The sequence below is a fragment of the Pleuronectes platessa genome, chromosome 5 (assembly GCF_947347685.1).
Source record: "Pleuronectes platessa chromosome 5, fPlePla1.1, whole genome shotgun sequence".
Taxonomy (NCBI): domain Eukaryota; kingdom Metazoa; phylum Chordata; class Actinopteri; order Pleuronectiformes; family Pleuronectidae; genus Pleuronectes; species Pleuronectes platessa.
In genome coordinates this window covers 18,790,425-18,842,775 of record NC_070630.1, presented here as the reverse complement: position 1 = coordinate 18,842,775, position 52,351 = coordinate 18,790,425, and the positions used below count along the sequence as shown (strand labels likewise).

Sequence of the window (52,351 nt, the reverse complement as noted above, 5' to 3'; positions counted from 1 at the left end):
GAAGAATTACATTACAATAGACATTACAATATTTATAAATAAGGCAATTACAGAATGTTTTTTTTTATCTCTTTTTTTTTATGTCTTAAAACATGTCCGGATGTTTTTGTAACTTGAATCAATGCTTTAGGGGAGAAATAATATTAACTGGACAACATCTGGCAACTCAATTATTTTGTTATAAATATATTTCTTCCCACCAGTAGGTAAGTGTAATGAAACTAGCACTTTGACTCTTAATAATATTTAATGTTTAGATAATAAATTGTCTGTTCAGCATGGTTTTTAATTTATGGTGTATTTATCTTGTTCTAAGCTTCATCCTTTGTTGAAAAAAACCACAAAGTGTATAAAATCTTTGAAAAAAATCCCATATTTATTGCAGTGATGGTATCTCGGCTGTCAAAACTTTACATACTTTTTTTAATTTAAAACATTTATCATAAAATATACATAGTGCTTCAGTACTACAGAGAACATACTGGTTATCAAAATTGATATCAGACCTTTGACTTTTGACTAATGAATGTTTTCTGACACTTCAAAATGGCTATTTATTTAAAAAATACTCCTGACATTAGTAGTAGTACTATGAACCAGAGGACGTAAAACAAATGACACATTAACATAGACAAAGTACACATCTCTGTTTGTCATTCAACTGAACAATGACAAAGCTCACAGGAGGAGGACTGAATCATTCGGTAGAGAATGATGTCTACAAATCTGAGAAGCTTCAGGAGTAAAAATGTAATGAGATTCTATACAAACTATATAAATATACTGTACATCCAAATGGATGGTTAAACTTTTTTTTTATTTCAAGTTAAACTCTCTCTATGTCTCGTGGTGTAATTCAGGACAAATATTGTCTCCTCATCCTTTTCACATTCACGACTATGAAAACACACAACATGTAAATGAATCCTGGTTTGCCTAATGATCAAGTGGAGCCCACATAAACACACGGAAATCGACAGCATGTACAGACACTGCATGTGTTTACTGCCCACACAGACACACACGCGCACACACACACACACGCACACACACGTGCACATACACACACGCACGCGTGCGCGCACACACACACACACACACACACACACTCATGCAAACTGTTGATAAAACTGGCAGAATTCAATGTTCCTGCAAAAGAGAGGGAGAAACGTGACTGAATACCTGAATTGGAATAGCATGTTAAAGTAACAGGAGCGAGACGAGAGTGGTTTGTCCATCAGTTGTGGTCAGACGTGGTGCCTGGATCATGGAAAATGTCTAGAACAGAGGGGGAGTGAAAGGGTGGAGGGTGGGGTGTCTTCCTAAGGCCCCCCACTGTAGGAGTAATCCGCCTTGTTGTGCATCACCAGCTTGTTGTCCACAAAGTAGAAGCTGTCAGACTGCGTCTCGTAAGGATGCAGGATCATCTCTCGCACTGTCAGAGAAGGAGTACACAACAACATCAAATCCTGTTAGATCTGCTAAAACATCTACGTGTGGGTGTATTTGTCTCTTGTGTTTCTTCGGTGTGTTTGTGTGTGTGTGTGTGTCACACTCACTGATTTCCTCTGACAGTGCGGGGAACTCGTAGATATGCTCGCATGTGTTCTTGCTGCTGGGCATGCAGAAGCCAAACTCGAAATCAAAGCTCTTGAGCAGCTGATTGCGGAAGTAGTGTCTTTCGATCATACGGAAGTTGTTGATGGGGGTATCGCCCACTGTGAACTCCACCCTGCAGAGACACAGGGGGAGAAATGAAATGTATATCTGTGTTGTAAATAGGCAGCTCAAATGTCAGATGAATTTTACAGGTTACTGACAACTTCCATCACTTCTAAGTAATATATGGGAATTGAAGCAACATCTTTTCAACAAAGTCCATCAGATTAAGAAATATGATCAGTCAGATGATCACACACATAAAGTGTTAACCTTTAAAAACACAATAACCCACCTTTGGCTTAAAGAACTATCGAACCCCAAAAATATAGAAAGTTACAGTAAATTACGTATTGCATCATGCACTTTACCCATAATGCCATGCAAAAAGCGGTTTACGAACTGTAAAGATATTTTATGGTATTTAGCTGTTAAAAATACTGGCACTGCTCTAGGTGTGTTTTGGTCTTCCATCAAAGACTTTAATTGTCAAAGCCCTTTTCAGTGAAAAATTGGAGGATCGCTGGGAATGGGAGTCACCGGAGTGTCTGCATCTTCAAAGTTGTTTTCATGGTTTAATTTTCCGTCCAGAATGGTTTCCTGGAGTTTACAAGTTTTTCACAAATTGTGCTGCTCTGCTTTTTATCCATCATTTGCTAAAAGTCCAGTGTTTAGAACACGTCAGTGGGGAGGGCAGTCTTTAGAAAAACTGGATTTATACTTAATCTGACTGTGCAAAAAAATGGTGGGGGGAAATATAATGTTTTTCTTTAGGGAACACGTGTGACCGAAGCACGTCCACAGACTGAGTGGGTAAGTCGAACCATGAAAACAACCAACAGTTTTATTTTTTTGCCTCAATTTTTTTCTCTGTTCAGCCAATCTGACCTAATCTTAATGAAGTCACTGTACAACAACAACTCATTATTATTAACTTAACTTAGTGAATACAACTTCTGACAACATTGACAAAAATACTTTGACAAGTTAACCTTTAAATTTATCCCGCAGACAACAATCGACATGTATCTTTTCTGAGGTGCTGCCAATGATATCTTCAATATACACTGATGATTTTGATTAGATCTAGATGAGTTAGTTGTTGGTTTAGATTGAAATCTGCAGTCAGAGAAGAAGTCAAATGAAAACACCACTCAGGAGCTCTGACAGTTATTTGCTGCCTGACTCAGGAGGTGGTCTGCGTTGCTCTGTGTGTTCACACTCATCATCGTCAGCCTGTCGCCACACACTGAAGCCCACACGCCTCCTACATCTGCTGTGTGTCTTCTGTCAGAGCAGCAGGGGTTGAAAGGACACTATTGCGTCCCAGTGCTCGTTCAAGGACATAGGTCTCAAGTCTTCATCTCTCGTGTGGAGGGAACGAACACACAGAGAACTTACGTGGCTCCAACCTGTCGCAACTGCAGGAAGGCTGGGGTGAACTGGTATCGCACGAACCGGCCGGCGTTGGGGTCACAATGCTTTTTATCTCCTGCTAAACAGAGAAAGAAAGAAAAGCATTTAGACCAACAAAATCAAACTTCTCCGAATCCTTCATTTCATTAATTTCATATGGGGAGATAAATGTGGCTATAGCTCACTGTACATGCAGTCAATATTAAGTTGACAAGAAAATAAATTCCTTACCACTACTATTATTGTTGTATTAGCATATCCTTTACAAGGCTGTCGGACAAGGAAAATATCCTACAAAAGTATTTTAAATAATGTTTTGAAGCCTTCATTAACTAAACCTGGAAAAGATTTGTTGCAATTTGTGTGTCAGGTTTTGGAGCTGACCTGGTGTTGGAGGTTTAGTGATCTCAAACAGGACTGTCCCTGTTTCCATGTCACGGATCTTAAACCTGGTGAAGTCGATCATGTGGACGTTTTCTTCTGGAGAACAAAGATAATCTGCAAAACAAAAAACAGAGAGGAGAACAGCCTTTAGACTGTATACATTGACACAAATATACTACACACTAAACACACTTTGAATAAAGCAAACTTTATATCAGGAATCATCTGTCCATTTATAAAATTGTACTAAAGACGCCCCTGTGACATATTTTTGAATTCTCACCTCTGTAACTTCACAATCCAGGGAAACAATTTCCCTCATATCAGCTATTTCTCTATGCCCAAAAATGTATGTCAGTTACAGAGGCTAGACACTATACATTCTTAAACCCTTGATTTTAATGTGGAAAAAAACCTTTAATGGGAAACAATAAAGACAAATTCAGAAGAGGAACAGAGGAGGGCTCTCTCTGCAGGATCAACAGAAAAAAGACAGTATAAGTATACACAGCCAATATTTACTGCAATATAACGCAACATATTCACGTGTTATGGTGGTGGTAGCATAATGTACATACTGTGTGAATGGTGGTTTCATTTGTTTATTATATCACCCTTTGGCACGTCTTAGCTTTTTATATTCGACTTTGTTTTATGTCTCTAGTGTAGTTCAATGTATTTTCGTTCATCAAAACAAATTAGAAAATTTTGACTTTTTTGACTTTTGAATTGAATGGTTTATTGAAGAATTAAATTTGTAATCTGAAACTTCCAACATTTCATATCAGCACACACTTTCACCTCTTGACTCTTGAATTTGAGAAATGGACCGTTTGCAGTATACCGGCGATACAGTCACTTGAACTTTACTTTTCTCTGGACAATTTTTAATTAAACAACAGATCGCAGATCCAGTGAACACAAACGCAGTGGAAGAGTGTATCAGTATCCTGAGCAGAGGGGACAGATTTGTCCATGCGGGCACTGAATGCGTGTGTGTGTGTGTGTGTGTGTGATGACCAGTTGGTCCATGTGATGGTATAAAACAATAAGCCTCTTAGGCCTAATCCTGCCCCGTTGGGAGGGTAGTGTCTCACCCATGCTTACAGAGAAAGAGAGAGAGAGAGAGTACACCCCCCCACCTCTCTCTCACACACACACACACTATCTCATTAGGGTTATTATTGGCAGTCTATGTTGCATAAGCCTTGAAGAGACTTTCTTACGGTTACTTTCACATGTAATACGTTAAAAAAAAGACAAACGCGGAACATTAACTGATGTCAAACGCTACACAGACTTTAACACAAACACACATGGAAGATGATCTGTGTATTTATGTGCAAGCATATGGTCACAACTACACTCACACTGTTACATCTTCTTCTGTTTCTGAGGGTTAGGGAGCATATGGGCCACACCGGCTTTAGCCACCTGCTTGAAGATATTTATAGACCTTTTCATAGATTACAGTACACGGTAGCTGACACCTTGTACAAAAATGTCGCTCTTGTGAAACAGCGCTATTTAGAGCTCACAGCGGATGGCATATTTTGAGCGCTTGTGTAAAAGACAGATGAATCGAAACAAAAAAAAGTTGATCACAGAGATACTACAGCAACAATGTCTCGTTCTTGGGCTGTGACAGTCATGCAAAGAAAATGCAACTTATTTATTGGATCATTTAAATGCTAATATATTATTTACATAAGAGGTGGAGTCAGGCTTCATCGCTGTCCACCTACAGGCATGACTTTACAAACCTTATTACCATGTTAAAGCAGCAGAGCATTGAGAGTGTGCTGATCCATGCCGGACCACAAAAACGGTTCCAAGTAATTTTATTTATAGAGCAGCTTTTAAAAGGAGAATATCACAGAGCTTCACAATAAAAATAAAGCAACAGATTGACAACTTGAGCTTCAAGTCAATTTGCCTTTATAACACTGAGGTTCTGCTGTGATGCACAGCTGGTCAGCAGGTTGATTGGATGTATAAATCATGACTATTTATTCAAATGTATTTTGTATAAATCTCTCTGATGCTTATACGACCTGTTATATAAAAGTGACGAATATTATGTCTTGTTAACTTGTGCAATCATGGTTTTTATGTCTGGATGGTCACTCACAAGAAATATTTAACTAACTTTGGACAAGAAAGGTCCAAAACTAAAGTAATTCCTATTTGTATGTAAAAGCACTGCATGAACACTTGCTGCTGTTGCAGACACTGCAGCGTGGACAGGCCTCCTCCCTGGTGATGAGTTCATGTTAATGTACTGTCGATATGAGCACAGTGTTTCCATGGTGAACGTCACAAGACTGGTCAAGAGATTTGCACGTAAAGCTGCTCTGGCTCAAAAACGCAGTCTCCTTATGTTGCTTTCCAAACAGCAGTAAGAGGGTTAGCGGACCGCCACTTGATGTAGTGCCCTCTAGTGCCAGTTCATTTGATGTGAGGCGCTTATCTGCTCCGAGAATATTACTATAAGCCTACTGTTTGTCAAGGGACCGTGTGTTTTTCTATAGCAACAGCAAGAAAAAATAATTCACATGCTATTTATAGAGTGACTGCATGTGGCCTGAGTCACTGCAGAGTTAGTTTAAAGTGACCAGAATCATTTAAGACTAGAAGATAGTAACAACTTCATCAAATACTACGAATAATACATGTTAATACTGTACCAAACTACTTTCTACAGCTAACACATATCGACTTAGAGCACTGATATGAACAGTACATGCATATTTATTATATAAATGGTCGAAGAGTCTCCATTTCCTCCCACTATCCAGAAACGAAGCCAAAATATCCCGAATCTGAACCATCTTGCACAATCAGAGCCAGATAGAATCAAATAACTAATCAAAGGATAAAAAACCACTTGGAGAAACATCAGTGTCATAAGAAACTAAAAGAAGGTTTAGGATTAGAAACCATATTTGAGGAACGTTTATTTGACATTTACGATGATTTTTTATTTTGGTCCACGTCCCATTAAGTAACATGGGGGAGGCAGGATTTATTACCTAAACTGCAGTCTGCCACCAGGAGGAGGGCAATCGAGACACTTTTGTCTACATTTTTTTAGCGCTGTCATGTCATCCAACTTTATATACAGTCTTTCCCATTTAAACACTTTCTCAGAGCACCAGTGTTCATCCCCAAACCACATAGTCATGAATAAGAAATCTTCTCTCTCACTGTAAATTACAGTCTGCCAATAGAAAATTAAAATCTGTTGGCTCTGTGCTCTGAATACATCTCGCGTAGCTATCAGTGAGCTCGCCCTCTCTGTGGGCAGATGACCGCGGGATGTATTTTGTGAATCAGACAATACTACTTGCCAAACCTGCTGAAAAAGACAGATGGAGCGTTTAATCTATTAGCACACCCAACAAAGTCACTTTCACACAGTCCACTTCAAGAAATCCCACATAATCACATCACACCCACAGTCACATGAAGCTCAACACACCACAAACCCTCTCTGTAAACGTCTACCACTGAATCGGTCCAATGTAGCCTCTTCGATAGGCTGATCAGTTTTTTAATTCCCGACCAAGGCCTTGTGTCAGTGATAACAGATCTCTATAGTCTTCCAGTTGGGGACGTTTAGCAAATGTATAAGCACTATTGCGGCAAAATATTTCCATTTATCAAATTGTAGATTTCACATTTTTGAAAAGATACAACACAGATGAATCCACCACAAACATCATTAATTGACACATGATAAATGGCAGAATCTAAATGTAATCAATGGAAACAATACCTTACTCATGGGATTTTGATGGCGGAAATATTTTTCATTAAGAAATAGGCGTAAATTATCAAAGCTAATGACAAAAATCCTGTTATATCTAAACATGGCTGTGAAACTGAGAATAATTGAAAGGCCTCATATGGAAGCTTTTCATTAGGAACATAGGATGTAAGCTGGAAATGTGGGTGAAGAAACTGAGAAATAATTCCAGAAGCCGACAGAATATAAAATCACACTCTATGAAGAATTGTTAAAAGAAGAGTGTGATAGTTTGTGAAACTTGCTTGTACTTGTTCGAGAAAACAGATCGCACCTTCGTGTCTGTTTGTCCTGTAAAGGGCTACAGCCAGCAGCCAGTTAGCGTAACTTAGCCTAGCTATGAAATAGTCCACACAAAACCACAACCTGCTCTTGTTTTAGTTTTTTATTAAACAAATGAGATGTGTCAAGTTGTAAGTGTTAGTGCAATTCCAGTCTTAATGCTGAGCTAAGCTAACTGGCTAATAGCTGTATGTTCATATTGTCTTTACCACTGTTCCTTGAGTAAAGATGTTTTTTTTTCTGTTTTTAGTAACTTCCGCTTTTATTTTGGTGTCGCCTATTTCAGAATACTTTACTTCCAATCGTTGTCTTATTTCCCCTGGGTCCAACTGATTGTTTGCCCATATCATTTTCACTTGTTTCTTTTTTTCTCCTGTATTTATACCCTGTTTCCCTGATCTCAGTGCCAGTTTGTCTCATCAGTTCCCCTGGGAACATACCAGAAATTTATACTGTGGTCATTCTTTAAGTTAACGGCAAAGCTTTGTTTTGGACTCGCCTCAAGTCTCTGTGTCTTTGGAAACCTTTTCATGGTCGTGTTTTTACATCCTTATACTAAAAATTCTCGTAAAGACTGTTTTAAAACTTTCATCCTGTCTCAGAGTCCTTTCTTCTACCTTGCACCAGGAAAACCATAGTGCAGACATTATTGCCATATTTTCTGTTCCTCTAACAGGAAAATACAATATAATGCTAGGAGGAATTAACCATTAATATCTGTCGCATTGAATCACAATGTCTTGAAATTATCAGGGTAGATTGACTCCAGTACAATATTCAAAAACACCAAGTTAAACACGTTCGTATCTCATTTCTTTCTGTCTTTTTTCCTTTCTTCTTTCACATGCATAACACACACACATACAAAAAATGCTCCACTTCACTTCCTTCAACACTGTCGCCTAGCAACGCTCCTTCTGATAGCACGCCAGCTCGATTAGTCCGTCTTGTTGCTTCCCCTCATCCACCTGGCTGCTCTGCAACAACAGGGTGCAGCAGCGAATCAAAGGAGCGTATCTTGGGTTTGACATCAGTCGTATGCAAATTGGAAATGTTCCTCGTCTGACACTTGATGAACGTCGGCAGGCTATACCTGAGGCCTAGTATAGACAGTATAGATTGGAGGCAGAATATTAAGATATGTTTATATTATTGGATAGATTACAATATTCTTTACTGTTCCTGTGAAGAAAGATATTGACTCTCAGCACAGGTGATCTGACACCATTAAACACTATGGTCCTTCTACTCTCACTCCGAGGTTTGTCCAATTCTAGGTTTACTGTTTATGTCTTAACATGATTTCGAGTTGTTGATTTCTTGCATTAGAAAGGATTTTTTGTGAGGTTTCAAATATTGGATCATCTGTGTCAACACCAAAGTCATGGCAACAAAAACCAAAAGCAGATTTCTGTCAAATTTAACTCTAAAAATCAATAACGTCCTGAAAAGATGTGTTTGGCAGCAGCCCCCATAGGGAGTAAAATTAGCATCGGGTCTTGAGTCATGATGTGTTCCTGTATTCAGATACTCGGAGTCTGTCTGAAACCAAAGTGGCATTCATGAAGAGCAAGCGAGCTGCCACTTATAGCTTCTTAATCCCAGAGATTAGCCCGGAGTTACAGACTTTCAGCCACAGGGATTGACTTCACATGCCTTATTCTTTCCATTTGACTTTGTGGTCCCGATCGGTGCCGAGAATATGTTGAATTAATGCCACAACATGAGGAAACACAATACAGGCATGTTGACTTCACATTAAAATAATCTGTAGCTGCAGGCGGCTATAGTGACGTGAGCATTAAACCTTGTCCACATTGTGATATATAGTGCACCTGTGTATGGCAGGTTGTTTCATGTCTCCCTGTTCATATCACCTGTAGGCAAACTGGCAACTGGTGAGGTTCATGGAGAGGCTGCTCTCTGAGCAGCTGAATGCAGATTAGATTCTTATCTCTTGTTGCTCTCTGGCCTGTATCACAGAGTGGAAAAATAAAATAACGTACCTGGTTTTATAAGTCTAATCTAAACTTTGAAACATAGGGCCATTCATTGAAGGACAAAAAAAACTTTGCTTGCGTCAACCTAAAACCAATAGTTAGAGTCTCTGGCTATACGTTTATTAACTCTCTTGCTTCGAGAGAAGATCAACATGACTTTCGAATCTGTCTGCTAAATATTAACTAGAAACTCGAAATCTCCCTAAATCTCCCTGTCTCCTTCCGTGACATTTCCACCGACATGATGCTCAGGTTGGAAAGCTTGCTGGTTTATATGATGAAGGACAATTTTATATCTCCCCAAATGTGAGGCCAAATTGCAACCTGGTGGGTGGCTACCTTATAGGTCATAAACCCTGCCTCCTACACATTAGTTGATGAGACATGAACTAAATAAAAAATAAAAATTACTTGTCAAATATATTAATATTAATATATACCTCAGAGATGGTTTCCGTCATTATTGGCTATTAATATCAGTTTGATGTTCTTTCAAATGCATATTTTCCTGGTATGTTTGGTTTTAATTAGTTATTTGATGCGATAATAACGGGGTGATACGCCATGATTGAAAGTCCAGACTGACTCGGGATTGGTCGAGTATGTATTGATGACTTCTCAATAATGTGACCTCCGGTTCGCTACTGAGCAGACACAGGTACAAGATGGCAGCGTTCATATGTGGAATATTTTGGCTTCATATCTGAGGGAGTGAAGAATGTCACATACCTCCAGGGTTGGATAAATCTGTTCAAGAGGTGCATTGTTGAACCCCTATTCCCATCAAATCACGTGACAACAGTTTCAAGCACTTATGTTAGCAGCGAAGTGGTTGAATGCTAATGTCAGCTTTTGTCAAATAGCTAATAGCTGATTGCAAACGAGCTAATGTGCCATATGTGTTGCTTTTAACCTTGAAGCATTGTTCAATTTCCCTCCAGACTCTCACATTGCAATGTATTTTCTATGGTTGATGAATAGGGGAACAGTTCATTTGTAATTATTTCTCTGTAGATTCTGTTGATATGGTTATTTTTGTTATCTTCATGAATGAAAAAATAAGACAAATATATTGAGATAATTAATAATCTTCGCCTGAATTTAACTGTACTCAAGGATCTGTGGGGTTCGTAATAATTAGGGTTATGTACTGTGGAGCACATCATGTACCAGTAGCACGCTACAGAGTGTGTGTGCTTCAGGTGAACCCCATGACACCACTTCATTACAGAGTATTATCTAATCTCTGTGTCTGCCGGCACACACACACTCACACACACACACACACGCACACACGCACACACACACACACACACTGACCACCCTGTCACATTCAGGGTCAGACTGTGAGAGGAACCTGGAGGGACATCAATGATTTGTCTGTCTCACTTCAGATCACGCCTCATCTATGGACATGATCTCAAACGAATTCTGAGACACAAGTGCAAAATAAAAAGAGTTTCATTGAAATCATATCATCTTAGGCATTTCATTTAACAATATGTATTCTACATGAATTAAATGCAAAACCTAACTCGCCAGCAAATAATAAGCAATATATAAATAAATGAATTTGTGAAGTGAGGTCCCACCAACAACCTCTTAATACAACAAGCAACCAAAGTATTTCAGGTGCTCTGATTTCTTTCAATATACACGTCCAGTAGCCCTGAACAAACATCTGGTTTTGTTATGTTTGCATCGATGTATGTTTTTATGAAGTCTCTAAATTTCATTCCGGGAGACAACGGTTCCTTGTGTGAGTCTGCAGGAACTGTAGTTCTATCCATAATGTATGTATAGATTATTTTTAAATGAATACGACAAGGGCACCAAGCTCTGCAGGAAATAGAAAAATAGAGAATAGAGTAGGATTCTCTCTGTTTAGTGTCATCACTGTTTAATTTGAAATGTTTTGGCCATAGTAAAAACACATCACCTTCAATATGTATGTTTCTGGCCGGTGGTCTAAACCACTCGCTCCCAGTCTGGGATGTACCCACGGACCCATAAAATGATCTCAGGGGACATGATAGTATTAATGAAAAGCAGTAAAAAAGATTTACACCTTTGCTGATGTTCTTCTAATCATTGGTGTTTTGTGATCGCTGTCTGGGCACTCTAACCCTTTTTTCGGGGGGGGGGGGGGGGGGGGGGGGGGGGGAATGTAGCAGCAGTAAAGTTAGAAAACCATTGGCTTAGACTATAGCATCAAAGCATATGGAACTGTTGAAACTGCCATGAATATGTATGTATGTTTGTAAGTATGTATGTATGTATGTACTGTATCTATCTATCTATCTATCTATCTAACTCTCTATCGCTCTCCATCTTTCCATATATCCATATATCTTAATAAATATCTATCTCTATATATCCGTCTCTTAATATTTCTGTATCCCTTTACAGCCTAATATATCTACCTTTATCTATATCTTTCTCTATGTATTCACTTTTCCATATATATCTATCTCTATATGTTTATGATTATAGTGCACCTTTCCAATGATAACATTTATAATATTTGCCAGACAGCTGCCTGATGATCTGATGAGCGTGTGTCTCTCAAGTGGACATAACAAGCCTCTCTCTCTCTCTCTCTCTCTCTCTCTCTCTCTCTCTCTCTCTCTCTCTCTCTCTCTCCATGTCAAATCACTCTGAAAGAACAACCTTGTGACAGCTGTGTGCATTTCAGATTAACTACCGGCCGCACCAATCAATTTTAATTAAAGCTGCCTCTATTGTGATGGTAGAAATCACAGAGCTGAGATCCCACCCAGTGCAGAACAAGGGCCGATCTGTGTCCCTGACTTATTAAGGCCAAATAATTGATGAGCTATTAGTGTAGAAGGAACCTTTAAGTCAAATATACAGCACAGCAGGGGTTAAAATGTGGTATCCTATTACACAATAACAATTATTGTTTCATATACTGTATGGTATCTATTCCTAGAAAGTGTTTTAGTGATGCTGTTGTTTAAGTGGGAATGGACAAAAAGGACCTGCGGAAATATTTATTTCAACAATGAGCAACACTATCAAGGCCTTTGAGAACAGTCTGTCAATCTTATTTCTGTTTCATATGAGTGATTGTGTCTCGCTCCTCTCTATGATCACAGGCTTTTGCCCCATATTCAAGTTTGGCCACTATGAACATCTACAAATATCTTATTTTTCTTTTAGATTTAAGAATTCAATTTGTTTGGGACCTTGACATACACTATAGAGACGAAACATACATAAATTGAATAACAGCACCAAACAGAAACACTGTCCCTGCCAAATATATCTTATGTTCGTAACTGTAATCGTGTGACCTTAAAATGCATAGAATTACAATAATGGTTATTAACCTTTATTTTATTCATTAAAAATAATACATGATTCATATTTTACAGTTAAGTCAAACAAACAACAGTTTGATGTGAATATTTGTGGAACTCAGGAGCAGTGATCGACCTGAATTTGACTTTAATTTTGAAAAATGCTAACAAGACTTTCAGGGCCATGGGGGATACATTGATACAATTCAAAGTATTAAACACACTTTAATTGATTTATGAGTAATTCATTGATTAATTAATAGACACGGTGAAATGTATATGTCCTATATTATTTGATGTCCTACATTGTGTACACTGGGAGAAACATCAAATACTATATGAGTATATATGAGAGACTAATTACTGATTATTGGTTATTTTTAAGTTTAATAGCAGTAATTGCTTTATGTAGCTCAACCTTATACACTTCTCTCCATCTGCAGACCAGGTATGAGGAGCTTTAAGTTTGTTAAGAGTAAATCTTTATTTCTACATTTGAATCCCCAATTGAAAGACTAAACCGCATTGTTAGAGCATTTTTGGTGATATTACTTTTAGCCTTTTTTGGTTTATCAAAACATTCTGACTGCTCTCCTCAGTCCACTTCCATGCAAACACAATGATACATGATGGTTGAGAGGTAAACAGCATTCTCACAACAAAATGATCCAGAAATGCATTTAACACCACTAAAACTAAACTAAAATTATTGTTATTGCTGATTGTAACCGAGGATGATTTCTTTTTCCACTTCTGTTGTCCGGCGATAATTATTGTAATTTTCTGCATTATAAGGTCACAAACTGACAGTTACGAACATAAGATACATTTGGCATTGACAGTGTTTCTGTTTGTTTGCCTGGCTGCGTATCATACTGTAACTCATGCATCATGTAAACAGTAAACTGATAATGTGTCATTTTTCATATCACAGCGGCTCTTCTCATCTCCCTGGATTATATATTTCTTCTCCTCTCTGCCTGTGTGACAATGACGCGCTGCGCCTCGCTTATCAGCACTGAACCACCGTGACAAACTGGAGCCAGGCTGCACCAAAATGGTGATACAGTATTTACCTCCCAAAAGCACAACTGGAAAAGTAATTTACCAACAACATTATGCTTTCCCTTGCAGCAGAAAATGATGAGTCTGAATTGTGCGACACTCAATGCTTCACTCTGTGGTGTACACCGCTTGTATGGTCTGCCATTTAAAATGGTTGGCAGACATTTTAACTGGAAACAAAGAAGCAGATCCAACGCTAGTTCATTCGTATATAGACCCAAATATCATCCAGCTACGGTTCAAATCACCAGAAAGGACATCGGAGATATGTGACAGATGCCAGCTTTGACCATTAAAGATTTATTTTAGTGGATATTACATTTAATGCTGTCAAAAGCCAGAAAATATGTGACTATGGCTGCATTTTAATGTGACCTGCAAGGTCATTAATTACCTGAGGTGCATCTTGTCATTGCAGGATGCTGTGTTACAGCCGTCCTGACATAATCCAGATTACATGTCAGTGAAGACCAGAGATTACTGCACCATCATGAGTAATTTAGGGTTTTATCACACTGATGCAGCACGACTATTGCATTTTGATGAGTTTGTACAGAAATGAAAACAGATTTGGTACTCTGAGAAGGGACAAGGGCGGAGAGTCGGTTTTAAAAATAGTTTTCAATATTGAGTAATTGAATATTAATGCAAATAAACTTTTGCAGTATCAGAAAATGACAACAACTTTTCTGTGTCGTCAATGTATTTAATCAGTCCATCCATCAATTTCGGAGTAAAGGCAAATGCAAATATGATAGCATAGGATTCAGAATACCATTAGACATTGAAAAAAAGGTTGACTACAATATTTTTCAGAACTTTAATACCCACTCATACCCTGATGATAGACTTTACTCAAATTTAATGACCAAGATATTGGGTGAGGTTGAAAGCTCCCAAAAACGTTAATTCGATGTTGTGATTTAGGATTAAATTGTCAAGTAATGTTTTCTTAGTGATCTATACTAGTACATTGGTTGCTATGCTCATTATTGGAAAAATTAAGTATCCTACACAAAATATTTTATTTATGGTAAATGATTGGGTAATGCCACTTCCACAAAATGTACACAATGCATTAGTCTGACTGGACTTAATTAGCAAGATTCCACAAACAATTCACCAATTATAACAGCAATCAGAAGAAAGTCATCCGTGTAACACTATATGATATTATGAAGTATGTCATGAATTGTAGTACTCATGAAACGAATAATAATAATAATAATAACAATAATAAATGGTATTTTACTGTTTCATTCTAGAGACACCTTACTATATATCATCAGTTAACAAATGAATAGAACCAAGAGTTAAAGTAGGATTAGAAGAAACACACCTAATAAAATATGCAACATATGTAACATGAGAAAGGTTAAAAAAGGAAAACCAAGATTAAAACCATGCTAAGATGCAAAGAAACCTAAGGTCATGTGTGAACACAAGGTTGGACACAACTCTGCTGATATTGGTGCTTGACACCTGATCTACCTGAGTTACTCGCTGTCCTGTTTCCATTAGCTAACGTGGGAACAGATACCATCATATATCAAACAACGGGCTGATAGTTTTATTCTCTTGTGTTTGTTACGTCAGATTACTCGTCTGTGAGGAGCTATAATCGGCAGGTCACATCTCTGGCCACCTGTTACCTCACAGCCACAGGTGCCTTGAGGAGAGACGAGGATGTGGTGAGTGCCAGGATGTTTTTTTTGGGCCAGGATTTGTGAAGCACACATACACACACACACCTTCCATTTATTTTCATGCCCACACACTCAGCACACAGAGATGAAAACCCCAACAAACACATGTAATCATACAGGAGCACTGATTGCAACCTGAACTCAGGTAAGGTCAATTAACTGTTCTCCTTATTAACAGAGGATTATGGGTAATGTAGTCGGGTCAGACTTTTAACCCATAGCTGTTTATTGACTTCTTCTTATTCTAATCTATAGCGACTCATTGATGACCTTTCAGACTGTGTCGCTGTCCATGGTATCTATGTCAGCTTCCTCTGCACAGCCAATACAAACAGGACAAATGCGCACAGAGTGTATATGTTAGTGTCAGGACACAGGGATAGGAAGCAGCAGCAGATGGGTGACATTAATCAGGCTTCAACTACAGTCTCAGCAGGTTACACTCACTCTTGGTGATCTTCTGGAGCCCCAGCACATCATCGGGCGTTATTACGGTATTTCTGCGCAGCTCTTCTTCGGTTGTAACCGGGATCCCCATGTCTGCTGAGTTGCAGCACTGCTGCACTTTCATGTCCAGCGGAAGAGGTGCTGTTTGGGTCGGCGAGCGACCTGACGGGGAGCCGGGAGATCTGCTGGAGATGAAGATGATGGTGATGGTGATGATGATGCTCTCTCGGCGTCGTTCGCCGCAGGAGCCGATTTTACTTGCGTCGGGGCTTCTGGTGACGCGCAGGCTAATACTCTGCGCAGCAAACAGGCTCTGTGTGGCTACAAGAATAACTCATTCTCCGTGCCGCCTCCTCCTCCTCCTCCTCCCTCCCTCGATCCGGTAAAAGATAAAAATCAGCCCTTAGCTTTCCTCCTCCCTCCCTCGCCCAAGGCTCATCGGCTCTCTCAGAAGCTATTTAATCCAAATCCTGTGGCTTTAAACCGACCAGAGGTGCATGGCAGACAGGTCTGCGCGCCTCGTCATCTGCACACACACACACACACACACACACACACACACACACACACACACACACACACACACACACACACACACACACACACACACACACACACACACACACACACACACACACACACATTCAGTGTCTTTCCATACTCACACACAGAGATGCAACCGCTACAAACACATGTAGGAAAACAAACAGGTACACTGATATTAACCTCAGGTAAAGTGAATAAACTGTTCTCCTCATTAGCAGAGGATTATGGGTAATGTAGTTGGGTCAGAATTTACTCGTTACTCAATGCTACCAACTTTATAGGAGTGTCCTCTAGATGGGAAAAATTTAGAAGAGATCCCCATGTACAGAAATAAATAGATGTCAGCTTCACTTTGCTCTCTAAACCTCAGTTTAATAAAATATCCTGGGCCTTGAATTTTGTCCATGTTGCATGCTTTTTATTTACAGTCTATGGTTGCATGTCTCAACATGTAAGCTATCATCACGTGGTCTGTTATTTTTAAAACAGATTTAATGTTAATCAGTTTTTGGCCACTAAGGGCAGTAGAACAACCTGCTAATCAACCTTTGGATATTAAGTTGTTATGAAAAACCCGTTACCCACAGTGAACAAACTATTATTTTGGGGTGACATTTTTCACTTCCTGATGGATGGAAACCAACATTTACTGTTCTTCATTGCTTTATTTTGGTCTCCACCAGCTCCTGATGGATCCCGACCTAGCTCCACCTGCTAAATACTTCACTATATTCACCAGCTTCTTTTGTTGCCAACAGCGACACAAGAAATATCTGTACACCTTCATGTTCCCACAACCCTTTTAGTTAACTCCTAAGTAACGTTTCAGGCACAGGGCCCAAGACATTACCCAAATACCCAAATATGAATTAAAAGTAGGTCAACACACCTTATCGATCAGGATATGCTTGCTTTCATGTACTTTCTAAAAACAACTGCCTGACATGTCTGGCCACAACTTTTGACCTGAGCTAAACACCGTTATGTCCTTTTAGAGAATACAGAAAAAAGGAAATGAGACAACTGTCCAGGTATGATATTTTTATTTCATTTTTTCTAATGGAAAGTTGCTTTCCAGATGCCAGCATCCCTGAGAAAGTGTAAAATCCTCTGGACAGCCCCATCAATGAGCTGAAACAGGCCAGCCATAAGGATATTCACATCTGCAACACACAACCCTGCAAGGCCACCTTTCTGTTGTTTAATCACAGGCTGGCAAGTACCCTCCTCGAGTCACTGAGGTGAGGCTTGTGCTCTGTGGTGAGGAGATAGCGCCTCCTACTGCCTGGTAACCCTACTGCAGGGCATGCGCCGAGCTGAGAGCTGTTCATGGTTGAACTTTGTAAGGTGTGATATGATCTGTTTGTCCCTTAACTCTCTAAAGTCTGTGGATCTCACGAGCAGGAGATGATGAACAGGCTTATTGGCATCATTTCAGCATTAACTGAGGCAAATAAATAAAAATAAAATCAAAGGTTTGTAGGTGTGGTTGCGAATAGCCTTGAAACAAACTAATAAAACACAAACTATGACCTTAAATCTACTCATCCCCTTTATTCCCCCGTTCATAAATAGGCAGAATAATATAATCTTAATGAGGTCTGTAGACAGAGAGCATTGCTACTGATTTTACCAGTGTGACAGTTACTATGGAGGTCTGTGACAATCAGAACATTATCCCGAACAGAATCATTCTCGATGGCACATACTCCCAAATCCTACCAGTAAAAGCAATAACAATATTCAAAAGCCATTAACTTGTACTAGCTAAGCGGCTCTTGAAGAATCTCCAAGGGATGGTTAGCAGCGTGGCGAGCCAGACCCCTTGCTATTCCCTTCGCCCACAGTCTGTTGGATCCCTCTTTATGCGGTCATCTCGAAGCAGCCCCTGCGATGTGTCTGCATGTCCCTCACCCTGCGGATGGATTGGATCTGGGGTTGGTGGGCCCCCCACTCATTCCAGTGCTTGTAAGGTCCCATTTCGTACACGTACTGGTAGCCACGGTAGCCAGGGTACTGGTAGCCCACCCAGCTGTGTGGGGAAGAAGAGAGAAGTCGATGTAAACCACAAGACTATAATTATGTTGACCCAAATGTAACCATGGAAGTTATGTTTTCCCCCCTGTCTCTTTGTCTGTTTGTTTGTAAGCAAGATCACACAAAACCAACAGAATAAAGTTCCATAAAACTTGACATTTTGAGTGTGGGAAGTTTGGTGCAGCTTAGAAGTTAAATTTGTATAATCTTTGACTCACCTTTTTCTACTGCTAATCTTCATAGTTAACGTTATACACGTTCAAATGATCTCGGTTATGTCACCTTAATGAAATTAAACTTTAAAATACGTGTCTATCACTTTAAATTTCTCTCCTAAACTAAAGAGAGGAGAGAAGATGTGACTTACGTTCCACCAGTGACCTGAATGCTGGCAACACGGTCCTGGAAGCCGTAGGACCACAGGCTGGGAATATCCTCGTCACACACCTCCATCTTACGACCCTCGAAGTTTGTGCTTTCATACAGGCAAATCTTATGGTCCTGGGGGTCCTGAGAAAAACACACATTACTTTGTCACCATTTAAAATACAGACACCTTGGATGTTGTTGTTGATGTTTAGGGTTAGGGTTAGGGTTAGGACCAATAAATAAAAATGTCCCTAAAGCCATTAAAAACCCTGTCCTCCATACCAATAAAAGATGGACGGGAGGATAGATGGATGTGAGGTGCAGAAATAGACAGGAAAATGCAGCACAAATATGTATATACATCAAATCCTGCAGATCGAACTCTACTCACCATGCGGACGGGCCTGACTGACATAAAGCGGTCACACCTGTGGCTGTTGGACCAGGTGTCCCAGCGAGGGTACTCTCCCTTCTCCAGGATGAACATCTCCCCGGTCAAGTTCTGCTGCTCATAACCCACCCAGCTGGAAAGATAGGTATTTTACTTTTAATCTCATGAGAAAAACAAATACAAAGTTGTCACTTATGTGGATGGAAAGTTTGGTGGCTTACGGTCCATTCTCCACCCTGATGGAGCCAATCTTCTCAAGACCCTTCTCAGCCAGGTTACGACACTCTGCGGACAGGTCAATCTTACGACCCTGGAAGTTCTCGTGTTCATAGAGGTACATCTGAGTAATAAAAACAAGCAAAATGCTTTTATTTCTGCAGTCTTAATTAGTCTTTGTAGTTCTTGGAATCTTTAATATTGTTACCTTTGAACTGCGCAGCCCGATGGTAGAGTGGCTGCCAATGCTGCCTTGAGCACCTGAGTGAGACATGATCAGTTCTGGAGAAAACAGAGGCAAAAAAGTCAGAGGTCAGTTTATGTACTACAACACAGTACATGTGGCATTTAAAAGACCATATTTGTGAGCACAAGGATTCCTCTTGTTTCTAAGAGTCACTGGAAAGCTGCGTCTTTTACTCAAGTCAACATTTAAATTCAATCATCAACATCAGAGCTGCCTGAAGGCCCTCAGAAAATCTCATGGAGTGATGAATAACTTCATATTTAAATGTTATGAATGTCAATATGAAGATATTCATGACTCTAACATAGCCTGAGAGCTTTGTATTTTGCAGGTGTTCAAATGTTCACATGAATTTACAGCTACATAGACATTAATGGAACAAGATGAAAGTAGTACTTGCTTACAAACAGAATGCTCAACGTAAAAAATAAAGGACAAGAATTCAAATAGCAAAAGAAAAAAGAAAAGGATAGAAATAAATAGAAAAATTTCTAAAATGAGGATTATATAATGAAGTCCTGAGAGAATATGTGTATTAACAGGAAACTAATCAGAAAGTAATAAAAAAACTAATTCAAAAGTATGTGCTAAATCATAAAAACAGGCAAAAATATAAATAAATAGACAAATAAATAAAGAGATCAAATTAAACTGAAATTCAATAATATCAACATAAGGAAGGCTTTAAAGATCTGAGTTTCACTGTCCTCTCTAAAGATTTTAGTCGATTTCACCTTTGACCACACCCATCGTCAGTGATGGTGTAACCACACCCGACTGTGATGTCACAATGTACTGACACGCCCTGGACTACACGTTTACGAATCAGAACACACGAGATTTTCAAGGGTTTACGATTAAATCATTTTGTAAATAGCCCATTTCAACGTTTTTTCTCCTTGATGCACCAAATATAAATCTTGAGGATTTCTTTTTTTCCACAGAATAAAATGTGAAAATGAAAATGAAGAAAAGTAAAAATCCTTTAGTATATGCAAGCATTGGTAGCAAAATGTTGACTGTATATCCAGTCAAAGTAAAAATTCCCAGTATAAACTCTGACATCGTGTCCTTTAAATTAGAGCAGGAATACTCAACCTTTTAACAAATAAACATCCATCCATCCATCTCTGGATCTCTTGCATTAATTCTACATCGGGACATGAGAGCAGCTCTAGAACTTAAAAATCACACCCTACTGCATTATACATCATCTCAGTTCAAAGTCAAGTTTCAAGAGGAATTAATCCTCGTCTGGTTCTATTAGTCCAAAGTCTGTGTTTACAGTAAAACCAAAATTTCCCTAAAAACAGTGATTTTGTCAGTTCTGAAAGAGTTAAAAGACCTGAGAGTGGAGACTTACACTTACAACAGCAGGTTGAAATGGACCGAGCGTTGGAGAAAGTGATTGACGCACGCGTTGTGAGGGAGGTAATATATATATATATTCACGTCCAGGCCAAGTCTAGTGAGGCAGGATTCTGGCTCCTCATTGGCTGCGAGCTGTTTAGAGCATGGTACAGGGGTTAGAGGTCGCGCTGCTTCTCTGTGAACGAGTTTAGCTGACTCTGCTTTGTTTTGTTGTCCAACACCATTGTGGGGGACAGAGGGACAGTCACTGCCATCAGCAGAAAGTTTGCTTGGCTTTACACTACACCACTCTCACCTCTCTCACACACATGCACACACACAAAGTTGCCACCGCTCTCACCGTCTGTTCCTAACTTTATTTATTAATTGTTTATGTGTTTTCTCCCTCTTCTATTTTCATTTGTTCTGCAGTTTCTCTGTGATCTCTGTTTTTTTCTTCACCTCCATATTCTCTCCGTTTCTCTTGATCCTTGCTGCCGCTGCTCCAAGCCTTTGAGCCACTGAGTGTATGTAATGTGCTGACTGCAGGAACGACACCCATCTCTCTATTGTTTGGAGGAAGCGAGTGCTGGACACTCTTTTGCTCATTACAGGCTGTATCCACACATACACATGTCACATGTACATGCACAGTGACATGCATACATAGTAAAACATGGTTTTCGGAATAATTGTGACCAAAGGGCCACAGATTCCTCTGTAAGCAAAGCAAAACATTCAGATTTGCCTGCATGACTGTTTGCTTTGTGCTCTAATGATTGATTTTCCATGTTGGGTATAGTGAAATTTGTGTTATTATATTTTCAAATGTTTGCAGACAAATATTACTAGATGATTTCTCTCAAATGGAACTTCAGATGCAGCTCTCACATGAAAGTCTGTGGGCAAATGATCACAGGATGAACTTTTAAAATGAATTATTAGAGCATAGAACAAGAACCCAGAGGAAATGTCATATTTTGTTTTTCCAAGAACAAAGAAAATAGCCAATGTCTCTTCTTATTCTAATCATTTACCCACTAAGGAAGTATAGAATAATTGTCAAAAAGACAATTTCACTGTAACTGATCAAACCATTTTTGATACATTTTGTGGTTCATACAGTCCTGGGGTATTTGTGTTAAAAACAAGAGCAGCGGGACATTTAAGTAGGTCATTGTTTTTTGTCGCAAGGAATTTGAGATTTCCTTATCTTTGCAAAACAAACTACATTTCCAGTGACAACATTAGTATTTGTGTAGTATTGCTGGTCTACAGCGAATATAATGTAGCCTACAAAATATCAAAATCGCCCCTCTCATCATCTCTCTGATTGAACTGAAATGTCAGTTTGCTCATACATGTTTAAAACTACAGCTACAGATCTTTGTCTTTAGCCATCATGTTTTTACACATGTTCTTTGTTGAGCTTCAATAAACTTTTAGCACATTTGCTCAGGCTTAGAAAGGAACTGATAGTTTTGAAAATTGAAGTTGGCTGATTCAAAACAGGGAAGGGCACTGACCGTCGGAATCTGCAGAAATTCTAGCACCCTAGTACACACTTCCCTTATCTGAAGCCTTTTTTGCATTCATTTATCTAAAGTTTTGTATAGATAATGTGATAATTATCTATATTTATGAGCTGTGTACACTAGTTTTGTACAATCTCCAAGAATTGTATCCATAAATAGTAGTCAAATTTTTCACACTATCGAGTAATTCATAAGTCATTTTAGTTTTAGTTATATAGGAGATAAACCTTAATTTTAGGAAAATAATACAAAATTATAAAAACAATATATGTGTATGTGATTTATATGTAGCTGTGCCATATTTGCAAATAATGAGTTGTTTAAATATTAAATAATGTTGTTGTTTATATAAAGTTTTGTTAAAGTTGATATTAGTCTACAAAAGTCAACAGTTTAGAAGATAAGTAAAACTTTCTATAAAATACAAGTTGAATGCACTTTCACAATACTTTTGCCCAAGGACTCTTTTAATCACAGTTATGTTATTTCAATGGAAAAGAAAGCATCACTTTATGTTAGTTTTACTGTTTAATGATGAGTCATAGAATAGGCAGGTACTTAGGTCATTCATCACTAGCTAAATGTTTAGGTGTGCGTGTTTCTTTGTGTTCACTGAATGTCCCTTTGCATGTCCATCTGCATGACAGTGTGTGTGTGTATGACTGAGCATGTGTGACAATAGGAGTCAGTGAAAAGGTGACAGGACCAGAGATGTGGGGTCAGTAGTGGTGGACATGAAATCGGAGACGGAACGTATGGCACATTGTGGGAAGAACTTTATGATACCACTTCTAAAATACAGGATTGTTGTGTAGACATTAGTCAAGGAAATTTTTGGATCCAAAGATCCTAAATGTTCTGTATGTCTCTTCCTTTTCTGTTTTCTTTTATTCACACTGAGTCACTGTTTTTTCTTTCACACTAAACCCAATGGCAAGAAAACCCACATGTGTGATGATCTGTTTCCTGCACCAGGCCATTACAGGACTTGGTCCTGCCCACTGGTCATGGCCCATTTGGAACATGTGCTTATCTGCACTGGGCACGGTGCCCTGAGTCCAGTACCACTGCTGCGAACTAAAGCCCAGCAGCTCAGCGATGAACAATGACTGGACCAGCAATGTGCTGACTCCTGCCCTGAACCACGGGCCTGCTGCTCCTCAGTACCAGCAGGTATAAATAGCTCCACTTACTCCGGGGCCAGGACATCGTTTTTGTGGAGCCCCCCTGTGCGCACTGAGCAGATATTCTTTGGGGGCGGTCAGGTAAGCTCTCCATCTCAATCCATTCATCATCCTGTTGACCATTGTCTCTATACGTTTGTGTGTCTTTTGTCATTGTTTATTCTGCTGAGCCACATACATGTATAGACTGAGGTCAGACATACTGACCGTGCACTAGGAGAACAAACATGCATTGTGCCTGCATCAATGGCTGGCTCCAACAAGTGTGAGCGTTTAGTCGGCCTCAAGAGAGCTTTCAAACAGATATACACATGCCACCGGTCATGTGTTCTGTTATATAGATTATAAAATGTGTGCTAAAGCTGTAACATCAGGTGGTACATCTATTTGTATAGGCATACACACAGATCTGGGAGAGAATCATACATGCTTGGCAATAAATGATAAATATAAGCTGAGATGCATTTTTTGTTTAGGAGGAGATGATAGGTTGTGTTTGAACTGTGTAATATTTGTATTTATCTTCTCATCGCTCTTTACTCTGAAGGTAAAGAAGCGCTGAGAAACAGTATGGCTCTCAATAATCCCCAACCACTGGGACCATGGAAGGTGAGTCCTGTCATGAATGACTGACAAAATCAAAGATTAACAAATGTAAATTTCACATCTGGCCTGATTGTGTCCATGATGATGTTTGCCTCTGTGCATACACCAGTGTGTGCGTTTGGCATGTGGAAGCTACATGAATGCATTTGTGTCCCCCTCCCACCAGATCACAGTTTATGACCAGGAGAACTTCCAGGGTAAGCGTCTGGAGTTTACTTCAGCGTGCCAGAACATCATGGAGTGTGGCGTGGACAACATCCGCTCGCTGAAGGTGGAATGTGGAGCGTGAGTCAATCAAAATGCTTGGCAGAAAATTTGGCAAATATACACTACCGTTCAAAAGTTTGGGGTCACCCAGACAATTTCGTGTTTTCCATGAAAACTCACACTTTTATTTATCAAATGAGTTGCAAAATGAATAGGAAATATAGTCAGGACATTGACAAGGTTAGAAATAATGATTTTTATTTGAAATATTAATTCTGTTCTTAAAACTTTGCTTTCGTCAAATAATGTTCAATTTGCAGTAATTACCGCATTGCAGACCTTTGGCATTCTAGCTGTTAATTTGTTGAGGTGATCTGTAGAAATTTCACCCCATGCTTCCTGAAGCCCCTCCCACAAGTTGGATTGGCTTGATGGGCACTTCTTGCGTACCATACGGTCAAGCTGCTCCCAAAACAGCTCAAGGGGGTTGAGATCTGGTGACTGCCCTGGCCACTCCATTACAGACAGCATGCCAGCTGCCTGCTTCTTCCGTAAATAGTTCTTGCATAATTTGGAGGTGTGCTTTGGGTCATTGTCCTGTTGTTGGAGGAAATTGGCTCTAATCAAGCGCTGTCCACAGGGTATGGCATGGCGTTGCAAAATGGAGTGATAGCCTTCCTTATTTAAAATCCCTTTTACCTTGTACAAATCTCCCACTTTACCAGCACCAAAGCAGCCACAGACCATCACATTACCTCCACCATGCTTGACAGGTGGCGTCATGCACTCTTCCAGCATCTTCTCACCTGTTCTGCGTCTCACAAATGTTCTGCTGTGTGATCCAAACACCTCAAACTGTCCATAACACTTTTTACCAATCATCCTCTGTCCAATGTCTGTGTTCTTTTGCCCATATCAATCTTTTCTATTTATTGGCCAGTCTCAGATATGGCTTTTTCTTTGCCACTCTGCCTAGAAGGCCAGCATCCCGGAGTCGCCTCTTCACTGTAGACGTTGACACTGGCGTTTTGCGGGTACCATTTAAAGAAGCTGCCAGTTGAGGACCTGTGAGGCGTCTGTTTCTCAAACTAGAGTCTCTAATATACTTGTCATCTTGCTGAGTTGTGCACCAGGGCCTCCCACTTCTCCTTCTACTCTGGTTAGAGCCTGTTTGTGCTGTTCTCTGAAGGGAGTAGAACACACTGTTGTAGGAAATTTCTGTTTCTTCGCAATTTCTCACATGGAATAGCCTTCATTTCTAAGAACAAGAATAGACTGGCGAGTTTCACATGAGAGTTCTCATTTTCTGGTCATTTTGAGAGTATAATTGAACCAACAAATGTTATGCTCCAGATACTCAAATAGCTCAAAGGAAGGCCAGTTTTATAGCTTCTCTCACCAGCTAAACAGTTATCACCTGTGCTAACATAATTGCACAAGGGTTTTCAAGGGTTTTCTAATCATCCATTAGTCTTTGATTAGCAAACACAATGTACCATTAGAAAACTGGAGTGATAGTTGCTGGAAATGGGCCTCTATACACCTATACCATAACCACATATTTCATTAAAAAACAGACTTTTCCACCTAGAATAGTAATTTACCACATTAACAATGTAAACAGTGTATTTCTGATTAATTTAATGTTATCTTCATTGAAAGAAACAGTGCTTTTCTTTGAAAAATAAGGAAATTTCTAAGTGATCCCAAACTTTTGAACGGTAGTTTACCTCTCAGTGATGTTTGAAAAAATTCAGCACATGCACTACCTACTGTGTGGGTGTTAAGATATCATATAGGAACACCCACTCAATATCTGATAATTTGTATATTTTTATTATAAATTTCCCAATGATCCAATGATGATGTCCAAATGTCATTTTATATACTATTTGTCTGCTTGCCTGGGACAGCTGGGCAGGATATGAGCACTCCAGTTTCTGTGGACAGCAGTTTGTGTTGGAGAGAGGAGAATATCCTCACTGGGAGTCTTGGAGCGGCAGCAACGCCTACCACATTGAGAGGATGATGTCCTTCCGCCCCATCTGCTCTGCTGTGAGTGTCCGTCTCAATTCAACAGCTTCTGTTTTCCTCCATCTCACTTTTGTCGGACTTGTGACTTGTCAAATCCCACTTGAGTTAAAAGGTTCTTTATTTGATGGATCAAACTGACTCATTCGGGATGAGAGCCCTGGTTTCTAAAGAGTGACGAATGCTTTTCACAGCTGTATTGCAGTGTTATCTTATGAACTATTCCACACCCAAATTAAGATTATAGTTAATATACAATATTTTGGTGTAAAATCTTTGTTAGAACTTTCTGATGATTTTTATTTTTAAGATGATTAACACAGAAACATAATAACAGGTAAAAATCAAATGATCCTAACCCTCTGGAGAAAGGCTTTAAAAGTATTTGTAGCATCAACTGAACCATAATTTGATCCTCATTGGGGATCTATGATATATTGGCGTTCACTGTCCGATTATCAGAAACACTTTTCCACAACAAAAGGGTTGAGTTTAAGATCACACGCAGCACCATCATTGCTGTCTCACTCCAGCTACCTTCCACAAAACAAACACAGTGTAACCATTGCAGTTTTTTTCTGTGAATAACTCTGACTAACTCTATCTTTACATAGCACCACAAGGAATCCAAGATTGTGCTGTTTGAGAAGGAGAACTTCATGGGACGCCAGTGGGAGGTGAACGATGACTACCCGTCTCTGCAGGCCATGGGCTGGGGCAACAACGAGATTGGATCCATGCAAGTTCAGAGTGGCGCGTAAGTCTAAACCTCTGTATACGGATCCCACCCCCACAGGGTTCTGAAACGTGAATACTGATTTAGATGAACAGAATGGTAAATCCAGCCCACTTCATCCATATGGCTTTGTAATGGAAAGCTTGGTTTATATTGTTTATGCACATACTTTATATATTTGAGGACGCTCATTGACATTCCCTGGCCCCTTACCCTAACATTAACCATTACATCTGAATGCATATCCTCAACCATTACCTTAACATTGAACTTATTATAACCTGAACGTTACAGCTGAATCTTAATCCTCAAACTGCCCAATGAATATGTAAATGCACATAAAATATCTTTATTTAATAAATAAATTACAAAAATTGTGATTATTTATGTTTCAGAAACATTATCTTCTGGTTCGTCTTTAAAATTACACAGCTATATGCCATATTTTGTTTCAGCCTATTAATTTCACACATGAAATGCTCATATCTTGTCATGAGACTTACAATGATACTTGGGTTTTTCCCTGTGGGATTTATGTATCCTATATATATATCCTACCATGTGCTATAAGATAACATTGTTTAATCTAAGATTTAGCATTTGGTTTGATAACATTGATAAGGGCAGTTTTTTGATAATAATTTATATCAAAAAGCTGTAAAGATATGTTTAGTTCCAATATATCCATATAAAATAACTGGTCCAACCTCAGTTTGTCTTGAGTGAGATACTTTTCATCAAAGTGGATTTCAAATCATGTATGCGACAGCTCCCTCACTGTGTAAATCACACGTTTATCACAAATCTCCTCCTTCCTCTCTCCTCCTCCAGCTGGGTGTGCTACCAGTTTCCAGGTTACCGTGGTTACCAGTACATCATGGAGTGCGATCGTCATGGCGGCGAGTACAAACATTACAGAGAGTGGGGCTCCCATGCTCAGTCCTTCCAGGTGCAGTCGGTGCGTCGAATCCAGCAATGAGACCTGCTGCCTCCTCCTCCCCCGAAACTGCTCGCTCTTTACCTCCTCCACCACCTCTTCCTCGTTCTCTTCCTCCCTTCACCCAGTCATTCCAGCACTTTCTGGTGCTTTACCATCAAGATGTTAACAGCACTTTTGTTTTGTTCTGTTGCCAAATGAAAATGATAACAAAAGAATTAAGAAAGCCACCAAAGAGAAGTTCCTAACTGATGCCCCTCTGAGGAGTGAAGACGTGGGAATTAAAGCCCTTGTGGCGGCAGCAGGGTGGTGATGTCACTCAGATGACAGAGATGAGTAAACATGGAGCAACCAGTGATCCATAAAGAAAGAATTGGCAACTTGAAATAAACAGAAATGCAATACTCTGCTGCTAAACTCCATGATGCTAAGTTGTGATTTATTTCCTTATTTGTAGCTTTTGTGAAGTTTTATGTTTAAATACATTCACACTAGGCCTCTACAATTTGTTGCTACTATTTACAGTCAAGATGTTCGCATAATATGATGTTTTTTATGAAGTGTTAGCATTTGCTTCATACCTTAAACATAAAAAGAGCTCCACAAGTGCTTTTGAATCCTTATATCATATAATGTACATTTCCACACACAAAATGAATGCGCACACCTACAGCAATGTAGTTGGTTAAAATGTAGTTAGTTACTGGTTAATTATTAGAAGTCAAGCACAGCAGTTATCTTGTGAGAATATGTCATCTGATACCATTGTGACAGAGAATAAACACTTAAATACTTTATCGACCTTTAATGTAATTGTCAAAATGCAAACAACTTAGATGTATTGTAGTTCCTCCACCCGTTCACACAATAAAAACCATTATGGAGCTGGGCATTCTTTATAATATCTAACAGCATAACATAACAATAAGGAAACGAAATACGGAAATTCACTCAGGCACTTATGGTTAAATCTGAGTAAGCAATGGGCCATTAGTGAGCTTAATCAGTAACTACTTCATTATTCTTTAAACAGAACAAATTAAACACCACAAGGGAGACTTTAGTTTACTTTAATCTCTTTCTTTTAGTCTCTGGGGTGACTCAATGCTAAGTGCCGAATTATTGAGTGTATGGAGCAAGAAAAACTTGCTTGTACAAGTACAGGGGATATATTAGTAGGTTGTGATGGATATTAAAATGTAAGGCCGAAGAGTGAGAGGAAAAGGTTAAAAAAGAAGCTTCAAACAATAAGAGACACTACCCAGGCCTGAGGCTTGTTTCTTTGCTTTATTTGATTTATTCTCATCCCTCCTAATGCAACAGGGGGAAAAGATTTGCCCTGAGCCTACAGAAAAAGCAATGAAAATAATACAATTAATTACAATTAGAAACCGACAAAATAAGTGTTTACTATGATGTTGAATTTTGAAATTGTAATACTATTAATCTTTCAATAGTGGCAAATTATTGTTTATCTTGTTCTGCAAAGAAACAACAGAAAGTTTGAGATTTAAAATGATTAATATAAGTTAACTGTTCGGATTAGTGGCTGAGATAGCAAAGGCAGAAATTTGTTTCACCATAACAGTAAGCCAACTCAAAGTCAAATTTCAAGTTGTATTTGTCACAAGTAAGTTAACACAGAGTTGATGGTAGAATGAAAAGAGTTAATTGGGAAGGACAAAAGACCAATTTAAAAAAAAATAGAAGAAGAAGAATACAATACTATAAACATTAGTGGAGGCAAATGTGGGAAGATTAATTGCAACAATTTATATAAGTGATCAATAATTTAATTAAGTTTTAAGATAAAATGGAAATAAAAATTACTGTTACCCAGCTCCTCAAATATGAATATTTGTTGAAATAAACCTGTTTAAGTTTTGATTCTAATGAAGCAGGGACTCGGACCCTAATAGGGGAAATACTGTTAGGCATATTGATGCTATTTTAAGCTATTTTGTAGAATAAATAACAAATTGTGTAAACAATAAAAAAAACTACTAACTTACAAGCATTTTTTTTACTAGGCTAGTTAAGAGATGACAAAAATGGAAGTCAGCAGGCCAATAGAAGCTAAAAAGTTGCGGTATTGAAATGTAAGTGTCTTTTGCAAACCAATGCTAGGTACTCTACCTGAAAGTAATAATGTACTAAAGGTTCAGTTTGTGGCGTTTAGGGACATCTAGTGGTGAAGTTGCATGTTGAAGCTGAACACCCCTCAATTTACCCTCCTGTTTGGACTAAAGTAAAAAACATGGTGGCCTCTGTAGAGAGGACCTACTCCAAATGTAAATATTAAGTATTTAAACATAAAGAGCCCATTCAGGGGGTAAAGAAGACAACAATTTGTGACATTTAGATGATTAAACACAAGTGAAAACAACACTAGGATTATTTCCCCTTCAACTAAATCCTAAACACTGGGCCCTTAAGTGGGTTTCTTGTAATTAAATATGGACCAAACATAAAATGGAGTAAACTGGGGCGCTATGACCTGGGCGTACTACAGATGAGCTACTTCAGTTACATTCGAGTGGCACCCGAAACATCTCAGTTTGTTTTTATTGGGATAAATAATAAACAGTAAATTGATATTTATGGGTGTTTCGACTCTCGGCTCTAACTCCACCGCTCCACCTTAAACTCCGACGTCATCGCGTTAACCCCGCCCCGGTGCTGTTAGCGGAAGTAGATGGAAACAAGGCAAAGGCCAGACGGACCGTCACAGCTGCTGGGAAACCCTGAAAACACAGCAGCCTGCGGGTTGTCCTCTGCTTCCACGGTCCGGACGCTGTAGGAGAAGAAGACACCTCAACATGGCCGACACATGGAAGCGTCTCCCCACCGTGCCCCAACTACCAGCGTCACTTTCCGCCTGTCTCCTCGCTCTGCTCCTCGTCTGCCCTGGTGACGCCAGCCGACACCGGACACGACGCCCCAGCAGCCCCGCCGCCGAGGACCCGGTAGAAACTTACGACAGATACTACGATTACGCGAGTCTGACGGGACGTCTTCAGTCTTTAGCCCAGACATACCCGCACATAGCCAACCTGTCGAGCGTGGGTCAGTCCGTGGAGGGCAGGCAGCTGTGGGTGATGCGCATCACCACGGAGCCCGACGCGGACTCGCAGGGGAAACCTAAATTTAAGTACGTGGGCAACATGCACGGAGACGAGACCGTGTCCCGGCAGGTGCTGGTCTACCTAGCGGAGCACCTGCTGCTCAAGTACGGCGAGGATCCGCGCATCACGGAGCTCGTCAACACAACGGATATTTACATCATGCCCAGTATGAACCCGGACGGCTTCGAGAAGTCCAAAGAGGGAGATTGCATGGGAGAAAACGAAGGCAGAAGTAACGCCAAAACCATTGACCTGAACAGAAGCTTTCCTGACCAGTTCGGCAGGATCAGCGTCTCTCCAGAGAAAATACCCGAGGTCTTGGCTGTGATCAGGTGGATCCAGGAGAAAAAGTGAGTTTAGGCTCCTACAGAGTTTTCCCTCTGACACCTTTTGGTCGGTTTTAGTGGAGGATTTGAAGAATGAGAAAATTGGTACAAACTTTTCTCTTCAATGAGCAACTTATTTGTTGTTGATTCATACCTCGGCGGCAGCAGCAGGTGACTCCGTAATCTCAGGAACAATGACTGCTCTGTGACTCTGCTTCAGATGGACGTAGAGATTAAACAACTAGTTTGTATTAGGGCTGGAGGATATGGACACAAATGATATCAAGATTAAAATGTTCATATGAGTCCATATCTATAACGATTATGTATGTTTCCAGGTGTGTTGTTTAAAGTTAAAAAATAGTTTTTTTTTGCTTTGGAGTGAAGGTTCTGGCTCTAAACTCTTTGTTCTAAAATCCTGGATCAGCCTGTCCATCAAGATCCACCCATGTCCCATCCCTCCACCAAATCAGTTCAGTTCGGTTCGGTTTTGCACGTTGCTGACCGACCAATCAACCAGCAAACAAATGAGCAAACCAACCAACCATCTGATCAACCAACACATGGACAGGGGCAAAAACACAACTTCCTTCCTAGGAACAGTTACCCGCTGCCCTAGTTTGGAGAGAGACAAACATTGTTGTCATTTCCTTCTTTATTAGCACCTCAAGGGTCTCTCCCCACTGAAATCTGCAATGCTGCCTCTGGACAGCTTCAAAAAACATCAACACCACCACCTGTTCACTAAGGCCTTTGTGCTCAGTTAACGCTCCACCCTGCCATTAGTGCTGTTTATTTCTGTCCTGTTTTGTATTATTACTTTCTTTCTTTCCTCTTTTGTCCCTACTGACACATTTATAGCATCATTGGGTCTCTTGAGAGGCGGCATTTAAATTGAAGCAGCTATTATTATTATTATTATTATTATTAATACTGGAACTCATAACAAAGTCAGCCTTCCCTGGACACCATAATAGTGTGATGCGTAAAAAGGCTAGACTTCAACCCTGCCATGTTCGCCACAATTAATATAGATAAAGCAGGCCTGTTGGCTGCAGGCTCTGCACAAAGCGGAATCCTCCTCTCAGAAACGTCACACTACATTACAATGTTGATTTGTGTAAATGCCAGGAGCACATTTCTCTCCTCATGATTTTTAAAGTTTATTCCAGTACAATGCATCCCAACATGCCAGCTGAGGTTCAGTCCTTGTTATGTGTGAAAATTTAGCTGAATCACATTTGAGAATTGACCAGTCAGAATTGGCTCAATCAACCAGGTGTCTCCCTAATTCTGTCATACCAAATTGCTTCTTGACAGCACATCTAATGTGGACAGGAGGAACAATCACTGGGACTGTTGTGGTTTTGATGAATATACACAAACATGAATACTGTTCTTCTAACACAGACTTGAACATGTGTAAACTGGTCTTTTAAGACTAAGCTAAACCCGCAATTTGTTTCTCTAGATTTGTGCTGTCAGCGAACCTGCATGGTGGCTCCGTGGTCGCCAGTTACCCTTTTGATGACTCAGCCATCCATCAGCAACAGGGCCACTACAGCAAGTCAGAGGAGGACAGCCTGTTTCGCTACTTGGCTATGACGTATTCCCAGAACCACCCTGTGATGAAGACTGGTTTTCCCAACTGTCCCGATGCCATGGATGAAACTTTTAAAGATGGCATCACCAATGGGGCTCAGTGGTACGATTTACCTGGTAAGATGATGATCAATTATTCATTGTTTTAATGCACAAAGTTTAGTGATACAATGAAAACAAATTATTGCAGTTGAATCTAGTGAAATCCTGTTGTTTGTCCAGGACCACTATTATTAGTTTTATATGAGCAGAAGTCAATTCAAACTCCTCTCACTCTAACTTGTGTTCTTTTTCTTCTCATCTTAAAGCCAAGAATTTGTCCTTGTTGAAGTGTCAGCAGCTTTTAAAGGTTTTGACAAGTTGTTATGCACAAGCTACAGCTTGTTTGAGGAGGCTCAAGAACAGAATTATCAAAATATCCTTTCCACATGCTGCAGCATAAAATTATCTTTTGTAGTCACTTTTTGGTTTTCTTCCACCAAAAGTCAGATTTCACATTTCTGGGCAGAGTCGTCGTGATCACAGGAAACAACTTGAACACGTTTGGTGACCAAATTGGCTCTCAGGCAAAGTCTCATGTAGCTCTATTGAGACAAAGCAAAGTTCATGTTAGTACTGTTACACTTCATATAGCTGCATCCTAGAACTTGTTTTAGACAAATTAATACTTATTATACACATTGTAGAACTGACTGATGCCTCTTACTCATCTTAATTGTTAATGAACCCAGGATTATTTCAGTGATTCAGTCTCAGGTTTTTCATCAGTGAAGCTGTATAGTGTGGCTTGGTTTGGGAGCTTTCCAGGTGTCGAAGCACTTAAAAACTTGAAGTAGTTCATCCAACCTTTTTACTCACTGTGATTTTCTGCCAAAGCCTCTAATTATTGAGACTGTCAGAGTAGTCGACATGTTTACCATTGAACTTTGCACATGATGCAGAAAGCTTTCTCCGGGTCAATGGGCTTTTGGGTAAAATCTTCAGAGTCGTGTATATTTATATATAATATGCTAAATATATATGTATGTGTCCATGATTTCTGTATCACTAGACACATTTACTTAGTCCCAAATATTCAGATATTAACCAAACTAGTCATAGTCTGAATAAGCCACCGCCATGTAAACAACATTTTCTGATGACTTCTGAGGTCATACTTCGAATCAGCAGTATTTGAAATAAGAAATGTGAAATGTTCTGACCTTAGTCATATTATATAGACGTGTTATCGTCTTAATTGCATTTAAATGCCCTTTTGGATTTTTTACAGCACTCCGCAACATCATTATACGACAGTTACCAACATGCCCTGGATTTGAGTGTAAGCAAGTTTACACTGCCTAATTACTCGGCAGTCAGAACACTTCTGTCAATGTAAATGTAGTGTTGTTTCCCTGACTTCTACACTTCACTCAGCTTCAGGAACAGGTTTGATTTATATCCTTAGGCAGAAACTTGATCAGAATACTCTCTGATTCTGCATTGTTGGTTTGTCTGTGGGGCTGATGATGTAATGTCTGCAGATTAAGGTTATTGTACTGCTCTTCCTGTTGAGTCTTGCTTTGTTGTGTACAGTTTCAGGTGACTGTAGTGCGTACTCTAATCTCTGATTTCCCACAGATTAACATGCATTCGCCTCCAGACAGACTAATTCGTTTCAAATTCCCATTCAAAACTTGATTGTCATATCAGGACAATGTTTACGTGAGTCCTGGTTTTCATGAGTGCACTGTAACTCTGACTTTGTTCTATAAAGTGCCTATATTATGACCATCTAGTCAACTGTGGGTAACCTACAGTCTGTTAGACCTCCTCTAATTCAACTTACTGTTTACCTACATGAACACCCCCAAAAACAAACACTAAATTTCAGGATTCCTAAAAAAACTAAAACTAGTTCCTGTTGCAGGTCACTTCAGATTTGATATTATGTCATAACATGTCACACTGTGTGTTTACCACCTCAAGGAAATGGGGCAGTAAATCATTACTAAAACCCTGAACAAACTCGTTGATGACAGCAAGAGTTTGCTTTTACTTTTCTGTGTAAATCTTGGCTTTTACTGTCATCAGAAACTAGAGGCAAGGCGAGTAGAGAACGGTTGTTACAGCTTGGAGATAACCTGTTTCTTTTTATGGTTTGTCAGTCTATATACAAGGTTCAGGCTGTTACAGGATCCAGTTATTAAAGCTCTCAGTAGCAGTAGCAGCAGCAGGAAGATCCTTATCTCCTGATGAAGACAGACAAAAAGAATTGTAAATCAGTTGAATAGACAATGCTTGTATCTGTCTGACACGTCTCAGTGGATGGAATGTCAGTGCTAAAACTGGACTGGTGGCAGATGGAACCGTCAGGGGATAGTGTAACATAATGACCAGTCACGGCAAAGAGCCAGGGCCAGGAGTCAAGAACAGAAGGTTGTTTTGTGTGCTAGTCTGGAAGGACTTTGAAATGATGATGCATCAAAACCTTCTTGTGTACTTTTTTTTTTATCGATTCACAGTTGTATCATTTGTCCAGAACTGTAGGCTTTGACTATTATTTCTGCCAACTCAGATTTCTTCAAGAATAATGAATGGATCTTGATGGGAAAAAATCTTGCATTCTTAGTTGACTTATATTTATAATTGTGTGCACGTTTAAAGCAGATGCTAATTAAAATCCACATGTAGTGAATTGAAATGTGGTTTCATGGGAGGACTGTTGGGCCTTGGCGGAGGTATGTGCTCTCTGAGTGCCCCTATAGTTCGGATATGGTATATGTGGAAATCTACACGTAACTGCCTTCAGACGTATGAATGAACGAGATCAAGACTTTAATTTTACCGTTGGAGCACTGACTTTGGCTCTATTGTGTGCTCAGTGGTTTCATGCTAATTTGAGGGTGTGTCAACGGATCTGTTACGTGGACAGGATATTGAAGGTTGGGCTCTTATTTGTCGAACTCTATCAACATGTACCTAAGAGATTTGCATCAAAGACAAAGTGCTATTAGTGAATGGAGGAGGATTTTCCACAGCTCAATGCAGTGCTAGTTGTATTTGTTCATCTTTAGCAGGGGATTCTTTTTAGACCCTGTTTGCTTATGTTTCCATAGCACCCTGTTGTGATGATTGCCACCAAAGAGGTTAAATCCTTTAATAATTCACCTGACACGTCTGCATACCGGGGCTGTTGTCTCCTGGTCAACTGGTCGACAAACCAAATTTTCAATAGTCAGACAATGTTATGAATGTTATACAAAATTAGGGAAAGTCAGTCAATCAGTAGCCTTTCAGGGTTGATCCATAAATTCTGGAGGTTGGAGGGACAGACTTCCTGTGAAAATCCGATTTTGAACTCGTCCAACCTAAAGAAGATTATTAGGTCTTACTGATTTAATCATACCGCGTTTTGGAAAAATGCATGTTAGTCAAACTCAATTTACTAAATGATGGTAAATCCTTGGGGCAAATGTTTTATTTTAATTCATTAAGACATCCTAAATACATTTATATTAACCATAGGAAGAATAGACATATAGGCCAATGAATGTGCTTTGTGGTGCTTCACAGATCGAAAACCTTTTGAATGCTAGTAATTATTATTGCATTATAATTCTGCTGTGATGACTACTTTCTCTTTGAGGCTTCTTATTTGTCAGTATGTGGTGAGTGAACACGTTCTTATACATTGAGTGTTGCAAAGTGGCAAATAGTGGCTGGTTTATGGGGTTCCCCTGGCCACCCAGCAGGGAGTCATGGCAACCCTCCAGACAGGGAGCCTCTGGCTGCCAGCTGTTGCTCCAGAGGGACGCCCGCTGAACAGCCTACCCTCCTGTGTTTCACTCTGTTTACCTTAGTGGAACGTTGGGTCAGCTGGTATACTGCAGATGTCATGGCTTTTTGCCACCTTAAACACTATCTTGAATTTGAGGAATTAAGGAGACAAAGACAGAAACCTGCCTGACCTGCCATTACTGGGTGTAACATTATGGAAGCAGGGCAGGTTTCAGAATTTATTCTATGAGTGATGTTTCACTTGTGTTGAACACATCAGTTAAATCCCTTTATTTAGACATATCTTTGTCTTTTATATCATATATATTTTAATGTGTTGATCAATAATGTTTGGTCTGTGATATTTTTGGCCTGTTACCTAGGAGGGATGCAGGACTACAACTACCTCCATGGAAACTGTCTGGAGATCACCATTGAGCTTAGCTGCTGCAAATATCCTCCTGCAACTGAGCTCCATAAGGAATGGGATCTGAATAGGGAATCCCTACTAGCCTACATGGAAAAGGTAGGAGGTATTTGGTGTTACAGTATAGTGCTACAATCAAACCCTGCATGATCCCTTTGTCCTACAGTTTTTCATGTTCAGCAAGATTTCCTTGGTATTAACAATGACACTGTCTTCCAGGTACATATAGGTGCTCGTGGATATGTGAAAGAAGCCGTCACTGGTGCTGATCTTTCCAACGCCAACATTATGGTGGCAGGCATTCAGCACAATCTGACCACAGGAGACTACGGGGAGTACTACCGCCTCCTGCTCCCAGGAACATACAACATAACTGCTCTGGTCCCAGGGTGAGAAATAACATTGAACTTCAACTTCCATAGCTGCTTTTAAAAAACAGAATTCATGCATTGCAAAACAATATTAGCCTTTAGTCACATTTTATCACAATTACTGATGACAGACAACAAGCAGTGTGTTCACTGCTGCTTGTTTCCTGTTCAGTTTTTGCAGATCACAATGAGCAAAGCAGATTGTGCAACCAAGCACTGTGACTATCTAACAAGGAAGCTCAGACAGAAACGCATAATATACATTTTTCCTCTTTAGCAGGAGAGTAAGTCTTTGTCATTGAGGTGAAGAAAACAGGTTCACTGGTGAAGAACTTCCTGGTAGAGAGCTTAATTCTTTTTTTTTACATGCAAACAGTACTGCTTTCAAACTGTAAAATGTACTGAACTCAGAGATTTTCCTAATTTTCTCCAGAGGAGGTCCATGTGTCTAATTGTGTTGCTTACTGGTGATTTTAAGGTGGACCTTAAGTCCTCATGCATGTGTTTTTTTTTTCTTGTTCACAGGTACACACCAATGACTTTTCACAATGTCCAGGTCGTAGAGGATAAAGCCACAGAACTTAACTTTACCTTGGCACCTGTCGTCAGTCAGGCTGCAGGCAGCAGCACTGTGCCTACGTCCTCTGTCCCATCCAGCCGTGACCCAAACATTTCCACCACTGTTACAGATGCTTCAAACTCCACTGTAGCTGTGTCTAGCGGAGACGGGAACATCCCTTCAATGCTTCCACCTGAAAATATACCTGTCCAGCCGCAGGAATTCCGTCACCACAATTATGCAGACATGGAGCTCTTCTTACGCAAGTACAGCAGCGAGTTCCCCTCTATCGTCCATCTTCACTCGATTGGCCGCTCTGTGAAAGACAGAGAGCTCTACGTGATGGTCATCTCAGACAACCCCACTGTTCACGAGCACGGTATGTTTTACACCTTGGCCACAAAGGACATGTGAGCGGCGTGTGTGCTTCGCTAAATGTCTTAGGTTTCTTGTTGGCGCCATTGTTATCAGGTTAGAGCGGCCACACTGCCTGCGTGAAATGCACCTGAGCCACACTGCTCTAGAGGGTCAGGGTCTCAACAATATTCTTTGCGTGCGGTTCACAGCAAAATAGACCCTTAAAATTGTCTTTCACCACAGTTACAATGTCTACATGTCGCATATGTAACACATGTAAATATTTGCACTACAATATTGATAAGCTATTTTTATTTACACACAATGAAGGAGTTCCTGTTAATTCTGTGTGTTAGTATGGATTTTTATTTTGCTTCTCATTCTTTGTCTCCATGCCAGGTGAGCCCGAATTTAAGTATGTGGCCAACATGCATGGTAATGAAGTGGTGGGCCGAGAATTGATGCTCAACCTCATTGAGTATCTGTGCCGTAACTATGGCACTGACCCGGAGGTCACTCGTTTGGTCAACAACACCCGCATTCACATCATGCCGTCTATGAACCCTGATGGGTATGAGGCGGCCAATGAAGGTAAGAGAAAATTAAAACGCAATAAGAAGTGTCCACTTAGGCAACAATAAAGTGATACTATCAGAGCAAAGGTATAACATACAGGACTAATTACTTCAGTGTATGTTTACAAAATGGCTGGACCACATTCACTTACAGACAAAAAGAAATGGGTGGTATTTTCTTTGTTCATATGATGTTTAACATTTAAGAGACCATCACAATTATTCATGAATTTGTGTTGCGTCAGTGTAACATCATTATGAAGCATACGTATAGGGACATTTCAGAAAGTTGTTAGCTTCCGCTCAAACAAAGAAACAGGAAGTACAGAGGCAGAGGTGGAAATTAATTCTTCAAGCAGGAAGAAGCTGTGGTTACAGATGCAGATAACTCTACATCTATTATTTCTTATTTTCCTCTCAGGTGATGTGAAGGGCTACAAAGGGCGCAACAACAGCAACAATGTTGACCTGAACCGCAACTTCCCCGATCAGTTCACATCCACCACAGGGACCAGACAGCCAGAGACTATAGCTGTGATGAACTGGCTGAAGAGCATCTCCTTTGTCCTGTCAGCCAACCTCCATGGAGGCACGGTGTTACTTTGGTCTTTTAGTGATTGTAGTCTTTCAGATGTTTTTGTCGTCTCATTTTTGTGTTGTGTAATTCAGGTTCCTTGGTGGTGAACTACCCCTTTGATGATGACAAAGAAGGGTTAAGTCAGTACAGCCGGTCCCCTGATGACAAGGTCTTTCAGCTGGTGTCCAAAGCGTACTCACAGGTAACTGGACACTGCTGATGTCGGATCAGTTTCATGCTGGGATAAGCAAACTGTGGAGTTGAGTCCTCTAATAGAAGCCCTGTTTTTCTTTAGGAAATGTGGGGACACAAAATGTTTAAACACTTGACCAGAACAGGTCTAGCTGTTGAGTTCTTACTTGTGTGTTTTTGTGTGCACAGGAGAATCCTCTGATGCACAATGGACACCCTTGCGAGGAACTGTACCCTGATGAATATTTTGAAAACGGAATCACCAACGGTGCAAACTGGTACAATCTCCATGGTATGTCTTTATCTCTCATCCTTCTTACTTACTGATCACATATTTCCCACAGGAGTTCAGGAAAATCCGCCTTTTATATTTAATTATTTTTTTGTTCATTCACTGAAAACAAGTTTTACTTTCACCTGGCAATATCCAACTTCAAATATCATTATGTGTTATATATAAGTTTAGTGAATTGCTTTGTCTACAAATTGTGTTTTCAGTCCAGCTTGAGTTCTTGTGGGCTACAAATTGGTTCAGTTTTGCAGTTGTGAAAATTTTAAGTAAATCTGGTTCATCCTTGCAGTTAATTATTTCTGAAAACAAAGCTTGCTGCGGCTTTCTTAATTAATTTAAAGACAAACACATGACAATGTAGATGCTATAATCATATTCTAACAACGATCCTGCTACACACTGGCTTTACACAAATCCTTTACAACTTGAGATGGACTAAAATGGAGCTTTTTCCCCAAGGTGGGATGCAGGACTGGAACTATTTAAACACCAACTGTTTCGAAGTGACCATTGAGTTGGGTTGTGTGAAGTACCCTTTTGCGAAGGAGCTGCCTAAATACTGGGAACAAAACCGAAGAGCCTTACTTCAGTTTATACACCAGGTAATATACATAAATCTCAAAACTGCCCCCAGCTTCCCTCTCACTTTAACTCAGTTTTGCATGTACTTATGTGGTTGTGTGTCTCTTTAGGTCCACACTGGTGTAAAGGGAACAGTGTCTGACAGTAGGGATGGTACAGGAATACCCAATGCTACCATCACTGTGGCAGAGATAGACCATAACATCACCACGGCTCAAACAGGAGACTACTGGAGACTTCTAGCCCCCAACACTTACTCAATCACAGCCGCTGCTCACGGGTAAGATTGCAATATCAGGATGAAGAAGTAGAAACAAATTCATTAATGTCATTAACAAAAGATATGAATCATTACCTTTAAATATTTGTCTCTGTGTACAGGTACATACCTCAAAGAACCTACGCCACAGTCGCAAAGGATAGAGTGGAGGTGGTGGACTTCAGACTGACACGTTTGCACTCAGACTCTAACGGCCAGTCTCAAAACGGACCCCAACCCACACAGAACCCGTCTGAGAAGGTGTTGCAGAGCTTAATCAAAGAGCTCTCTCTGGGCCAGGGTTTGGAGCAGTTGGTCAAGAGTACAGCCACAGAGAGCAGCTTCCGCTACCATCTTTATAAAGAATTGTCCGAGTCCATGAGGGGCCTCACACTCAACTTTCCAAAAATTACATCCTTACATAGGTATGCAGGCGTTGCCTTCCCAACGCACATCATTTACCCTTTAGAGTACATTATTGTTTGTACCGCTGCTTTGTCTTGAACCAATATTTTAATACTGACCTATATCTTTGTTTCTTCTCTTCATCTAGACTGGGCCAAAGTGTAGAGTTTCGAACCATTTGGGCTCTGGAAATCTCTAACAAACCAGAAGAAGCTGAACCATCTGAGCCCAAGATTCGCTTTGTAGCAGGGATCCATGGCAATGCTCCTGTGGGCTCGGAGCTGCTGCTGGAGTTTGCTACCTTCCTTTGTATCAACTATGGCAAGAACCCAGCCATCACTAAGGTGAGTCTCAGAGCCCCTCATAAGGTGTTTGACATCTTGAACTATTAAATTACACTGTAAATTACACAGCTTTTTAAAGCCAGTTTCAGTTTGGTCTATTAGCATAAATTTTGTTTGAATAATGAAAAAAAATACTCTATCTTCAAATGCTCCTTCTCCATTTTCTTTTCCTAGTTGATCAACGAGACCCGGATTGTCATCGTGCCTTCGATAAACCCAGATGGACGAGAACTGTCTGTTGAGAAACAGTGCACCTCCACTCAGGGTTTGACCAATGCTCATGGAAAAGACCTGGACACAGATTTCTTTGGTCAGTTCTATTGATTTGTGTATTTGTGCAACAGAGAGACTGAGACTGAAGAAGAGGATGTCATTGTTTGTACGTGCATTTGCCATGGAAAGCAAAACCTGCTCTAACAACTATTTCCTGTCCACCGTGTCTTTTCTCTATAAGGCAATGCATCACAGCGTGTGGTGGAGGCTCAGCCAGAGACCAGAGCAATGATGGACTTGATTCTAGAAAGGAGTTACACACTCTCTGTAGCTCTCGATGGAGGCGCCCTTGTTGCTACCTACCCTTATGACAAACCTGTCCAGCCTGGTATGCTATGCAGATAACTGCTTCTTACTGCTGCTTCTTTTTCAGAGTTTGTAAATAATCTATCTTGTTATAATGACAGTGGCATCATTTGTGGCCAGATTGCTTTAATATTTAGTATGTGTATACACCATCCAGTTTATTTATGACATTAACCAAAAACTGTTATGCTATCAAAAAGATGAACCCTCTTAAATTCGGCACTCCATGAATCTTCTCAGTGCTTCTTTTGAGCCAGAATAGCAACTATCTCACAGCATCAATATTTTATCTAGAACCTGCTATGCTGTGCTTCCAAAATGATAAGCCTCAAGTCATCTTGATTGAAGGACACAAATGTAGCGCCACCCTCCGGACAAATATTGTATATATATTGCACTTTTATTTATAATTCTCCCTTCACCTTTGTTGTGTCCAACACTACACACAACATCTAGATGGCGCTAGTGGGGCTTTAGAGTTTGTTTTGATTATATTACATAAAAGGTTGAGAAATCCATCTACAGCACTAATTTACTAATCCTCACAGAATTGACAGGTTTTTCATTTACATAGCTTGCAGAGTAGGACAGACTATTTTCATTCTGAAATAGATTAGTGTGAAACATTTTTTGTATTCTTTCATTTAATCAACTTTTAAATCTTCCCAGTTGAAAACGAGGGCACATTGAAGTACTTGGCAAATGTTTATGCCACGAACCATCCCAAGATGCACCTCGGAGACACCGGATGTTCAAATAATGGGCAGAGTATGAACTTCAGACACGATAAAAAGATATTGTCATCTTAGTCACTAATTAATCAGTGGTGGCTAATGGAACTTTCCTGTCACGCAGCAGGCAACATCCCCGACGGAGTCATGAGGGCAGCAGAGAGACAAAGTCACATGGGGAGTATGAAGGTGAGTCAGAGTTGTTCCTGTCTTCACTGCACAGCATATGGGTTTTATCAAGATATAATCTGAAATGAAAAAGCACATTCAGTTTTTCAGTGCAGTGTTGAGATCAGTTTAGAGAGATCTCTCAGATTAAATGGGTCCGAAACAGGCCTCTGCTCCAGCACTGTCTCATGTGTCATCTTGTGTCTATGTTTCCTCTCAGGATTTCAGTATGGACTTTGGCCACTGTCCAGAAATCACAGTTTATACTGGCTGCTGTTTGTTCCCTCCTGTTGAGCAGCTGGCCACGCTCTGGGCCGAGAACAAGAAGGCTCTCCTCGGCATGTTGGTGGAGGTATGAAGCAAGATTTCAGCACCCCAAGAAAGAAAAAAAAAATGGATCTCTGTGACATTGACGTTTTTTAGATGTGGAAACATGAAATTAGTTAGTTAGCTCATTTTAAGACATAATTATTATTTATGGTTAAGACTCACATCAATTATTTAGGCTTTTTGATGACCTGTTTAGTGTATAATTTTCTCATCAACTGCTTTTGTAATTTCCCCTCCATTTCTACCTCCTCCAGGTCCATAAAGGTGTGCGTGGAGTGGTGAGGGACAAGAGCGGGAAGCCTATTGTTGGTGCAATCATTGTGCTGAACGGAGGTGTAAGAGTGTTTACTACAGAGGGCGGCTACTTCCACGCGCTGCTGGCTCCTGGCAACCACAACATTGAAGCTGTTGCCGATGGCTACCAACAACAACGTCAAGAGGTACACAGTTAGACACAAGTCATGCAGTGTGTGGGCCAGGAATGTTATATTCCTCAGAAAGATGGCCATGATGGGATAAAACACGAGTGTCTTCTATTTGTAATCATATATATCATACATGTTATATATTACGATTTTATATTAACGATATCTGGGAGGCTCTGATTCAGTCTTTGAACCCGACACTTTATTTTTGTTCTTACTTTTGTTGAAGGTTAAGGGCAGGGGATGTCAAATCTTGTTAAAGCCCTATAAGACCAACTATGATTTGTGAATATGGGTTATACAAATATAGTCTGATTGATTGATCTTCAGGAGACCTAAAGCAGACCCCAAATCGGGCTGATAATCCTCTAGTGTGCAGCAAGCAAACATTTTTACACTTATTTAAGTAGCCATGAAATCGTGTAATGAAAACCTTAGAAAAAAAAACTGGAAAACATAAGGTATGTCTCATGGTGTGCAACCTGATGCAATTGTTAAAGAGGCAGTATTTTAATAATTTACAATCTATGAACAAAGGTTTCCACCCATTACACATTGGAAACACAAGCCTGGAACCTGTAGCTCATTGATTAACAGGTTTTTACAAAACAAAGTAAAATAACACTAAACAACAGTAGCTGTTTCCTGATGATTTGTCTACATCAGATATGTTTCAATAACACAAATAAATTAAGTTTTGTATTTGTGCCTCAGATATACACATGCCCACAGATGCTCAAGAACATGAACTGGTTTATTTAACTAGTTACATTATGCCATGAATTAGTCTCGCTATGATTAACAAATTTTTGTGACAATAGCTGATGGAAAGTATAGGATTCTGCCCTTTATGTAACAACATGAACTTTGAACATTGCCATGTCAGATGTTGATGCTTGCAAGCAAAGAATTTGTCGGATTGAGTTCAGTCGACTCAATAGATGCAAACCCGATTTAACAATCCAGCAATCACAGATTTTGATTTCAGAGGTTTAGCATAATTTGACTGTTGAATATTTCGTAAGAAAACACGTAACTTTCAGAACTTTTTCTTACACAAAATTGTTCAAAAAAACATTTGAAATGTGAATCTGTCGTCCACATTACATTATAAGTGAAACAAAAAAGGACAATTAACAAAACAAAGTACCAAGAGACTCAAAACAAAACTAGCCTCTATCATAGAAAGTCTGTGGAAGAATATTACTTTTACTCCTTAACTGTCGATGTCTATGAAAGGTGTAGGACGGAGCACACAAAACTTCTCCATCACCTCCACCCTTCCATTTGGCTGTTCTGAAATCTGAAGCGTTGGGTAAGCCAGCTCCTTGAACAGCTGCTCCTTAATGTTACGCCCCAGTTCCAGACTGTAGGCTGAGCGCCTCCCGCAGGGATTGAAGAGAAGGGGATCCACCACGGAGTGATATGTCTGCTGGTACTCCGGTACCGTGAAGCCGTGGATCATCGCAGGGCCCGGCAGAGTGGATGAAACACTTGTAGGGGGCCTCACCTCAGGGGAGAGGGCTCCTTCATCAGGGGGCAGTTTGAGATCTGGAATAACAGCAGCGTTCCTTATATACCTGTCGTCCAGGGGTTTCTGAGGCTGTGTTTCACTCTGCTCACTCAGAAAGTCCAGATCATGACTTGGTGCCAAAACAGATGTCCTCTCCTCAATAGCATCCCCATATTTCTTAGGACATCGAATACTTCGTCTTAGGCCATAAGGACGCATCTCACACCTCTGCAAATTAAAGGCACATTAGGCTTAGTGGATGCCTCTGGTTCTTTCGTGGCAAAAGACAACAACCAACAAACCATTCGAATAATGAAAAGTGAAATGATCGAGGATCTGCAGGTGCACTTACTCTTTGGGTGTGTGTTCAGATGGTTGGAAATTCTTCTCTCCTGAGTTTAGCGTTTACTTTCCCCATATTTTAAACTGCATTTAAATAATTACTCTTGTAAATCACTTCTGATTTTTTACGACCCAGTGTTTAAATCCTATTTTCCTCATACAAGACAACCTGCACTAGATGATACTAAGCAGTCTCACCTGCAGACCAGACGTGTTAATGAAGTCATTAACAGCCTCACTTCAGTGTGGAGCTTCAGCACGGAGCTGAGGGCATTTCACCTGCATTTGAAGAAACAGCCTGGATGCAGGAGAACATGTGGTAGAGCCTGATATTTTCTTTTAGTTGTTGCATTTGGGGCGCTCATGTTCAGGGCTCTCAAGTTTGTGAAAAGTTAGTAAGAAGGTTAAAATAAGTGGAAATAACAATCAAACAAAGAAAAACTCATCTTGATGTTTTGAATTTCAAATGCTTCGAAAGTACTTTTCATGTCATTTGTTCAACCAAAATAAATTGGTTTTATCTTAAAGGCAACAGGTTGCAGTTTATGTTCAAAAGCTACCGCATTTCAAATAAGAGCCGAACCTTTTTTGGAGTTAGGAGTGTTTTACTTTAATCATCTTCCAAGTGTCGGTGAACCAAGTGTCAGGAAGGCTCAGAGGATTACCATAGTGTTTACTCTGTGTTCCAGGTGGTGGTATCGTCCTATGAAGCTGCTAACTCCATCATCATTGAGTTTGACATGGACAACAATATCTTTGGGCTGCCCAGAGAGTTTGTGGTGGCCAGTGCAGGTAAGCATCAGAGTGTAGACTCATCGGCACCTGAAGGGCCAGGCCCGGTTCAGATAAAAAGATGGAAGTGAAATTTGGGTGTGGATTGATCACAATGGTTTTGCTGATTTATTAATTGAATTTTTTTTCAAACACTGCACTTAACAATAACCAATTGAGTTGCAGGGACAGGGTAAAACAAAGTCAATGCAGCTTGCATTAACTGCATCAGTCTTGGGTCGGGTTTGGACACCGTAAAACAGAATGCATATCTCAAGGGCTGGGACAGAAAAATGTGGCACGAACAGCACTGAAGTACCTGTTGGCTCGTGCTTTGTAGCTCCTGCTTGGGAGGAGTCAATGAATTAAACAGTTCTCTAATGGTTTTTGACTCCATCTAGTAAATTAGTGCTGTGATCTTTAACACAGATGATTGGTACTGAAATACTATTTATACTTTCAGTGTGTAGGACTGTGAGCCTTCTTATGGAATCTGTCATTGACTCTTTTGTTTAGTCTGTCATATCATCTACAAACTAAACATAATGCTGTTCATTAAATGATTTACTATTTAAAATGTTTACTATACATGTTCTCCAAGCTATAAATTTGTGTGTGTATTTAGACATTACATTACATTTAGCTGATGCTTTTATCTAAAGCAACTTACAATAAGTGCATGCAACCGTGAGGGTAAAAACCCAGGACAGCAAGAATCAGTTAAGTACAATTTGCTTCAAAAAAGCCAAACTACAAAGTGCCACATGTAAGTGCCATATACAAGTGCAACATCATCTTCTTAACCAAGGTGTAGTCGGAAGAGATGTGTCTTTAGTCTGCGGCAGAAGATGTGTCGACTTTCTGCTGTCCTGATGTCAATGGGGAGCTAGTTCCACCATTTAGGAGCCAGGAGAGCAAAGAGATGTGATTTTGTTGAGTGTTTAGCTCGCAGTGAGGGAGCAGCAAGCCGATGAGGACGGTCTGGGGTGTAAGGTTTAACCATGTCCTGGATGTAGACTGGACCCAATCCTTTCACAGCCGGGTACGCAGGTATTGGCGTCTTGAAACAGATGCGGGCATAGACCTGTTAATCTATTTTTCTCCCTCTGTGCAGCGGCCTCCATGACGGCACTGGTGGTGACCGCGTGCATCATCTGGTGTGTGTGTGCGGCCAAGTCTAACCGTCAGAAGGACGGCTTCCACCGTTTGCGACAGCACAGAGACGACTACGACGACGAGATCCGGCTCACGTCCATGGGCTCCAAGAAGTCCCTGCTCGCCAACGAGTTTCAGGACGAGAGCGAAAGTGACGAGGATACGCTGTACGCAAACAAAATCTGAGAACAAAGGCGCCAGTTTTTGCTGTTGGCTCAGCATTTTTTTTATTTTGATCTCCCGCCTGGAAACTGAACTTGTCCAACAAGGAATAGGTTGAACTTTGGGCACCATCCCAGTCCATCTTTATGACTTGAGATATGAGTGATAAAGACACTTTTCTTCTGTTATACCAACAAGCTCTGCGCACTAGCTTTTGGTCACACAGTTATCAGTGCAACCAAATTAATAGTTAACAGAACATCATGCTGATGTCTGGAGTGAAGGGCTTGCTTTTTTTGTGATGGATCTCTGTTTAACTAGGTCAACAAGAGGACATTTAGTGAAGGTGTTAAAGAGGAGCGAGAGAATGGTTTGTTCCACTGTGGCTCTCATCCGTCCTTTGGTTTTTGAGTCCCGCAGCTTTTTTATTTAATTTGTTCCGAGCCATTCAAGAGTGCTCTTGAAGACCACCCGGCTGAGGAGTCAAGCCGCAAAGTCCAAATGAAACTTTTTCTTGTTTAGTGGATGTGTAAATGAACTCTGAATGAAAGTACTTAGTCTCACAGAATCTCCTCACTGATATCTGTCATCACTACGCTTTTCTTTCACAAGGACTTAGGAGCTAGGAAGTTTGCTTATTTTAGACGCCGTTGAAAGGTTGAAGTGTCCAAGCCTTTTGAGAGACTGAATCCAATACTGTGCCTTGGCTTCTGTAATGTTTACAGTCCGGTCCGGCTGCAGTATTTAGTAGAAAGCAGCGAATAGATGACTATCGGTCCATCCTATAATTAGGCGGTAGGAGAAGAGACATGATGATTAAAAATCTAATGTTGCACTGATTCTGCACAGATGACTCTTGGTTGCCTGACATGGTATCGGTAGTTTTATTTTTTATTTTACAGCTAGTCAAAGTTGTGGGCAAAACCCTAATACAAACTTCGGGGAGAATCTGTAACCATCCTCCTTGACAGGAACCATCCTCAGTTTGTGCAGGAACCCCTGTGTGAGGGAGGCCATCTTGCACTAAATTGAATGTGAGTATTGTCCCATATCATTGGCCATGAAAAAAATTAATTTAGAAAAGAATGTATTTTTTATTTAACAGATTTGTTGAATGATAATCCAAACTGTCTGTGGAAAATTACAGTTTGACACTTGTCACATCGAGTCTGTACCCTGTTTTGAGTCAGGAATGCACATTTTTACCACGTCTATAAATTACATACAAATTATAAATCAAAATGCATATAACTAAGATGTGATTTGAAGCTCTGAAAAGGCTTTCTACATTCAAGGTCTAATATCCACTTTTGGAGATAGTCATAGTTCTTCAGCCAGTTGTCAGGGAGAGTGAAAAAGAGGTTGATAAGCGATTGCCTTCATGGATTTTAAAGAACAGCGTTGTCTGGTATGAAAAAATGCAGTAATTTGCCATGTCTCATGATAAAGAAGCTTATTTGACTTCAAAATCTGAACAGGGTGTAGGGACAAATCCAGGGAAACTGGTTTATGTGCAAACATGCAAACTTGAGGGGTTATTAGAATAAGACGAGGTGAGATGGCAGTTGTTAATCCTGTGCTCAGATATCTGTATTAGCATAGAATTTCACCATGCAAATCAAGGGAAGAGCCAAAAACCAGAAGACACTGGTTTTCCTCATAAGAAATCCATGTACAACTTGTCCTGACGTCTGTCCTCACACACTTGTTTTCATCAAATACACAAGACTGCATCTCTCAGTATATTCAAGCCTGGTGTCTGTGTAGAAAGACTATTTTGTGCATTCTTTTTTTTCCTACTCCATGTCTGTGAATGCCTGCTTATGAATTTTGAAAGATTAGCTTGCGTTAGGGTCATGCAGGGTTGGTGAGGATTTTTAGATTAACTGGAATCAACTGTAAATATTGTTTGGCAATGATGGGGAATGAAAGTGCAATTCATGTGAACAATTAATCTACACGCAACAAAACATTTGATAAAGTACCTCTGTATGATCGTGACCTGCTAACATGCACAAAGATTCATCTACACAATGAAATAAAACCTTTCACTACACAGCTGTTCTATTTGTGTTGCTTCATAATGTGCTGCTGCTATTTTTAGGGCCCGAGCACTGACAGACAGTCAGGTGCTATTGAAATTGTAAGGATTGTCAGGAAAATTAATTAGCTTTTTGAGGGCTTTAACACGCTCAAATTCTTACCAAAATTTGCAAAAAAAATAGAAAGTGGTGAAGATTTACGTATTCTTGAGGAATTTTCAAGGGACATGGCAAAATGGCTCAACGGTGCCCCCCAAGACCCCTGGAATTCGTTCACATTGACCGGTCTTCACAAAAATTGATACATAGGTGTATCATGACCACAAACAAAAAAGTCTGTTTCCTCAGGGTCATAGCGCCACCTACTGATCAGTGTAAAATGAAGTTGTAATTATTTTTCAGGAAAAAAGCATGCAACGCTTCAAAATGCATGTGCTCGGGCCCGCTCAGTGCTGCTTTGAAGTTCAAGATATTTTAGAAATTGTATTTTATAGTTGATACTTTCCAAGGTTGAGCAATCCTGGTTTTAGTATATATTTGATTTCATATAGGTATTGTCTAAGAGCTACAACAGTAGTCAATAATTTGGTTGACAGAAGCTTTCTGATTGAGCAACTGATCAATCAACTCTTGAAAAAGTGCCAAAAAACATAAAGGTACCAGTTTAAAAAATGTCAAACTATGATTAACTGAATATCTCTGGGTTGTGGATGGTTGAACACATTTGAAGGAGAAATTATTTGCTCATCACTGACAAAGTAGTTCACATGTGGGGAGACATATGCACCAATTATTACACTAATGATTCTATAATGTGATCATGGACCATATGATGGTAGTTTGCAAGATCGTGGATCCATTTTTCTAGTTTTTATTATTGTAATGTGTGGTCCTGCCTTAATTTCTATCATCTTTAAGATCATTGTTCCCTCAGCTGTCGGACTTTTAAACCAGCTGTAGCAATGTGTGTATGGCACACACACATTTGAATATATTTTAGTTCAACATATATATTTGTATCCTTAATATTAATAATTTAATAATTTAATTATTTTTGCTGCTTCCCTGCGTTTATGTAGTTCTGAACGGGCTCACCCCCATTTATCGTCAGAATATTATTAGAATCTCGCAAACAGCCAAGCCACACCAAAGTTTGAGCGAGCTAACACTCCTTGTGACTTTCTCAGAACATGGCGTCACCGGAAGTCCACAAACATAATTTGATAAATCATTTAAAAAGACAGTGTATAGCATCATACTGATGGCCACACCTTCATTTTAATAGTTAACCAACAGGTGATGATCAGTTTTTGGAATGGTTTTGGTAAATGGTTTTGTATTTATATAGCGCTTTTCTAGTCTTGATGACCAGTCAAAGCTCTTGACAGTACAGTTTTACATTCATCCATTCACACACATATTCATAGAGTGCATCTATTAGCAGCACCTTGTTGTTCTATGAGGGGCAATTCGTGGTTCAGCATCTTGCCCAAGGAAACTTCGGCATGCAGATGGGGAGGACTGGGGATCAAACTGCCGACCTTCAGGTTGGAGGACGAACACTCTACCCCTCAACCAAAGCCTGCTTCCCAGGGAAGAAGCTTTCACTATCCACAAAAGAGAACATAACATTGTCTTGTTCAAGTATTAACAAGCAACCAACTCCAACATGACAGAGATATTAAAGAATGACAAAAGAGCTTGTTCACCTGCTTCAAGCTACACCCTAACTGTAGGTGTTTACTCACATAAGGGTGTTTTTGTAGCATAAAAACAAAAGGAGTCGGTTATCAAAGTGGGAGTGAAGGAGTTGTGTGGGAGTGAAAACGACCACTCCGTCTAAAGAGAACTACTACCAGACATAAATCCAAGTAATTTCTTCTCCTGATCTTTGGGATT

The 52,351-nt window shown here is 39.9% G+C and overlaps 4 protein-coding genes across 4 annotated transcripts; 2 read left to right on the top strand and 2 right to left on the bottom strand.

Moving 5' to 3' along the window:
• Positions 1–1,138: 1,138 nt before the first annotated feature.
• Positions 1,139–16,214, bottom strand: unc119a (unc-119 homolog a (C. elegans)). The gene is made up of 5 exons (XM_053423219.1): positions 16,091–16,214; positions 3,460–3,573; positions 3,061–3,151; positions 1,560–1,732; positions 1,139–1,435 (listed from the first exon to the last, which is right to left on the bottom strand). Exons 1-5 carry the CDS (start codon positions 16,212–16,214, stop codon positions 1,323–1,325), a joined length of 615 nt encoding a protein of 204 aa, XP_053279194.1. The 3' UTR covers positions 1,139–1,322.
• A 2,285-nt stretch (positions 16,215–18,499) lies between these two features.
• On the bottom strand, positions 18,500–19,923 carry crybb1l3 (crystallin, beta B1, like 3). The gene is made up of 5 exons (XM_053422716.1): positions 19,858–19,923; positions 19,655–19,773; positions 19,434–19,566; positions 19,041–19,183; positions 18,500–18,668 (listed from the first exon to the last, which is right to left on the bottom strand). Exons 1-5 carry the CDS (start codon positions 19,921–19,923, stop codon positions 18,500–18,502), a joined length of 630 nt encoding a protein of 209 aa, XP_053278691.1.
• A 3,970-nt stretch (positions 19,924–23,893) lies between these two features.
• Positions 23,894–28,524, top strand: cryba1a (crystallin, beta A1a). The gene is made up of 6 exons (XM_053422715.1): positions 23,894–24,046; positions 24,513–24,574; positions 24,738–24,856; positions 26,692–26,833; positions 27,424–27,566; positions 28,377–28,524. The coding sequence occupies exons 2-6, from the start codon at positions 24,536–24,538 to the stop codon at positions 28,522–28,524; spliced, it is 591 nt and encodes a 196-aa protein (XP_053278690.1). The 5' UTR covers positions 23,894–24,046; positions 24,513–24,535.
• Positions 28,525–31,165: 2,641 nt separating this feature from the next.
• cpda (carboxypeptidase D, a) lies at positions 31,166–50,466 on the top strand. Its single transcript, XM_053422334.1, has 21 exons — positions 31,166–31,957; positions 33,405–33,652; positions 37,678–37,820; positions 37,941–38,110; positions 38,618–39,030; positions 39,408–39,599; positions 40,005–40,172; positions 40,253–40,362; positions 40,542–40,644; positions 41,104–41,246; positions 41,337–41,506; positions 41,608–41,910; positions 42,039–42,234; positions 42,409–42,544; positions 42,689–42,835; positions 43,483–43,581; positions 43,669–43,733; positions 43,933–44,064; positions 44,297–44,482; positions 47,012–47,114; positions 48,208–50,466. The coding sequence occupies exons 1-21, from the start codon at positions 31,302–31,304 to the stop codon at positions 48,432–48,434; spliced, it is 4,110 nt and encodes a 1,369-aa protein (XP_053278309.1). The 5' UTR covers positions 31,166–31,301; the 3' UTR covers positions 48,435–50,466.
• Positions 50,467–52,351: the final 1,885 nt, after the last annotated feature.

Coding starts and splice junctions, on each gene's coding strand:
- unc119a (XM_053423219.1), bottom strand. CDS start 16,214: ATGAAAGTGCAGCAGTGCTGCAACTCAGCAGACATGGGGATCCCGGTT. Junction 1,733..3,060: donor TTGCGACAGGTTGGAGCCAC/GTAAGTTCTCTG, acceptor GTGTCTCTGCAG/GGTGGAGTTCACAGTGGGCG. Junction 1,436..1,559: donor CGCACTGTCAGAGGAAATCA/GTGAGTGTGACA, acceptor CTTCTCTGACAG/TGCGAGAGATGATCCTGCAT.
- crybb1l3 (XM_053422716.1), bottom strand. CDS start 19,923: ATGTCTCACTCAGGTGCTCAAGGCAGCATTGGCAGCCACTCTACCATC. Junction 19,774..19,857: donor TCGGGCTGCGCAGTTCAAAG/GTAACAATATTA, acceptor TTTATTACTCAG/ATGTACCTCTATGAACACGA. Junction 19,567..19,654: donor ATCAGGGTGGAGAATGGACC/GTAAGCCACCAA, acceptor CTATCTTTCCAG/CTGGGTGGGTTATGAGCAGC.
- cryba1a (XM_053422715.1), top strand. CDS start 24,536: ATGGCTCTCAATAATCCCCAACCACTGGGACCATGGAAG. Junction 24,857..26,691: donor CTGAAGGTGGAATGTGGAGC/GTGAGTCAATCA, acceptor TGCCTGGGACAG/CTGGGCAGGATATGAGCACT. Junction 27,567..28,376: donor ATGCAAGTTCAGAGTGGCGC/GTAAGTCTAAAC, acceptor CTCCTCCTCCAG/CTGGGTGTGCTACCAGTTTC.
- cpda (XM_053422334.1), top strand. CDS start 31,302: ATGGCCGACACATGGAAGCGTCTCCCCACCGTGCCCCAACTACCAGCG. Junction 37,821..37,940: donor TACTAGCCTACATGGAAAAG/GTAGGAGGTATT, acceptor ACTGTCTTCCAG/GTACATATAGGTGCTCGTGG. Junction 40,173..40,252: donor GTCAGCCAACCTCCATGGAG/GCACGGTGTTAC, acceptor TGTGTAATTCAG/GTTCCTTGGTGGTGAACTAC.